The sequence below is a fragment of the Adiantum capillus-veneris genome, chromosome 2 (assembly GCF_014529385.1).
Source record: "Adiantum capillus-veneris isolate H3 chromosome 2, ASM1452938v2, whole genome shotgun sequence".
NCBI classification, from domain to species: domain Eukaryota; kingdom Viridiplantae; phylum Streptophyta; class Polypodiopsida; order Polypodiales; family Pteridaceae; genus Adiantum; species Adiantum capillus-veneris.
The window spans coordinates 137,392,597-137,464,685 of NC_140932.1; the positions used below are offsets into that span (position 1 = coordinate 137,392,597).

General features: G+C 42.1%; 1 protein-coding gene and 3 pseudogenes across 1 annotated transcript in view; 2 read left to right on the top strand and 2 right to left on the bottom strand.

Moving 5' to 3' along the window:
• LOC147463714 (uncharacterized) overlaps positions 1-3,593 on the top strand; it is an 8,271-nt gene extending 4,678 nt beyond the window's left edge. The window contains exons 8-10 of the mRNA XM_086529452.1: positions 2,082-2,301; positions 2,880-2,975; positions 3,188-3,593. Of these exons, the coding sequence (XP_086385578.1) occupies positions 2,082-2,301; positions 2,880-2,975; positions 3,188-3,501 (630 nt within the window). The 3' untranslated portion in view covers positions 3,502-3,593. The remainder of the gene's footprint in view (positions 1-2,081; positions 2,302-2,879; positions 2,976-3,187) is intronic.
• Positions 3,594-34,397: 30,804 nt separating this feature from the next.
• Positions 34,398-34,911, bottom strand: LOC147463715 (cell number regulator 6 pseudogene; annotated as a pseudogene).
• A 5-nt stretch (positions 34,912-34,916) lies between these two features.
• LOC147463716 (flotillin-like protein 3 pseudogene) lies at positions 34,917-35,875 on the bottom strand (annotated as a pseudogene).
• A 161-nt stretch (positions 35,876-36,036) lies between these two features.
• LOC147463717 (mitochondrial import inner membrane translocase subunit Tim13 pseudogene) lies at positions 36,037-36,450 on the top strand (annotated as a pseudogene).
• The last annotated feature ends 35,639 nt before the right edge of the window (positions 36,451-72,089 follow it).

The window sequence follows — 72,089 nt, forward strand, 5'->3', positions numbered from 1 at the left end:
CGGTTATACCACACTTTGGTGTGTGTGTGTGTGTGTGTGTGTGTGTGAGAGAGAGAGAGAGAGAGAGAGAGAGAGAGAGTGTGAGAGAGAGAGAGAGAGAGAGAGAGAGAGAGAGAGAGAGAGAGATGCACATTGATGTCATCACAAGGCACGATTGAGGGTTCTTTTGACTCTTTCATGTTATTGTGAATATGCACCTTACACTTGCATTGTTGCCACATCCATATGCACCCATACCTCACAAAAGGTCGATTCCGTCACCATTGATTTCTCGATATAGCCCATGTGTCGTTCTTCTTACGCGATTCGATGCATTCGTTTTAGTTTTTTTTATATAAACAACTCTCTCCATAGCTTGCAAAACATGCCTTGATCTTGCACACATGACTACTTTTGTTCAGTGTGCTAATTGTTTGAAAGAAACTAGGACTTCATCCAATCAAGAAGGAACATATCCCACTTCTCTATTGTAGGTTTTATTAGAAAATCACATAATTTCTAGGCTATTATGACTAAGGATATGATAAATAACTCTAAGATACGTTTGAAAGGTGGTCTATGGAAAGGGCTTGAAGTGCACGACAAGCTGCTTGCCCCTCGGTGGGCCGTTCTTAAACTTGGTGGTATGACAAGCGAATTCGCTCGACAATGCAATAGGGCACCACAGAGTCCTTGGATGAGATGACAGTCACGAATTCTTTAGTTGACACCTGTGAAAACACTGGCTTCACATGGTCCAATAAGCAACATGGCGGTTTTTCAAAGCAGCCGAGTGCCAAATAGCTATGCTACGAACGTCTGTCGTGGTGACCCACTAACAACTTCATCATCCTCACCAAGCTACTCTTCAAACAGTGGGTTATTTCTGAGCTGAGGGTTAGGGAGTTGGGATTTAGGGATTGATTCTTTATCCCAAATCAGTAGAGGTTGATAACGCCTTTCTTGCATCTCCAACATTGGGGCTAGTAGGGGGTTCTTCTCTATGCTTCTCAGTACATTGATTAGCTTCTTTGGCAACCTGAGATAGATTTTGATGGAGATGCATGTGATGGTTCTTGGGAGTGTTTTTTGGACCTGCTTGATGAGCTTGTGACCCTTTTTCATCTTCATTTTCCTCTAATCCCTCAAGGTCACAATTAAAAGTATCTAAACATTTTCTAGTTAGCAGAGGACTAGGTGAACATATTCTTTGCTTGACTAGATTTATTATTTTTGCCTCTCTGGTTTTTTTAATTTTTAAAATATAGGCTAGAATCCTTCATTTGGGTCCTGTAAGGGTTCTTCCCCAGATGAGGTAGACTTTAAATCAGGGATGTCCTTGTTTCATGCAGTGAAAACAAGCATTTGGGTAGGTTTTTGTAAGCCACCCTATACAATTGAAGAAGTTTACCTATGGAATCTCTAATGGCACTTCATGCTTCAAGTCCTTGCTTGGAGGTAGCCAGGGATTACTACATTTTTTCATCTCCCACAAAAGAGGGCTTGGTCGACAAACAAAGACTAGGGCATATATCGCTAGAATAGGAAAAAGGATGGTGCTCACATCCATGGCCAGAGTGATGCATCAACCCTTCATATAGGGGGAGTAGAAAATCTCTATTGAAGCTCTTAAGGTAGCTAAATCCCCTAGCATCAATGGTTTGCCCAATGATTTTTACCAATCACACTTGATGAAGGTCTGAGCAATAAGCCTTGAAGATAGAAACTCTTTCCTCTTCACTTAACACTGGGATCATCAAGCTCATTCACAGGAAGAGGGGGGGGGGGGGGGGGGGGAGATGACTTAGGGAATTGGAGACCTATTCCTTGTCTAACCTTTGCTTATAAAATTAAAGGGATAGATATCCCTAGGGCCAAAAGGAATCTTTGTCTGCAACAATTGCAAATGATACTAATGCATTGATGCATAATGATGAGTAAGTCTGCTGTGTTGGTAATGCCTTATTACCTTTTGTGATGCTAATGGTTCAATGATCAACCATTCCAAAACAGTATTCAAAACCTCAGCATGCCCAACTCCTAGAATTGAAACAGATGCAAGTTTTTCTCAATAGAGGATGGAAATTTTTTAAGATTGCTAGGGATTTCCATGGGCTTCAAAGTCTCCTTTAACCAAAGCTCTTTATGGTAGCAACAAGCCTCAAGGATGGGCTCTAGATGAGCACAACCAAAGTAGGTGTGACCCATCTCCTACTAACATTGTGGCTGTGGTTGACAAGGGATCTATGGTTGAGGTTAGATGTGGAAGTCGCAAGCAAAATATCGGCTATTGGACTAGTGCAGATAAGGGCGAAGTTAGGGGTAGCCTAGATTATCCATTTTCACCTTGGTTTTTTTTTTTTTTTTTTTTCAAAACTCACAATTGCTAGTGAGTTATATTGATCATCTCAAAAAATTCAAAAAACTACAAGAACTTGCCATGCTCGTGCCCAAACGGTCCAAAACACATCGTTTTCAAAGCCTTGTTAAATGTAAACGTTCACAAAGTATAACCACAAGGCTTTTGTCACCTCATCAACCATAATATATTTGAGGCCATGCCTCACCAAGTTTTCCAAAACAAAATACACTTTGAATGTAAACGCTCACAAAGCAAAACCACTAAAAGATGCCAAGAGTATAAGTAGTAGGTGCTCCCATTTTTGGGAAGGGGTTATTAATTAGAATCTGGCTAGATGCCCTTGAAGGTTTGAGGGAAAAGAGGGGTCGAGGGGCACGTGGTGGACAGAGGAGAGGAGAGAGGAGGAGGTAGATTTTCCTGCGAGGCGAAGGGAGGGGGCAAATTGCAGGGAGCGATGGGCGACGAGAGTGATGGACGCATGTGCACTACTTGCGTGCGCGCGCCGAATGCCATCATTTGTTGCTGCAATTTATAGCAGGGTGCGAGTCTCGGTTGTGCACGAAAGCAGAGGGAGATACAGGCCATGACAATGCAGTGCAGGCCATGGAGATTCATGGCGCAGAGGGAGGGGAGTGTACGAGTTGGAGGGGAGTAGGGTTGGAGACGGTGCTGTCCGCGATGGAGCTGTTCTCCATGGCTCTGCAAGCACGGGGCGAAGCAGCCGAGGGAAGAGAGAGGAGAGATGGAAGAGGATCTGGCCACAGATTCGGGTTAATCAGACCGCAGACCCAGTAGTATCGCCAATTCGACGAATCTCGCATGTCTGACTTCGACGAATCTCGCAAGATCCTTTAGGACTGGCAAAAGAAAAGTTGCTGGGAGGTGGCGTGGAAGGAACTGCAGCAAGAGCGGCGCAACGACCAGCTGGCAGCGCAACGCAAAAGCGACAGAAGGGGACATTTTTTTTTTGCTGCCTACCTGAGCGAGATGGGGAGAGACAGACGCAGTCTGCGCGTTTCTTGGTGATGTGCAAAGCCCTTCCTATGTGTCGGACTGGTCAGCACGGGAGCCAAGGACGGAAGGCTTTGAAAGTGAAGGCTGATGGCGAGAGTAGGGAGACAAGAGGTGGTTTGGTTCGAGCTGTTGTAGCACGGGAGTGAACTGAGGTGGGGGGCGTCCATCGTCGTCACGAAGGCCTTGAGAGGGAGGGGCAGCAATGCTCATAAGAAGACCATCGTACGCTTGCTTTCGAGTGAGGAGCTCCGGTGGAGTGTGCAGCCAGCAACGCAAGGGGACAGGGCGGTGAGGATGGGGCAAGGCGTGAACATGCGATGGATTCTGGGGTTGACGATTAGTTTTGTTTTTTCCAATAGGGCACGAGGAAAGGGGATCTAGTGAGATTCGGCATAGTGAAAGCAGACCGAGTAGTAGTAGTATGTCCATCGTGAAGCTGATTGTAGCTCCCACACAACATTAAGGAGAGCATAACAACAGAAACCATTGAGGTCAACATCACGCCTCCCCTCTCTCTCTCTCTCTCTCTCTCTCCCTCTCTCTCTCTCACACACACACACACACACACACACACACACACACACACACACAAAAGTGTGTGCACTAAGCAGTTCTTTTTTAAAACCTCCCAAACCTTAGCACTTGAAGTTTTTTCTGGTTGTTTTGAATAGTTTGCATGGGAAAAGACCCCTAGATATCTCGTATACTTCTTGGGATTTGGAGTAGTGATTCAGAATGATAATTTATTTTCATGCATTCTCTCTCTCTCTCTCTCTCTCTCTCTCTCTCTCAATTAAACCTAGCGGGCTGCTTGCTCGTGGTGATGATAAAGGCATGGAAGGTAGATCTCTGTCGCATCGAGGCCACCCTATAAAACTATAAGGTGAGCCTCTCTAGAGCTCACCTAGTCCTTCTTGCATGCAGATAGACTATGTAACATTTAATGGCCTAGTAACTTGTGTGTAACGGAAAATAACATGAACATAGTGAGCATTTCATTAGAATAGGTTTCTAATGAGCATAGCAAGAGTGCTTGGGTGGAGAGAGCAACAAAAAGCATAATACCTAGTTAGATAGGCATGAACAATACTTCAAAAGAGAGAGAAATTAATCTATTGACAACAGTTGAGGATCGGATTCACATGGAGCCGGTCCCCCCTTCAAAAGGCTTTGTATTATAGGTTTCCCCCATCAAGAGAGACATTTTACAATACAATTCTTTGTGTTCCTTCAATAACTAGCTAGTGCAATGAAGATGGAAGCTTCATGAACTAAACAAAACACTTATAAAACACAACATCAATTCCCTCACGGTCTCAGACCCAAGACCTCACTCACCTTCGAAGATGGTGAGAGCTAGCGCGGTATGAGAGTAGATTGAGAGGAAGAAGGAGTAGTCTTACGAGAAAGATGTACATCTCCTCACATAATCACTCATATTAGCATAGCATAGCTTAGTAATGAGCATGGTAGAGGAGATGAGCATGCATTGAAGCTTGGCTCTAGGTTGGATTTGCATTACAAAGCCAAGAGTTTTTGGTGTAGGCCTCCCTTCTCGCAAGCTTGGAGTAGGTGATAAGCTTTCCATTAAAGCTTGAGAAGGAAAGAGAGAGAGAGAGAGAGTCTTCTTGCTTCACACATGAGCTAGTGTGAGTGTGTGGGGAATAATGCCGTGAGAATTTAGCCCCCTCTCTCTCTTGGTCGACCCCTCATGCAAATTACTCATGCTCACACCCGATCGGACCTCTCCAAGCTTTGCCTTTGAGAATTAAGTAGCATAAGTGATAGCTTTCTGACATGTGTCCCCCTTTCCCCTTTTGTGAGAGCTTTAGGTAATTAATTAATGAAACTAAACTCTCATTGGAGTCCCCCTTTGTCTATTGGCCAATAGAAATCAAGCAAGCCATTGGGCTGCTGAATGCTCAATGGACCCCTTGGGAGACTGCCCAATAGTCTTCTAGAGAGATTAATTCTTACTGGTTCTTTTATTAAGTGTTTTTAAATTAATTAAACTAGATTTACTCTATCCTAATTCTCATTGGTCCACCTCCATGGCCATCCACCTTGTGGGCATCTAGGCTAGGGAGCTGACATGTGTCCCTCATTCCCTTTGTGTAAAGGAAGCTTGTGAGTGTGTATGTATGTTTCTCTCTCATCCCCTACTTACAAGGCTCGCCCCCTCCTATGTAGGAACCATGAAGACTTTTTTGTACACCCACAAAGCATCCAATTTTTATAAGCTTGACCATTGGACACAACCTTTGATTTTTGGAACCTTAGCATTTTGGAAGTCTTAATGGGCTGAACCTTAGGGTCTTTAAAGCCCATTGTTGAAAATTGCTCTTTTGCAGATGGCCCCCCCTTTTGGATCCCTATTTTCCCTCCTTTGGATCCCTATTGTGGTCGGTCTGCCAGCTTAACCAATATTCTAGCTTTTTCTCCCCTGGTACTTCCCCATATTAAATGATCAGTTTAACATGAGAAAATCATTTATGAGAATTAGATATTAGTTATTATGACATTACCTCTCTCTTGAAATCATAGTCATCTTCGACTATGGGGTAGCAGGTAGAGGATCCCTATCTTACCCTACGACATCGTTCCAGAATGGATGACTAATCCATTTGGCGCTTGAGAGCCTAAGCTTCGGCAAGCATGTCTGCACATTAGTCCTATCAATCTTCCATAGTAGAGTTGCAAGCTCTACTTGGTGCTTGGGAGATGTCGTTTCCATAAACTTGATTCTAAGAATGCATACTACTTCACATTTGTGCACAATAAAGAAAAAGAGAGTCTTATAAGACAAAAACTTTGTTCATTTTAAACATTTGTACATTTGCTTACTCTAGGGAAGCATTGTAAGCAGTGACAAGGTTTAGGTTATCTTTTAATTGTATGCCTTGCATCCATCTAGCATCTCCAAAAGAATAATTCTTAAAATTAATAAGATATCGTTGGATAGTCTTACCGCCTCTTAATACCTTGTCTTCATGTCGAAGAATGGACCCGGGCTGCAACACCTCTTCTTGGTCCTCGATCTCCGGTGGGTCTTCAATAGTTGGTTCTTGAGGTGGCTCTCCTTTGTAAGGCTTTAGTAGGCTCACATGAAAAGGATTGTGTATGAGCCAATGGCTGGGCAACTTGAGTTGGTAGGCCATCTCATTGATTGGTCTAAGAATTTGGAAGGGACCATAGTACCTTTTTGCTACCTTAGCATAGTACTTTTGGTGTCTTGTAGGATTCTTGCCCGTCGTGTGCCTTAATTGAGCCTTGGGAAATTTAAGTAAGACCCAATCATTTTCTTTAACACTAGAATGGTAACCTAACAAGACATAAAAGTGTCCTTTCAGGGTTTTGGGAAAAATTTCCAAAACCATATTAGATCCACTCATTTTGAGAAATCCTTTCATGAGCTTATAGTTCAATAACTACTACATATGGAAAAAATGAGAAACTTGTAATTTTTCTCATCCCTTGGTCACTACAAGCCTCCAAAGTTGATGGACGAGTGCATTTTGCCCAAAACAGCAATTTCCTACGGTTGATTGCATATAAATAAGAGTGGGGATTTTTGTAGGACATGAGATAAAATGCCCCATTAACTTCAATGGGTTGGTGACCAAAACATATGGTTGCTTTTACCTCACTAAATTTTGTTTTGGCAAAAAAAATAGGTACAAAAAAGTTATATTTTTGCCATTCTGCGGACCTATCATCAAAGTTTCTATAGTCACGCTCAATAGAGATACTATATACATGTTTTCTTAGTTCCCTTTGGGCATTTGGATTCAAAAGGAGCCATAGAGCATGTCAAAAGGATAATGGATCTCTTACAATTGGAACCTTGGGGGCAATGATAAAGTGCTAAATACAACAAACATGAAAAAACTGGGTTTAGCATTATGACCTCTAGAAACCCATAGAAACTACTCAATATCTAGCCAAGTTTGTAGTCCATGATTAGATATGGTTACTACCTACAAAATACACACAATTGGCCTAAGAAACTAGCAATATTGAGAAAGTTATACTTGCTACTCTAAAATGTATCGTATTCTTCAGCAATCAAAAAACTCAACCATCATCATATACTATGCTATATAGCATATTAGGTCCCCCAAAACTCAAGGAAGATTAGCTTTATGTTATATATTGCACTTACACAATCAAAATTGAATTTGGATATCAAGAAAGCCCCCAAAAAAATCATAAAAGTGCTAATTTTGGCAAAAAAACAGGATTATGCAATTCTTGTAAATTGGTCATAACTTTCAATTTTAACACTTAGCTTTCCCTACAAGCATCAAAACATGTTGAGAACTATGAAGGCCTAACCTCTAGCCATCTAAACCTCACAAACATGAAGTTTAGAGTGGTATAGTTGCCAAAAATTGAAAAAAAGCCAAAAACAGGACCCGTTTTTTCACACAGTTTAGGTTCAAAAATGTTGTGCAAGAGTAAGGTTAATAATGAGATCGATACTCCAAAAAGAATGCTAAGTTTTTTTCAGCTCATAAGGCAACTGTGTGAATATATAGCACCTAGAAATCCATTCTCATACTCTTCAAATAATTCAAGCAAAATGGTCACTTAACAGGACACAAAAGTGTCCAAGGATATAAAAGTGTCCTGTTACCATTCTAGTGTTAAAGGCTTGGGCTCTTCTATGCTGATTAGTAGCAGACTTTTGCCTTTGCTGTGAGATAGAGATAACATCCTTAATCTTTTGGAAAGATTCTTGTAGGTCTCGGCTATACTCATCTGCAGCGAAGATCTTCCCGTGTACTTTGAGTAGCTGGGGACTTTTTGATCTTCCCTCAATTACCTCGAAAGGTGCTTTTTGTTAGGTTTAATGGCCATGTGGCCGATCGCCCATCACTAACTGCCGCTAACCCTAAGTGTACAGCTATACACTTGTGTGAGCCACTAACACTAAGTACAATGTGTATTGTGCCTTAGTACATAAGATAAGAGAAGAAAGAAAGGGGACATATAGTACGTTGGCTCTCCCCCTTCAACCTGTGTGTGGCTATGGTGGTGTGTGTGTGCGTATTCTTCTTCCGTTGTGCTCCCAGCTCCTCCCCATCATCTGGTATCAGAACGGTTTCATTCCCGAAAGCGTTTCCGCGCACGCGTACTTTCAAGAGTGCAAACAGGATTCCGATTTCGCCATTGGCAAGTTCAGCTTCCCGAGAGCGTTTCCATTAGGCGTCCTGGGGATTTTACCCCCCTTTCGGAGCCATTCGAGCCATCAGAAACCCCATTCGAGCTACAGTTCAAGAGCTGAAATTTTCAGCCCTCTTATGGTAGTTTGTGCTGCAGTGCTTCCATAACCAGTTTAAAGGTACCATTGTTGCAGTCTCTTCCATCTATGAGAGCCCACGGCTCCTTCGGGAGTGTGTAGTCTCTTTCGGAGTGGCCTCATACACACACATAGAGTGGGGGCTTGACAACATTGTCTTCTTCGACTACAGGTATAGGTACAGGCTACATGTTTCAGTGCTTGCGATATTATGGTTCCAGTGGGAGCAGTTGTATATGCGTACATGCATATGTTGACACTTTTGACAGTGTTTGAGCTCTTTTGAGAGCGGATTGACTCCCCGCATGGATGTTTAGTTGCAGGCACATGCTTTTGACGCCTGTTTGAGTGTCTTGGCAGACTTGTACGTCTTTGTGGATACTGCCATTGTACGCTTTTGTGGAGCCATCTTTTGGCTAGTACGGCAGTCCTGGCCATTTCTAAGACTTGGTCCGGAAGATAGCCATTTTTGAGATTTGGCTATACGTTTTTTTTTTTGCTGCATAACCTACGTTGTTGAGGGTCGATAGCGTGAGGTTTTCATTGAGGTGGGGTATTCTCAAATGTGGAGATACATTCGGTGATACAGGTAGTTGGAGCATCCCTTACAAGGCCTCGCCATAGGATATGTATAGAGGGGTATAGGTGCTTTTGATGCCGAGTTGGTAGTCTATGGTCAGTTTGACTATTTATGCGCCTCAGTTGGTCTCTATACAGTGTGCTTTTGAGAGGCATTGCTCTCTTCTATGCTTTGTGAGTGCCACACTTGGTCATTTTGTCTTGTATTTTGGTTGACATAGTCCCAAATACAAAGGAGACTCTGCTGAAATTTTCCCAGAATCTTTTGGTAGTTTTGTCACCATGTCTACTAGCAAAGACCATGACATTTATGACATAAAGAAGTTTGAGGGCACTAATTTTCAGCTTTGGAAGAATCAGATGCAAGATGTGCTTGTCCAAAAGAAACAGAAATTGCCTATTATTTATGCGACACGGACTGAAGAGATGAATTTGACTCAGTTTCAGTGGGAGGAGCTTGATGAGCTATGCAGATCTACTATTAGATTGCACCTTGTTGAGTCAGTTTACTTTTCAGTGCTAGAATGTGAATCTGCCTATGCTTTATGGAAAAAGTTATGCAACACTTATGAAAAAGATACGGCAAGTAATAAGGTTTTCATGATGCGAAAATTGTTTAACCTTCGCATGAAGCAGTTAGCCAGTGTTGCCAGTCATATTAATGACTTTGATTCTCTATTTGCTCAGATTCGTGCACAACGGATTAATATTGATGACGAGATGAAAGCAATCTTCTTACTTTGTTCGTTGCCACCCTCATGGGATATCTTTTGCACAGCTGTCAGTAACTCTGCTCCTAATGGTACGCTAGTGTACATTGATGTCACTAGTTCTCTTTTGTCAGAGGAAATGCGCCGCAAGGATATGGATAGCTCGCATCATGGCGAAGCTCATTATGTGCAAAAGGATGGAAAACAACATAAAGGTCGTTCTTGGAATCGTGAATCCAAGAAAGAGGGCAATAGAGATGCTTCAAAGGGTAGATCAAAGTCTCCTGGTCGTCGCAATGTTCAATGCCATTATTGTGATAAGTTTGGCCACATAAAGAAGGATTGTTATGCTTGGAAGCGTGACAAAGGTAAAGGCAAAGGCAAAGACAATGATGATAAAGAGGAGAAACCAAAGAGTTCGGTTAAGATTGAAGAACTGAACATAGTGCAAGATGATTGTGATGCACATGACATCAATATGTTGACTGAAAATAATGATGTATTTTATATGCACAAGAACATTAGGAAATTTCGGAGGTCATTTGGAGGGCCATATGAAGAGAGAGAAAAATAGAGCGCGTCCAATGAGCATGAGGGCTACGTTACGTAGAAAAGTACGTGGAAAGACTCAAAAAATAGGAAAATAGCCTAAAAACTTGGATTGTGGCATCATAATTTTCTTGCTTTTACCGAGCTGTTAGGTGCTTGCCAGTGGTCCCACTGCTGATTCTCTTATGGTCATTAACGTACTGGAGGGGACCATTAAGCCCGCACAAGATATTGGAATTCTAAAACACTTTCCTTCCATTAGAATGCTTTCAAAGTGAATCTCCCTCCACTAAAGCTTTTCTCTGAGAGCTATGGCTTCCATGTCTTCTCGCCCGAGAAGCTCTATGTGTTTACTGTCTCTCACACCAACAACCAACAGTTGCACTTTGCCTAGAAGGCCAAGTAGTAGCATATCCTCAATTACAATATCAACTTCAATAAGTGCAGAGAACCAATGGGTTGGACAAAGGATAAACAAAGGTTCATGGGTCCTCATGCAACCAAGAAGACCCAAGAGGTCTAGTGGTATCAATGTTTACCGCTCAACATGGAAGGCCAGAGTGTTGGATTTCAAAGTTGAAATCGGCAAAAGATCTGTAAAGGAAGTTCTTATTCAGCATGTGTTTACCCATCCAGACGTGATAGCAAATGTTGGAAATGTATCAGATATACATCAACCACGTTGCAATTGTAAGTACTCTTGACATCTGAACTTCGTTTGATTTGTCATTTCACTTATTGATACTCTCATTATAACTTTTCTTATATATTTTGCAACGTTTATCCCTCTTCTTATGAGCAATGTCTCCATTCTTCACAGCTCCATTAGATTTGTCATTTTTTTTTTCCGAGAAAAAGATCCTTCTATTAGTTAATGAAAGATGCCCATAGGGCTACATCCACCTCTGCAAGAGAGGGCTACAACAAACATGATGGGGAGACTCTCCCAATGAAAAAACAGCATATATACAATGGGGCTAAATCAAGAGATGGGAGGAGGGAAAAGCCACACAGGTGGACAATAGTGCCATCTGAGCACCCCCTGGACCATGGAGTAAAACGGCCCAGGGCGCCAGAGACGAAGGAAAGCCTCGCGGCGCTCTCGCATGCGGTCGGAGCTGCCCTGTAGTCCCTCAATCTGTCCTCTGAGAGTATGGACCAGCTCTAGCCAAAAGTCACGAGCAGTCTCTGCTGGTGGTACAAGGCGAGCCTCAAAGATGCGGAAACAACGGGCCCGCCAGATGAACCAGAGAGCTAGGACGCTGATGAGCTCCCAACACTCCGCTCTCTCACTGCTCCACTCCTGTGGAGTAAGGTCTGCAGCAGGCTGGAGTGTAGGTCGACCCCCCTGTATCACTATCATCCTGCTGGTGGAAGATAGCTCAAACTGAAGTGCCGGGCCCGTGAGGGTGGACCAAGCCGCCACCCCCCAAGTGTACTGTCGAGCCGTGGAGAGGGCAGGTATCAGCCGAAGAACTCGTAGCCACACTTGCTGGGCCGAGGGACAGTCCCAAAGACAGTGTCGCTGACTCTCCACCAACTGGTCACAGGCTGTGCATGCGGCCGAGAGACCACTATGTACAAGCCAGCTCCCTACTGCTGTGGCTCTGTGTGCAACCAACCACTGGAACAAGGTGACGCGCCTCGGCTGTCTGGAGTCCCACAGCCTCTGCCAAAAAGCTGCCAAGAACTCAACTGTGAGACCCTCCTCCTGCCAATGACGTGCTGCAGCGGGGCGGGCCTCTCTCTGTGCTGCAAGTATATGACGTCCAAGCCGAACAGTGTACTGAAAGAAAGGGACTCCTGGGCGGTCTGCAGAAGAGAATGGGTCCCTCCATATCCACTCACCAGGATCCCACTGTACTCGTGCCAGTGGACAGCACTCCCAAGCCCATAGCCTCCAGTGTCCTGTCTCAAGAGCTGCTGGGTCAGGGTCTATGACGCAAGTCCTCCCACAGATGCCCACAACTCGGATCCTCTGGAAACAACACTCTGCTACCTGCGGGGCCTCTACTGCAACTCTCTGTAATCGTCCCCCACCCTGAAGCTCGAAGAACAGGGCTGGGACAGTCTCTGAGCAAGCCTTGACTGAAATGAGAACCTCCAGTCGTGTGAAGGCTCCCATCCACCGGGGTGCTACTGGCTCGAGAGGCGTGAGCCAATCAGCTGGAACTGACTCTGAGATGTCCTGACACATGCTCTGAACCCCTCTCATGCCCTGTAGCTGGAGAACCTGCACCTCCTCTGACAAACCTGTGAACTCTAGCCAGTCACCTAGAGAGCGCGCTGGACCTGCTGCCATGGGACCCCAAGAAACATGAGGCCTACTCCCAACCAAGTGGCCTCTCTGAGTGCTAACCATGGGGTTCTAGACAAGGGGCTACCGTAGGCGCTCCTCCGTGCACGTCGGCTGCCGCTGCTCTAGGCCACGCCGCAATAGCTCCCAAGACCGAAGCAAACTCACAACGAATCGGTCCTCCAGTCTCCTGCTCAAACCAACTCGGCGCAGCTCTGTAAAGATCCATCTGGTCGAAGGTTGCCAAGGGCCTCCTGCCTGAGGCACCCTGGCACGAAGCCTCTGCAACAAGAACTCCTTCCAGGGCTCCTCGCCTGGAAGAAGTCCTCTGACGACGAACTTCCCAAGAAGGGCTCTGCTCTGCTGTGCTGGATCAATGATCCCAAGCCCTCCCTGAGAACAAGGAAGTGTGATGACCGACCAAGCCACCTTGGCTCGGGCAATCTGAGTGTCGCGACCAGACCAAAGGAAGTTCCTGATCAGCCTCTCTACCTGGCTGATGCAAGAACTCGAGAAGATCCAGCAAGAAGTGATGTACCACATAGTCGCCAACAACACCTGGTTGGCAACTACTACTCTACCAGCCAGCGAAAGTCGTGCTGAGCTCCAATGTAACAGCTTTCTCCTGATGGACAGGAGAAGAGGAGCAATCTGCTGCTCGGGGGACAAATCCAAACCAACCTAACAACCCAAGTACCGAACTGCAGTCCCTGGAGGAATCCACCTGAAACCCTCTCCTGGCATCCAATCTGGCATAGGAGCACTACCAACTGAGAAAGCCACTGCCTTTCTCAGATTTGTCATTTTTACTTATTGATACTCTTAGTTTAACTCTTCTTATATATATTGCAGATGTTTATCCCTCTTCTTATGAGAAATGGGAGCCTGTGGAGTACATAATAGGCCTCTTCCTTGTTGTTCATGCCCACATTGGTTCTCTACAGTATTCAGGGAGGAGCAGCAAAAGCCTGGCTGATGAAGGAATAATTTTTTATGACCAGTTCTACCAACTCAGCTCAGGGAATAAGAATGGCATGTTGGTGAAACTGCCTCTACCAACCGATTGGAACACTGTGGACTGGCCAGTTCCCGAGGAAACAATGGTGGAGGCAATGCGAAGTAATCTCTACAAGGATATACACAGGTCTCTACGTAGCTCTATTTGTTAGGAAATAAGACGTAGCTAAATAGATAATTGAGTAGATTACTTAATGGAGAGAGACAGATTTATATACACGAGATTATAGAGTAGAGAGAGAGCGAGAGAGTACACACGATATACGTGGTTCACCCAATGTGGGCTACGTCCACGGGAAAGCAGCCACTCAATGGCTTTAGTACTTCAAAACAAGAAGTAGTTTACAAAGGGATTATACCCTTAATGGAGCTCCCGCCTTGCTTCACTCTCACCACCTCACACTCACCTTGTTGCATCAACTTCACACTATGAAATGTGTGTAGAAATGGCCTCCTTTTATAGGCCAAAAGGGCTGCCCTCTCTTATGAGAGACAGCCATGTGTAGCCGCCCTTGTGCGAATAAGTCCAAATCGGACCCTCCAATCCGCCCATGTGTGGCTGCCCTTGAGAAGACAAGTCCGCTTTTGAATTCTGCCACCGGCCATTGAATTCGGCCACCGGCCACCAGCCATTGACTTTCGACCACCGGCCATCGGCCATTGACTACCGGCCACCGGCCAACCGACCAGTTGTTTTCCGACCACTTTCCGGCCGCCGTCCGGCCATAATATTCCGGCGAAAAAGAATATTCCGGTGAAAAAAAAAAGTATCGGGGGCCTTTAAAGTTTCCCCTGATTCTTGTCCGTTAAAATTTTGGTTTTCGGTGAGTGATTTTCCTTCACACATGATGGCTTCTCCTCATAATGGCGGCCTTACAAATGTGCGCTTTTACCACAGAAAATTACAAGGGTAAATCAGGCTCCATACTTAACAGGAAAGACGGGAAAATGGACAATAGTCGACAGGTTTAACAAGCAAGCACACTTTATTTCTGTCACAAAAAGACTATTAAGGCACACTAAATGACAACCATCTTCATATCTCAAATTTTCAAACACCATGGATTACCAACATCCATCATGTCAGATAGAGATCCTAGAATGATCGGTAATTTTTGGAAAGGTCTCTTTGAAAATCTAGGTACAAGATTAAATTTCTCTTAAGTCTACCACCCACAAACGGATGGCCAAAGTGAGATAGCTAAGCTTACGATACTCGATCTACTAAAGACTTATGCTAGAGAAGTAGATCAACGATCACAATGGGAGAAGTACTTACCCCTTGTAGAGTATGCATACAATAACATTTTCCATTCTACTACTATAGGAAAAGCACCTTTTGAGATCATAGAGGGAAGACCTAAAAGTCCATTGCTACTTAAAGTACATGGGAAGATCTTCGTTTGCTGATAAGTATAGCCGTGATCTACAAGAATCTTTTCAAAAGGTTAAGGAGGCTATATCCATCTCTCAACAAAGGCAAAAAGTTGTTGTTGACAAGCACAAAAGGGCCTTAACATTCAAAGAAAATGATTGGGTTTTAGTTAAGTTTCCCAAGGCTTGATTGAGGCAAAGGACGGGCAAAAATCCTAGGAGTCATCAAAAGTATTATGCTAAATTAACAAAAAGATACTATGATCCTTTTCAAATCTTGAAGCCAATCCATGACATGGCTTATCAACTCAAGTTTCCCAACCATTTCTTCATACACAATGCTTTTCATGTGAGCCAACTTAAGCCCTACAAAGAAGAGCCACCAATAGAACCAATTATTGAAGAGCCTCCAAAAATCAAAGACCAAGAAGAGGTGCTACAACCCGAAGCTATGCTTTGGCATGAAGACAAGTTACTACGGCATGGTAAGATTATCTGATGGTATCTTATTAAGTTAAAATATTATCCTTTTGAAGATGCTAGATGGATGCGAGGAATACAGCTTAAGGATAGTATGAACCTTGTCAATGCTTACAATGCTGCACTAGAGTAAGCAAATGTAAATGCTTTCTAAATGAACAATGTTTTTGTCTTATAAGACTGATCCTCTTTTGTGCACAAATTTAAATAGTATGCATGCTTATAATCATGTTTGTGAGATGATGACGTCACTTAAACACAAAGTAGAATTTGTCACTCTACTTTGGGAGTATGATATGGACTAAACTTAGCAGACATACTTGTGGAAGCTACGTCTCCTAAGCACCAAATGGACTAGTCATCCATTCTGGAATGATGTCACAGGGTGAAAAGGGATCCTCTACCCGCTAAGAAACGTAGATTAATGACTAAGACTTTATCTCTTCTACCTCCTCATAGTCGAGGACAACTATGATTTCAAGAGAGAGGCAATGTCATAAAATCTAATATCTAGCCAACCCAAATGATTTTCTCATATTAAACTGATCATTTAATGTGAGAGAATAAACAAGAACAAAGGTTAGAATATAGACATGTGCTTATGGATCTGTCTCAACACGGGGCCAAGGTTAAAGGGTCCAAATGAGAGATGGTCTATTAAAGAGAAATGCTACCTAATGGAGCCAAAATACCGTAGGGTTATCTTCATTAAAGACCTCCAAAAGTTAGTGTTAAAAAGTCCTTTGATCTTAGGTAAGCTAGGACTGACCTTGAGATGGGAATCCTACCCAAGCATGAGGGGCTTGTCGGCTTGCTAACTCTTAAGAGGCATCAACGTTTCCATGCTTGATTGATTAAGTGCTTAAAGTATTAAATTCAAACCAAATGACTTAATAAGTATAAAAGACACATGTTCAAATGATCCTCCACATGTGGCCCTCATGATGTGCTTGAATCCTATTGGATAGGTTTTAAAGGGGTCCAATGAGAATTTTAATAGATAAAAATAAATAATTAAGTTCTTTTTCTCAAAAAGGAAAAAGAGGATACATGTCCAAATGAAATAATTAAATAATACAATAGAGAGAGAGAGAGGGAGTGAGAGAGAAGTGTGGACAAAGCATGAGAGGGTGGTATACTCTCCCCCCTCCCCCCCCCCCCCAAACACACACACACACACACACACACACACACACACACACACACACATTGTTTCATTGTGTGGAGTGCAAAGTGCAAGAGCTCCATCTCCTTCTCCAAGCTTGTTGAGAACTGGAGAGCCTACACCAACACTCTTGGCTATTAAATGAAAATCCAACTAAGAGCCATGCTTCAATACTGAAGCTTGCCATCTTCTTCATCTTCATTACTATGCTATTATTCTATGCTAAGCAAGAAGAGTGATGATAAGTGAGGAACTATTTCTTTCTCCTATGGATGATTCTTCTTCCTCTTCCTTACCCTCATTCCCCGCCAACTCTCTCCACCTCCGAAGGTGTTTGAGGCCTTGGGACTGAGGCTTGGGATAGTTAATGGTTTTTTCAGAGTTTATGTTATGCTCGTGATGCATGAATCTTTCCATCTTCATAGCATCACCAAGGTCACAAGGAACACAAAGATTGTATTATAACAAGTCTCTCTTGATGGGAGAATCTATAATTCAAACGGCCTTTAGAGGGGGACCGGCTCCAAGTAAATCCAGTCCTCAACTATTATCATGTTCTCTAATAATGTGTCTCTTGCAAAATCGTTGTTCATGCCAAGTTAACTAAGTACTATGTTCATGTTGCTACCATCAATTAAGTTCACCCTCTATGTTTTCAAAGTAATCTCACAAAAATGCTCACTCTAATTATCTTAATTCCGCTATTCTCAAAGTTCATAGGCCATTTCCATTACATTCTTTGACAAAACTCATTGGTGCAATGAAGATGGATGCTTCATGCACCACATTATGCTTGAAAAACACATATAGTGTCCCTACCCTCAGTTCCAAGACCTCGCACACCTTCAAAAATGGTGAGAGCTAGCAGGGAATGAGGATAGATTGAGAGGAAGAAGAGGTATCTTACAAGAAAGAAGTATTCTCCTCACATAATCACTCTAATAGGATAACTTAGCTTAGGAATTAGCATGGTAGAGGAGATGAGCGTGACATTGAAGCTTGGCTCTTGGTTGGATTTGCATTCCATAGCCAAGAGTTGTTGGTGTAGGCCTCTACTTCTCAATGCTTGGAGAAGGAGATGGAGTCTTCTTGCACACATGAGTTGTGTGTGTGTGTAGCAATGAGCTGTGTAAAATGCATCCTCCTCTCTCATCTTGGTCGACCCCTCTTGCTGTTTGCTCATGCTGGCATCTTATTGGCTCTTGCAAAACTTAGCCAATGACAATTTAGAAGCATAATTTCTAGCCTTATGACATGTGTTCCCCTTTCCCCTTTTGTGAGAGCTTTAGGTAATTAAATAATTCACTTAAACTCTCATTGGACCTCTTAGTCTTCTGGCCAATAGGAATCAAGCAAGCCATTGGGCTGTTGAATGCTCGTTGGACCCCTTGGTAGACTGCCCAATTGTCTTCTAGGGAGCTTAATTTCTATTGGTTCTTTTATCAAGCATTTTTATATTGATCAGACTAATTTTACTCTATAGCCTAATTCTCATTGGTCACCTCTATGGCCATCCAATAGGATTGGAGGGGAGGTTGGGGGCAACTAGCCTAGGAGCCTGAGATGTGTCCAATATTCCCTTTGTGTAAATGGGGAGCCTTGGGGTGTGTGTGTGTGTGTGTTTCTCTCTCATCCCCTACAATAAGGGCTTGCCCCCTCCTTCCTAGGGATGTGGGAAGACTTTTTAGTCTTCCCATGACCATCCAATTTTCCCCTTGCTTTGGCCATTGGATAAAAGAGTTAGTTTTTGGAACCTTAGCCTATGGAAGTCTTAATGGAGCTTAACTTTAGTTCTTTTAAGCCCCATTGAAGCACATTGGTCTTTTGCAGGTTGTCCCCCTTTGGATCCCTATTTTCCTTCCTTTGGATCCCTAAGAGAGACTGATATGGCCGCCTTACCAATATTCTAGCTTTTACTCCACTGGTACTTTCCCATACTAAATGATCGGTTTATCATGAGAAAATCATTTGGGAGTATTAGATATTAATTTTTATGACATTGCCTCTCTCTTGAAATCATAGTCGTCCTCGACTATGAGGTAGAAAAGATAAAGCCTAGTGATTATTCCATTTGCTAGCGGGTAGAGGATCTCTATTTTACCCTACGATATCATCCCAAAATGGATGACTAGTCCATTTGGTGTTTGAGAGCGTTATAGAGTAGAGAGAGAGAGAGAGAGTACACACGATATACGTGGTTCACCCAATGTGGGCTACGTCCACGGGAAAGCAGCCACTCGATGGCTTTAGTACTTCAAAACAAGAAGTAGTTTACAAAGGGATTATACCCTTAATGGAGCTCCCGCCTTGCTTCACTCTCACCACCTCACACTCACCTTGTTGCATCAACTTCACACTATTAAATGTGTGTAGAAATGGCCTCCTTTTATAGGCCAAAAGGGCTGCCCTCTCTTATGAGAGACAGCCATGTGTAGCCGCCCTTGTGCGAATAAGTCCAAATCGGACCCTCCAATCCGCCCATGTGTGGCCGCCCTTGAGAAGACAAGTCCGCTTTTGAATTCGGCCACCGGCCATTGACTTCCGACCACCGACCATTGACTACCGGCCACCGGCCAACTGGGTTGTTTTCTGACCACTTTCCGGCCGCCGTCCGGCCATAATATTCCGGTGAAAAAGAATATTCCGGCAAAAAAAAGTCTCGGGGGCCTCCGCCCCCGAGGCCTTTAAAGTTGCCCCTAATTCTTGTCCGTGAAAATTTTGGTTTCCGGTGAGTGATTTTCCTTCACGCACGATGGCTTCTCCTTATAATGGGGGCCTTACAAATGTGCGCTTTTACCACAGAAAATTACAAGGGTAAATCAGGCTCCATACTTAACAATCTCCCACTTGGAGACTGATCTCCAAACCAAATCTGTGACTGCTTTCCATTCTGGCTTCTTATCCTTGAATGCCGATTGAAGATGAGCAAAAGCTCAACTTCTCCTTGTTGACCACCTTTGTAAACATGTCTGCAGGATTTTCACTTGTATGCACCTTTCCTAGCTTTAGTTGTCCCTCTTCCAAAAGAGTGCGTATGAAGTGATATCTCACCTCAATGTGCTTTGTCCTTGAATGAAAGGCTGAGTTCTTCGCAAGATGGATAGCGCTTTAGCTATCACTGTACAAGACACAATTGTCTTGTTTGAATCCAAGCTCTTCTAAGAATCTGTGAAGCCACATAATTTCTTTGCTTGCCTCCGTCATTGCTACATACTCTGCTTCCGTGGTAGAAAGTGAAACCACTTTCTGCAGCTTTGAAGCCCAATTTATTGCTGTGCCTCCAACCATGAACACATAGCCAGTAGTGCTCCTTCGAGTATCTTTGTCACCTGCCATATCTGCATCAGCATACCCTTCTAGAAAAATATCAGTTCCTCCAAAATACAAAGCATTTGTTGTTGTCCCTTTTAGATACTTAAGTATCCCCTTCACAGCTTGCCAATGCTCTTTACCTGGGTTGTCCATGAACCTACTCACAACTCCCACTGCATGTGCAATGTCTGGCCTTGTCCAGACCATAGCATACATTAGAGAACCTACCGCTGCAGCATATGGAACTTTAGACATATAGGCTATCTCCTCTTGTGTCTTTGGACACATATCCTTCGTTAGTTTAAAATGACTAGCCAAAGGTGTAGAAACTGGTTTTGCATTTTGGATTGCGAACCTTTCTAGAACCTTCTTGATGTAATCTTCTTGAGATAGCTTTATTGTCTTCTTCATCCTGTCCCTTGATATTTTCATACCAAGTATCCTCTTTGCAGCACCTAAATCTTTCATTGAAAAAGATTTGGACAGCTCCTCTTTTAGGTCTTTGATGTTCTGCATGTTAGCACTTGCAATCAACATGTCATCAACATACAACATTAGGATGATGAATTTCCCATCTCCCAAATTCTCCGTGTAGACGCAGTGATCCGAGTTGCATCTTGTGAATCCATGATCCAACATCCATCGATCAAACTTCAAGTACCATTGTCTTGATGCTTGCTTTAAACCATACAAGCTCTTCTTTAATCTGCAAACCATTTTCTCCTTACCTTTTACTTCATACCCCTTTGGTTGAAGCATGTAGATTTCCTCCTCTAAGTCACTGTGAGGGAATGCCGTATTTACATCCATTTGCTCGAGATTTAGATCATGAGCAGCCACAAGGCTTAAGACAAGCCTAATTGAGTTCATAATTACAACAGAAAAAAATATTTCATTGAAGTCAATACCTTTCTTTTGAGAAAAAACTTTTACCACAAGCCTAGACTTGTACCTTTTCTTCCCACCTTCTTCTTCCTTTAGCTTGTACACCCATTTGTTTTGAAGTGCCCGCTTACCTTTAGGCAACTCAACCAACTCCCATGTTTGGTTGCGATGTAGTGAGTCCATCTCCACTTGCATGCTCTTCGTCCATTCTTCTTTGGATTCATGTTGCATAGCTTCTTCATATGATTCCGGCTCTCCAGAATCTGAGATCAAGAGATGGTTGAAGGAAGGAACAAACCTTTTTGGAGGTCTACTTGCTCTTGTAGATCTTCGGGGAATAGGTTGAGGTTCCTCATTTGGTTGACGTTGTTGCACATTGTCACCGTTTGCAGTCCTTGAGTCTCCACCGTCCTCAAGCTCCATGTACTCATCACCTGTTTCTTTTGTTTGTTTTCTTTCCAAGTAATCTTTGTACATATTTTGTTCGTTAAAAATTACATCCCTACTCCTTAAGATTTTACCATCTTCAGGATTCCATAGGCGATACCCAAAGTCTCCTTCTCCATAGCCAATGAAGAAACACTTTTTGGACTTTGCATCTAACTTTGATCTTAGGCTTCTATCTATGTGCATGAAAGCCTCACACCCAAACACTTTGAGAAATGCATAATTCACCGGTTTACCTGTCCATGCCTCTTCTGGAACTCCCCCATCCAATGCCGTTGAGGGTGACCGATTGATTAAGTACACAGACGTACTTACAGCTTCCGCCCAAAGCTCAAGCGGTAGGCCTGCATGTAGCCGCATGCTTCATGCTCGTTCCATGATTGTCCTGTTCATCCTTTCCGAAATCCCATTTTGTTGAGGTGTCCTTGGGGTTGTCCTTTGCCTCCGAATTCCATTGCTAGCACAAAAGCTTTCAAAAGCTTGGCTGCAATATTCGCCTCCATTGTCGGATCTGAGGCATTTAACCTTGGTACCTGTTTCATTCTCCACAAAGGCTTTCCACCTTTGAAATATGGAAAATACATCGGATTTATTCTTCATGACATAAACCCATGTTTTTTTAGTCGCATCGTCTATGAATGTTACATAGTACAATGAGCCACCAAGTGATGTTGTACTTGCAGGACCCCAAACATCAGAATGAACCAACTCAAGTTTTTTATTTTTTCTTTCATTTCCTGATTTTTGAAATTTTACCCTCTTTTGTTAACCATAAACACAATCTTCACAGAACTCTAAGTCCACTTCTTTCAAACCTGGTAGAAGCTTCTTTGTTTGAAGGATTTGCATTTCTTTGGCACTCATATGCCCAAGTCGGTAGTGCCACACCGCACTGTCAACTTCTGTAGTTGCTGCACAAGCTAAAGGTTGCGTGCTAACAGTACACAAGTAAAGTGTACCGACTTTTTCACCCTTGGCAACCACGAAAGATCCCTTTGAGATCTTCCACCGTTTGTTTCCGAATGCAGTGTTGTGACCTTCATTGTCCAATTGTCCTGTAGAGATCAAATTTCTGCGAAGAGAAGGAACATGCCTAACATCTTTAAGCTTCCATTCATTTCCGTTAGCAGTTTTGACAGAAACTGTACCTTTGCCGACAATCTCACAAGCTTCATCATCTCCCAAGTATACATACCCAAAATTACCTTTGGTGTAGTCTTGGAAATGTTGCTTGTGTGGTGTCGCATGGAATGAAGCCCCGGAATCTACTATCCAGGAATTAGACACATTGTCTAATGAGAGAATTAGAGCATCTTGCTCTACTTTACCTGCCACATTGGCCTCCGATGTTGGCTTGTTGTCTCAGAATCTGTCTCCTTCTTCTTCTTGGACCATCAATCCTTCTTGACGTGGCCCTTCTTGCGGCAGTTCCAACATTCAAGAACTGACTTTGTGCGTGACTTGCTCCGCCTTGAGCGATCACGACCCTTTTGGTTTTTGAACCTCTCCTTAAGCCGTCCTCTTGTTTCCACTGATAGTGCAACACTTGATGATTCTCCTGTGCTTCTCCTTCGCATTTCCTCGCTTAGGAGAACACCCACAACATCATCAAACTTAAGAGTATTTGTGCCAGAGATAGAATTACTTACACCCATTACAAGGCTGTCCCAACTATCCGGTAGAGATGATAGTATAAGGAGAGCTCGCACTTCGTCATCAAAATTGATTTTCACTGATCGAAGTTGACTTATGTTTGTGTTAAAGTCATTTAGGTGTTCTGCAACTGAACCATTCTCTGCCATCTTTAGATTGAACAAGCGCTTCATAAGAAATACCTTATTGGATGCCGATGGTTTCTCGTAGAAGTCGTCAAGTGACTTCATCAAGTCCTCCGTGGTCTTCATCTCTGAAACATTGAAGGCCACCGTTGACGCCAAGATTAACCGGATTGTTCCCAGTGCCTTTCGATCAAGGACAATCCATGCTTCATTTGCCATTGTTGCGAGCTTCTTCGCAAGACCGCCTAGTGGCAAATAGAGGTCCTTCTGGTAGAGATAGTCTTCAATCTGCATCTTCCAATGTTGGTAGTTTTTGTCGTTGAACTTCTCAATCTTGAGCTTCCCTTCCTCCGCCATAACTCCCACTCAATTCTAGGAATCCTTTCCTTGAGATAATTTAGCTACGAGCAAACCTTGCTCTGATACCAGTTGTTAGGAAATAAGACGTAGCTAAATAGATAATTGAGTAGATTACTTAATGGAGAGAGACAGATTTATATACACGAGATTATAGAGTAGAGAGAGAGAGAGAGAGTACACACGATATTCGTGGTTCACCCAATGTGGGCTACGTCCACGGGAAAGCAGCCACTCAATGGCTTTAGTACTTCAAAACAAGAAGTAGTTTACAAAGGGATTATACCCTTAATGGAGCTCCCGCCTTGCTTCACTCTCACCACCTCACACTCACCTTGTTGCATCAACTTCACACTATTAAATGTGTGTAGAAATGGCCTCCTTTGATAGGCCAAAAGGGCTGCCCTCTCTTATAAGAGACAGCCATGTGTAGCCGCCCTTGTGCGAATAAGTCCAAATCGGACCCTCCAATCCGCCCATGTGTGGCCGCCCTTGAGAAAACAAGTCCGCTTTTCAATTCGGCCACCGGCCATTGAATTCGACCACCGGCCACCGGCCATTGACGGAATCCGACCACCGGCCATCGGCCATTGACTACCGGCCACCGGCAAACCAACCGGTTGTTTTCCGACCACTTTTCGGCCGCCGTCCGGCCATAATATTCCGACGAAAAAGAATATTCCGATGAAAAAAAGTCTCGGGGGCCTCCGCCTCCGAGGCCTTTAAAGTTTCCCCTGATTCTTGTCCGTGAAAATTTTGGTTTCCGGTGAGTGATTTTCCTTCATGCACGATGGCTTCTCCTCATAATGGGGGCCTTACAAATGTGCGCTTTTACCACAGAAAATTACAAGGGTAAATCAGGCTCCATACTTAACACTATTCCCACCAAACTGGTTAGAATTGCAAACTTTTGTCCTGCTGCAGTCTTCATAGAGTTGTTTCATAGCTACAATATCCGTGTTACGAAAACTATGTTCATGTGCAAGTCATTTCAGCAGTCATCCTGTGACAAACTTCTTGATAGAGGATGGTATGTAAAGGAAGAGATTGGCTTACAGTGCGAGGTCGCGCTTGATACTCTAGTTGTCAAGTACATGATTGCAAGCCAATCACTGTTACTCTCCTTTTGGTATATGCGATCATAAATGCTCAATGGTAAGTACATTCCTATGGACCAAGTTTCTGCAGGTTTGGAAGATAATCCTGCTGTGGATGTGGAAGTGATTGATAAAGAGCATGGCCTAATGTTGGTGGTTACAATAAGGGAGCTATGCAGTCTTCTGTAGTTGCGGCATGACTTAATTGAAGAGTCAATGGACAGGGACCTATCAGATTTTTTCTTTTTCCTAGCTAGTCGTAAGGTGATGCGGCGAAGGGAAAAAGATATTTTGTGCAAAGAGTTGGATGGTCGGGTTGAAATAGTGTCAATGTAACAGAGATTCTTGTGAACCCAAGTGTATACGAATGACTTTCAATACATGAAGTTTTTTGAGCTCATTTGTCAATTATGCCCTGTGAATATAAGTGTGCTTGAAATACATTTCTTTAGCATGTCAAATCTCTCTCTCTCTCTCTCTCTCTCTCTCTCAATGTTAGACAAGACAAAGACATGATAGAAGAGTCATCTTAATTTATTAGAAAGTACAAACTCGTTCGTGAACAATGACCGAGATACAATTTCTGTAAGTATGGAATCAGAATGTCTTCAAGGTAAAAATCAAAGGAATGCCCCTCGAAAGAAGGTGGTGAGATAGTTGTTCCCGGTGGATTTAGTTCTCCCTTTTCAGGAGTATCATCAATCAGTAGTGTATTAGTTGCATCAAAGGGTACACCAATTTGGCTAAATGGTTTGTACAAATTAGGTAAATGTGGTTTTTTAGGGTGGTAGTGGCCCTCAATGGTAACACATTTTCTTTGATCATACAAAAAGGCAAAATCTGACGTGTGAGCGCCGCATACACCGCAAACTATTGTAACTAGTGGCGACAAGTTTTGCCTTTGCATTGAAGACCATATGGCAACTCTGAAGCGCGAAAGAAGAAACTGAATAAATTCCTTGGCTCCTCGAACCACGACTTGACAAGTTCCCATCCGAAACGTTTGCAAATCCTCAAAGGGTTCTGTGTCACCGAGAGGCACACGCATCAGCAGCAATCCATTGAGGTCCAAGATAATCAACCTCTGTAAAAGTTGACAAGTACATATAAGTAGTTAAAAGATGAACATATTTTTCCATACTTGAATAGACATTACCGGAACAACCGTATCTACAGGTAGCAAGGGTCCATACTGGGTCTCTGTAGTGTTGTTGTCGTTGTTGCTCTCCTTTGCTTTAGCTTCATCATTTACATCTTCATAGTCATCATTCACATCTTCATCAAGGGTCTCCCCCATGGCTCTTTCTGCCTCATTCAAGGTTTCCTCCAAGGTCTTTTCCTCTACCTCGGTTGACCGGCTTGCATCATCCATCCTTGCCTCATCCATATCAGTTTGCTCATCCCTAGGCCTGCTTTCCTCATCCATATCCTTTTTCTCATCCATTGGCCTGCTTTCCTCATCTTGGGTTTCATCCATAGGCTCTTTTGGCTCCTCCACTGGCTGACTTGGCTCTTTCATTGTCTCCTCCATAAGCCCCTCTGGTTGTACACTAGCACCTTCCATATGCTCATTTGACCTTTCCTCATCCTCGGCTCTTTCATCTTCAGCTGATATGACCCCCTCGGCTCGTTGTGATTCCACTGTATTGGATGCAAGGGTTTGTCATGGTGGCACGTCATGTATTGTCATATCAATTGTGCGGTCGTCCAAGCCGCTATCTTCAGGTTCTTTGGGGCTCGACATAGTAAGCATGTGTTGTATTAAACTTACCCGGTATCTTTGCAAATAATCATATGTGTAGTTTTTTAAAGCACTCTGCAAAATTGAAAGACCACATGGTGAGAATTCTTGTATAAACTAAACCAAAACTGAATGAATGCATTGCCAAATGGTTACCTTAGTCATGAAAGGTTTTAATGCAAAGTAGCTTGCAGGACATATTCTGCATGGAGAAGACATCTCCAGCCGCAAGAATTTCCATCGGTTTGATTTGGGACAGGTACATCTTTGATTGGGGCCTTGTATAGTTAATGCCTTCCACATAGCTTGCCATAGGCAAGCAACAACCTCTTTATACAACTGCACAAAGCAGTATCAAGATGTTAGCTTGAGGCTTCAAATTTACATGGATATCTATAATAAAAACTTTCTGATACATAACACTTACAGCCTAATTTCAGGGTGGGTTCCTTTTATTGAATTGAACACCCACACTGCTGGTTGGTCAACATCAAGGCATATGAGACTCCAATGGTGGTTGTTCTCATATGGAAAGATGATGACAGTTACTTCCAGCATAGCACAGTGGAGAAACCAACTCTCAAAGGTCCCAGATGGACTGTTCTTCTGTCTAATAATCACTGACATTTGTGGATCAAGAAGAAACACCTCCGTGTGGGTGTGCGGTGGGAGTTGACTTTTGATCAAGCTGCAGAGAGTATACGTGAGTTAGTAAACCTATTATCTGAGTTTTCAAAGTTAGAAGATAGTAACACTTACTTAAGACAAGCATAGATAATTGTGTCTGAGATCTGAGCATCTGGATTCAGCAATAAATTAATATCCACTTTTTCCAGAGCTAGCTTTCTGGCTCCATCTACAAATGGTATCTCTGCAAGCAAACCATCCTTCATTGAAAGTAGAGTTTCTTGATTGCTTGCCTCTATGGACAGGGTCACATTGCATTCTGTTTGCCTCTGGGACTCCACTGCTACTTTTTCTTTCTCCTTAAGCTCTGCTTCCCTCATGTCCTCTGTTTGGCGAGCAACAGTCTCTGCCCTTCCCCTTGTATTCACATCATGTGTGACATCTACAACTGTGAGTTGTGGCAATAGCTGGGTATAACAAAATTTCCCTCATTTTCTTATCCCTGCAGACATTGGGGACCAATAGTTTGTCATACCTCCACCTTATTCTTTTTAGTGTCTCACTATCTTTGTCCATTACAGTAACCCTGTGGGCATGGGCTGCTACAATGGTGATGTCGCTGAAGTACTCGAGTAGGAAGTCCTCTGCTGCTTCTTGTAGAGCCATCAAAGCCACCACCTTCCACCTTTTAGTGCCCCAGGTAGCTTCTTCACATATGGACCTCACCATCCTCTGAAAGGACAGCTTTAGTATGCACAAATCTACAAATTTCTATGCCTTTCTGATTTCTCTGAAAAGTTCCATGCACCTTTGTAACTTCTTCACCCTTGGACCTTTCAAAATTTTATTTGGTTTTCCAGGTCTCTTCTTTGGGGTTGCAGATCTGCTACTTGCCTTAGCTGCTAATCCTAGTCCCTTGCCTGCCTTCCTTGCAGTTGCTTTTGTTCTATCCATTTCACTGTATAAAAATAGAGGACTCTCTCTCTCTCTCTCTCTCTCTCTATCTATCTATCTATCTATCACCTCAAGAAGAAAAGCCACTTAAGGAGGATGCAAGTCCACCCAACAAATAGGGACACATGATCTATGAGACCAACTCACGCTTGCGAATAAGCTTTTGGAATTGTAACGGGTATCCATGGAATGCAGGAATTGGCATTGATGAGCTTACCAATGGCTCCGATGTGATACTTCTTGTCGAAACATGGGAGCATGATGCGCAACGAATTCTTGGATTTGACAAATACGATGTGCATTCTTTGATGTGGGCCAAAAATGCAAAGCAACGAAGAGGCCAAGGAGGCGTAGCATGTATGACCAAAAAGGGTTTGAAAGATGTTTCCATTGTCAAAGAAGATAAGTATAAACGCTACTTATGGCTGAAAATCAGCCCACCAAATGGTCAAGTCATGTTTGTGGCCGATTGCTACATTCCTCACTATGACTCCAACTTTTATGCTTGCTTGAATATGGATAGAGATCAGCCCTTTGTTGAACTAGAGGAAGAAATTGCTCATTACAAAGATCAAGGTGAAGTCATTGTTTTTGGAGACATGAATGCTCGCACAAATATGCTACAACACGACACACAACAAGTAGACATGCCGCATGTCTCAAGAAGAATGGATGACTCATACATGTATAATCGAAGTTCTAATGATGCAAAAGAAGTGGATCACTATGGAAAGTTACTTCTACATATGTGCAATAGTACCGGAATGCTCATTGCAAATGGTGTATCTCTATGGCAAGGCACCAATGACTTTACATGTAGAAAGCACAACGGTGCTAGCGTGATTGACTATATGTTGTTCTCGGAAGCCACTCTAGAATGCATACAAAGCTTTACACTTGGTGAATGGAATCCGGAATCGGATCATAGGATGTTATGTATTGACCTCAAGTGTGGTAAACGGCCCAAGCATGTAGCTTCCAATCATGATGTGAATCATTTGTACCTACGTCTAGACTTCAAACGACCAAATGTTAAGTATGATAGAGCATCAAGAGAGCCCAACATTAGAATGCAAGTGGAAAGTTTTCAAAGAAGTAATTTTCTCTTGTGCGAAGGAATGCTTTTCGGTGAAACACATGTCTTGCAAAAGGTCTAAGAAGGGTAGCTTAAGAAGAAATGGTTTGACATGGAATGTAGTCAAGCCCGAAAACACTTGCTAAGATTGGATGCAATCAAAGACAAGGAAGTTTACTTGGAATGTTCACACACATACAAAGCACTTGTTCAAAAGAAGAGGAGAAGGTGGGAAGTCGAAAAACAACTTCTTTTAGCACAAGAGAAAGCACATGCATGTGGCAAGTTTTGGCAAAATCTAAAAGGCAAGCGCGTTGAGAGCTTTGGTGACTTGACTCTTGAGGATATGTATATGCATTTTGAGAATCTCTATGAGCAACCCAATGTTGATAAGATGGAGTGTTGTAGCTCCCTTCCGTTTATGTCTCCCTTCTTTACCATTGAAGATGTATGTCGCGCGCTTGAGAAACTTGCTACTCGTAAGGCAGGTGACCTTCAAGGTGTCAAGGCTGAAATGATTAAATGGACAAGCAAGAAAACACGATATTGGATATGCGATATGTTTAACCTTGCACTTGAGTATATCATGCCTCATGATTGGAGTGCAAATTGGATCAAACCTTTGCACAAAGGAGGAGATGTAAACAATGTGAACAACTATCGCACTATAATGGTTGTTTCTTTAATGGCAAAGTTATTTGGATGTATCATGGAGATGAAGATAAGTGAATGGGCTGAAAAGAATGGCAAACGTGCACTTGGCCAAGCAGGTTTTCGAAAGCATCATAGCACTATTGATCACCTTGTTACTCTTTGAGTTCTTATGGAAGCGTCTCGATTGAAAGGAAAAAAGTTGTATTGTTGCTTTGTGGATTTCAAGAAAGCTTTTGACATGGTACCGCGAGGAAATCTTTGGAGACGTATGCAAAGCCTTCAAGTGCCGAGAGAATTTATGCATGCAGTCTTTCGCATCTACCAAAAAGTGATATGTCGATTACGTATGGGAGATGGAATTTCAGAATTTTTTGCAAGCACTATTGGTGTCAAACAAGGATGCCCACTTTCCCCAACCCTCTTTGGGCTACTCATTGATGAATTGGAATGCATGGTTCTTGACTTTATGCAGCAAGAAGGCATAGAAGAGGTTAAGATTGGAAATGCGGTGATCATGCTTTTGCTTTATGCCGATGATGTAGTGCTCTTGGCACATACCTTAGAAGATGCACAAAAGCTTATGAGTGTCTTGGAACGCTTTTGCCTACATAGCGGGCTGATCGTGAATGGATCCAAAACCAAGGTTATGCTTGTAAAGACCCTCAATGATGAAAATCCATGCATTGTATATAACAATGAGAAACTTGAAGTGGTAGATCACTTCAAGTACCTTGGCCTTGAGGTTCCATCCAATCATAAATGGAAGGATTGTGCAATGCGTCGCTTGGAAGCCGGAAAGAGGGCCTATTATGCATTTGAGAACATGTGAAATGCAGGAGAGATCAAGTGTTGGGCTCTCAAAAAGTACCTCTTTGACACATTGGTGACACCGGTGCTTCTTTATGGAGTGGAGGTGTGGGGTGGAAGCATCAGGAAATCTACTTGGAAAGAGTTTGAGAATGTCCAAAAGCGTTTTCTCACCAACTTTCTCCAAGTCAAGACACAAACACCCTACATGCTCTTACTTCTTGAGTCCGGATTGCTTCCCACTGAGGTCTTGGGCATGCAAAGGGTTGTGGAGTACATGCGTAAGACACAACGTAGCCCTTTGCATCGACTTCCTAGAATCGCATATGAAGCAAGTCAAATGGTTCAAAAGACATGCAAGAGCAAAATACTAAGTTCGGGGTGGATGCTTGATATCAAGAAATGGTTTGGAAGATGGGATGCATGTCACTTGGTCAAGGATGCGTCGATCGACTCCCAAGTTAATGAGGCCTTCTTACAACGCCAATGTATCATGGCTTGGGAGAAATCCGGAGGTTCTCGCTTCAGCCATTACACCACACACGTTGCCCCAAACTACAAATCTCTCTTCTTCTCGGAACGAGGTAACCGAACCCATTCCTACATCCTTGAGCCCATCCCGTTGAGTGCGATCCGCACCATTGCCTCCATTCGTCTTAGCTCCCATTCTCTACGCTGCGAGACAGGACGTTGGGGCACTGGCGAGGAGTGTCATCGACTTTGCACCTTATGCCCTCGTCAAGTGCGAGAGAGTGAGTACCACACACTACTTGAGTGCTCAGCTTTTGACCACATTAGGTCCTCTTTTCTCCATATATTCAGCCATTATCTCTCCCTACATACCTTCCTCTCCCAACCACGATGTGGACTCTCTATTGCGACGCTCATTTCAGCCATTTTTGAGCATCGAGAGTCACTTATGAACTCCACTCACACCACGTGACATGTTCATTTGGTCCCATAGGTCATATTTGACCTCCCAGGACGATAATAGAATTATCTATCTATCTATCTATCTCCTTTCTATAGCTTAGCATATTTAAAGAGAGAGAGAGAGAGAGAGTGAGAGACTCCCATTACTAACGGCGCGCGTGGAGCATGTTTTGACCCCAAAAAACACCTCCGTGCGCCGTTAGTATAAGGGTACAGAAAGACTCTCTCTCTCTCCTTCCCCATTCTCTACACTTTCTTCCTCTCTCTATAACACACACCCACATACACAGACAAACACACACACTCGTGGATACACTCCATCTCTCTCACTGGTGGATGCACAGTACTAAAGGCGCGCAAAGAGACATGCAAACCGGATGTGCCTCTCTACGCGCGCCTTTAGTAGAGAGAGAGAGAGAGAGAGAGAGAGAGAGAGAGAGAGAGGCTCTGTGTGTGTGTGTGTGTTGTATTTGTGTGTGTGTGTGTGCGTGTGTGTGTGTGTGTGTATGTTATATTTGTGTCTCTGTGTGTTTGTGTGTGTGTGTGTGTTTGTGTGTGTGTGTGTGTGTGTGTGTGTGTGTTGTATTTGTGTGTGTTTGTGAGTGTATGTGTGTGTTGTATTTGTGTGTGTGTTTGTGAGTGTATGTGTGTGTTGTTTGTTAAGACAAAGCTAGATATGGAATATACTCTTACAGAAACAGAGAGAGAGATAGAGGGAAAGGTAGAGGGACATTTCAGAAGCAGAGGGAGAGAGAGGAAGAGAGAGGGAGAGGGCCAAACCTTCTAAGAACGCAGACCTGCGTTATGTCAAAGATGGGTCGACTTTTTGTCGGAGACGCAAACGACAGCTCTCTCTCTCTTTCTCTCACTCTCTTTGACGCGGTGTGGTTTTTCTCTCTCATGTCATTTATATGTGACGTACAAAAGTATACGGGCTCAATAATGACTGCACGTGCGACAACATGCAATTATATTCTATTTTATAGTAACACGTGGGGCGCTGCTGTGTGTATCCGTTATAAGTGTGATTTTGAGAGAGAGAAAGAGAGAGAACCATAGAAAGAGAGAGAGAGAGAGAGAGAGAGAGAGAGAGAGAGAGAGAAAGAGAGTGAGTGAGTGAGTGAGAGAGAGAGAGAGAGAGAGAGAGAGAGAGAGAGAGAGCCTCATGAGGAATCCCTAACCGGCCCGAGCAAATACTTCCTAGCGAACAGGAAACCGAGCGAATATACAATAAAAAAGAGCATATGAACATTGCAATAGTTCAGATATTGAACGTAGAATAGCAAAATGAACTGGTCATATCTTAATTTTTTCAAATAACGAAATGAGGAATCCCAAAACCTGAGTGAGTTATCACGAGCGATCCCAAAAACCGAGAAAAATAGAAAAAATAATACGTAGGAAGTCATGATCAAACTTAGGAATAATGAGGGTGAAGGAAGATGAGGTAAGAAAGAAGTTACAAGGTTGAAATTCTCATCTTAGAGTATCTCTTATGATTTAGAAGGAGAAATACATTGGCCTCTTAAGCTTGATGACAATGTGCTCTTTCCAGTACAATCATAACCATATTCACATGAGAGCTTAAACCATGTGGAAGTGTTAGTTCGTTCATATATCTTTTCACGTTGTTCACTTGGTTCAAATTTGGGACAACCAATTAGGCACTAAAAACCAAACAACACATTTCATACCACCTTTTGTTAACAAGTGTCACTGGACATATTGTATGCCCTTGTCGAAGAGGAAACCTTATGGCAGCTTCTTTTGTAATGATTGAAGGTGTGTTTTGCATTGCTCAAAATGCTCTCTTCTCTCTCTCTCTCTCTCTCTCTCTCTCTATATATATATATATATATATATATATATATATATATATATATATATATATATATATATATATATATATGAAAATTATACATTGAACTACATCATGCCATCTTGGTATCAATTATGTCATAATTGTGCCATAAACTGCAAACATCACTCCCTAAACTTTACATTAGAGACAGTGATACAATCCTCCATCGTCTTTTTCTTAATGATCTCTCTCTCTCTCTCTCTCTCTCTCTCTCTCTCTCTCTCTCTCTCTCTCTCTCTCTCTCTCTCTCTCTCTCTCTCTCTTTGTGTGGTAAAGAGGTTATGTATACTATTCACAAAATGGCATTCTCATCATAATGAAAAGGTTTTTGTGATGATGCATGCCATACAAGTTGGAAGCTTCATAGCATATCATTCTATTTTTGAGTCAAATAGATAAATGACATATTATATTGGCCAAGATGGGCTTATTGGTATTAAGGGCGAACATGTGGGCCTTGATAACTATTACACCTTAACTTGAACGCATAAGAAACATGAAATCTTGTAGACAAATTTGATGATGGAATACCCTACTGGTTGATGACGTTTTTTGAAGCTGTCAGGGATAGAACTGCAAAGGCCCAAAGCGTTGGATGATTTGAGGAGGTTGTAACATCCATTGTTAGCCATAGGGGTGGGGGGTTGGATCCTAGCACATACTCGCTGCAATGGTTGTCGCCTAGCACGTACTCGCTACATTGGTTGTAGATTGCCTAAGTGCCACGGCAAGCAGCCTCAGTAGCCAGCGCCGTCCAAGACCCATCTGCGACCAACATTACCACCACCATCATCACAAGACGGGTAAAACCTCCATAGCCTGAGCCTTCCATCTCTCTCTCTCTCTCTCTCTCTCTCTCTCCCCTAAAGAATCCAACACTTATGCACATTAGTATAGGTTCGTGTGTTTGGAGCCTCTCAAGAACACAATGGAACCACATAGCCAAGACCTCCCAAGGCAAGAGAGGTTTAACTTTTGCAATTCCACCTACTATTGCTTGGCAACTTTTCTTACAAAATAATTGGTGAAGACAAAGAATAGATCATGGAGCTTGTACTTCAACACTTACACTCTCATCATTACCATTAGCTGAAAGAGTCTTCGGGCCTTCAGGAATATGCATTTCCTACGAAGGAGGTGGATTTATGATTGTCATAGGCATAACGATATCATCAGAAAGCCTACCCTGCATCTCTCGATGCTCTTGGCATAATGCATACAACAGTGGACTAAGCAAAGATCACAAGGAGAATTTTGCAGATGGTATTTCTTTTGCAAGGCTTGCTGGAATAGTCCTCTGTATATGCCACACATCCACCACGTAAATACTTGTCCTTCCCCAATAGAAAAGGCCGCATGAGGATTGACTGCACAAAAGGCTACAGTGGTAGCGGCAAGTGTCAATCCACCCTCCACAAATATGGCATGGCATTTGCAGGGTGTTGTCCAAGGTACTTCAGTATTTCGATATTCCTCCCAAACAAGACACATGGGAAAATCAAGCCTAATTACCAACAAGAATCAAAGTGGTCAGCACAACCACATGAGATGCCCGTATATTCAGCTCGGCTTCTCGTATGACGGCCACATTTTTGCTTTGTATTTTGGCAAGCTCTACTTCTTGTGACCACAACGCAGATTTCTTGGCTAGCTCTGCATCTGCTTGAGTCATCTCAGCCTTCCTAGTGTTGTCAAAGATCTTGGCCTCTGCTTGAGCAAGAAGCTCCTTCTGTTTTGCAATCTGAGCATGCTGGAGCGACATACCTTGCTTTCCGCGGCGTTCTGACGTTGCGTGAGACCCTACCACTCCTTGGTGCCGACATCGCCCTTATACTTGGCGTCAGCGAGGGCGATCTTGGCGCTAGTAGCCACGTCGTTTGGCCGAGGAAGGACAAGTACTCGTGGCCTGGGACATTGACGAGCTGCTTGACATTGGCATTGTATATCATGAGGTCGAGTTCATTGAGCTCGAGCCGCACATTCTGGAAGACGGCGACCTTGAATTGTTTGGTGCCTTTGAAGATGTCCTCCATGGTCATGGCTGCGGCGAGGACATTTTGCCTTCGATGATGCCCTTGACAAGGTCATTGACATGGCTGCAATTTTGTTTATGGGGGGTGACGAGGCGGGCGTACTTGATGAGGTCGTCTAGATTGTAGGCTTTGGGCCGATGGTGAAGAGGGCAAGGAAGAAGGAGGGGAGCTTTTCGGCTGATAGGGGTGAGGTCAATGATTCTGCATGTCTGGCCTGGAAGGATTCAGGCTTTCTTGGCCAGCTTCTCTCTCTCTCTCTCTCAAGAAGGCGTGCGCTCCTTGAGAGAGAGAGAGAGAGAGAGAGAGAGAGAGTGTTCTCACTTCTCTGCGCGTGCTCGTACTTGATGAGGTTGTCTAGATTGTAGGCTTTGGGCCGATGGTGAAGACGACGGGGGAGACGAAGTGGAGCTTTTCGGCTGACAGGGGTGAGGTCAATGAGGCTGCATGTCTGGCGTGGAAGGATTCAGGCTTTCTTGGCCAGCTTCTCTCTCTCTCTCTCTCTCTCTCTCTCAAGGAGCGCGCGCCGGCGCGTGCTCCTTGAGAGAGAGAGAGAGAGAGAGAGTTCTCACTTCTCTGTGCGTGCTTCTTGCATGAGAGAGAGAGAGAGAGAGAAGAGAGAGGAGCTCCAACCGTCCAACGTCGAGTAAGATGGACCGGTTCTCTTCGTCAATGAGTGGAAGTTTGTGTCCTCCATCGACAGAAGCTCTGGCGGAGCAGGTGCAGAATCAATTAGCTCAGGTGTACATGGAAGAATTTTCAACACAGTACGAGATAAATGTTTCACTAAATGTGTAACAAAGCCCAGCAGCAGTTTGAGTGGGAGTGAAAGCAGTTGCATATCGCGGTGTGTAGATCGGTATATTAAAAGCAGTTGCATATCGCGGTGTGTAGATCGGTAGATTGTCAGTCGTGCAGTTGTTAGCTCAATTCCCCGCTAATTTATGTTTCTGAGTTGTTAAAATCATACACACCTTGTCGCATTAATAGAAAAGCCTCTTAGGTGTCCAGTTTTATTTGTCTGGACAAAATAACAGCTCAACGACTTTTTGTTCATTTTGTTGAACTGCTCGTACACCATAGTCATTTTTGTACAATCCAAGCAACTCGGACAGTCTTGACTATCACAAAGGGTTTTACCTCATTCAACCAAAAAAAAAAAAAAAAAAAAGAGAGAGAAGAGAGAGATTGTGCATATTCTTGCACGCCGACCCTTCAAAGTAGGACGGAATCTCCACCGACTGTACTGACCTCTTTGCATTGGCTGTTGCAGCATCATCGGACACTACCAGGCATCAGCATGCGGCACGACCGGCCCAGTTCTGGCCAGCGGCAATTCCGTCAACCACGACGGGTAAAAAGTTTATGTGAAAATTACCAAAATACCCCTTAAATTTAAGAACATTCTCAAAATACCCCCTCTAATTTCAAAAATTCCCAAAATACCCTTGTATCTATTTTGGTTGGATATTTCAAGATTTTTTAATCTTTATTCCTTTTTAACAATTGAGATCTGTTTATGGGTGCTTAGCAGGTAATTTGTCACCAATTACCTTGCAGAAAAAAGGTAATTATGTCTAGAAATAATGAAGCAATTCATCTCCAAAGCCTACATAATCAACCCAAATTCTCGATTTAGCATCATTTTAATCTTTAGAGAAATTTAATTTCATAACCACAGGTATTTTGAGAATTTTGGAAAATTTGAAGGGCATTTTGGAAATTTATGACAAAGTAATAGGGGTATTTCGGGAGTTTTTGAAATGTGAGGGGTATTTAGGGAATTTCCACAAATTAAAGGGGTATTTTGGTAATTTTCCCTTTAAATATCTAGCAAGCTGAAAAGACACAATGTCAAGGATTGGCTCCGAGTCATCGCTTCTAAGAAGGATAGAAATGTGTACGAATTGAGATACTTCAATATCGCAAAACAAGAGGAGAAGATTGTTTAACGTCATAGGAAACTATCCAAGAGACCTTAAAGATCTATCTGTTGGACGAACGAGTGCATGCAACACGCGCGCGCGCGAGAGAGAGAGAGAGAGAGAGAGAGAGAGAGAGAGAGAGAGAGAGAGAGAGAGCAATGTTCACGGAAGACTTTTCTAGCAACCAATGGGAAAAAGGAGAGCATTGAAAATCTCTCGATTTGCAGTGAAAATTTTAGGGTTTTTACGATTAAAATCCTCTAGCGTTAGCCGATTAGAAAAGGTAGATAAAGATAAATAAAGGGAGTATAAACTTTGAGCCATATGCTTTGGAATTTTTTTTTCGGTGCAAGGTTAGGTGACCCTCCAAAGTAGCCGAGACTTTTCAATTTTTGTCCGTTAAAGGCTGTTTTTTTGTGGAGAGAGAGAGAGAGAGAGAGAGAGAGTAACAAAAAAAACAGACGTTACATTGTAAAATATTTGGCCGACTCGATGGCAAACTCATTATTTTTGCTATAATCTCACTCTCTTCTCTCTCTAGTAGTGTACTCCACGTGTGCTGCTAGAGAGAGAGAGAGAGAGAGAGAGAGAGAGAGAGAGAGAGAGAGAGAGAGAGAGAGAGAGAGAGATAGATAGATAGATAGATTTTATTATCGTCCTCGGAGGTCAAATATGACCTATGGGACCAAATTTACATGTGATGTAGTATGTGTATGGCTGATGAGTGACTCTCGATGCTCCAAAATTGTAGTGATGAGAGTCGCAATGGAGATCCCACACTTTGGCTAGGAGAGGAAAGTGTGTAGGTCTAAGTTATGGCTGAAAATGTGAGAGAAGCAAGTTCGGATGTGATCAAAAGCTGAGCACTCTAGTAGTGTGTGGTACTCAGACTCTCGAACTTGCAGTGAGCATAATGTGCACAATCGATTTGACTCTTCTCCATTGCCCCAACGCCCTATCTCGCATCGAAGGAAATGGGAGCTAAGCCGAATTGCTACGATAGTGCGTATCATGGACAAGGGAATAGGCTCAAGCATGTAAGTGTGAGTACGGTTTCCTCTCTCAGCGAAGAACATGGTTTTGTAGTTGGGGGCAATATAGGTGGTGTAATGTATGAAGCGTGACTCACCAGATTTCTCCCAAGCCGTAATACATTGGCGTTGTAGAAAAGCTTCATTCACTTGAGAGTCAATTGAAGCATCATGTAGCAAGTGTAATGCATCCCATCTCCCAAACCACTTCTTTATGTCTTGCATCCATCCCGTGCTCAAGATCTTGCTTTTATGCGTCTTTTGAACTTTTTTGCTTGCTTCCCATGCAATTGTAGGAAGTCGATGTGAGGGGTTTTGACGCATCTTTATCATGTACTCCACAACCCTTTCCATGCCCATAAACTCAATTGGAAGAGATCCCGACTCAAGAAGTAGGAGCATATATGGTGTTTGTGTCTTAACTTGGAGAAAGTTTGTAAGAAAACGCTTTTGGACATTCTCAAACTCTTTCCAAGTAGACTTTGAGATGCTCCCGCCCCACACTTCAACTCCATAAAGAAGAACCGGTGTCACCAATGCATCAAAAAGATACTTCCTGAGAACCCAACACTTGATGTTTCCCGCATTACACATGTTCTCAAATGCATAATATGCTCTCTTTCCCGCTTCCAAACGACGCATAGCACATTCATGCCACTTGTGATTGGATGGAACCTCAAGGCCAAGGTACTTAAAGCTCTCAACAACTTCAAGTGTCTCGTTGTTGTACACAATGCATCGCTTCTCCTTATGGTTGGTTATCACAAGCATAACCTTTGTTTTGGATTCATTTACAATCAGCCCACTATGCAAGCAAAAGTTCTCAAGGACAACCATAAGCTTTTGTGCATCTTCTAAAGTGTGTGCTAGAAGCACTACATCATCCGCATACAACAAAAGCATGATTACCGCATTGCAAATAGTGACCTCTTCAATGCCTTCTTCTTGCATAAAGTCAAGTACCATTTGTTCCAATTGATCGATGCATAGACCAAAGAGAGTTGGTGACAATGGACATCCTTGTTTAACCCCAATAGTGCTTACAAAAATTTCTGAAATTTCTCTTCCCATGCGCAATTGACAAATCACCTTCTCATAGATTCGAGAAACCGCAAGCATAAACTCACTTGGAACTTGGAGTTCTTCCATCCTTCTCCACAAATTGTTACGTGGAATCATATCAAAGGCTTTCTTAAAGTCCACAAAACAACAATACAATCGCTTGCCTTTCAACCGACTTTCCTCCATGAGAACACGAAGAGTGACAAGATGATCAATGGTGCTATGGCATCGACGAAAACCCGCTTGTCCCTTTGCACGCTTGTCATTCTCTTCAGCCTAATCACTCAATTTCATCTCCATTATGCACCCAAACAACTTTGCCATAAGAGACCCAATCATTATAGTCCGGTAGTTGCTTACATTCTTTATATCCCCTCCTTTATGCAAAGGCTTAACCCAATTAGTACTCCAATCATAAGGCATACCATGTTGAAGTGCAAGGTTGAACATATCACACATCCACTCATGGGTAAAATCTCCCGTCCATTTGATCATCTCTGGCTTGATACCTTGAAGATCTCCCGCTTTGCGAGTGGCCAACTTTTCAAGCCCACCGCATACATCCTCAATAGTAAAAAAAGACGGCATACATGGGAGTGAACCATAAAATGGCATTTTTTCAGTATTTTCTTGCTCATATAATTGCCTACAATGTGTGTACATATCCACTAGACTCAAGTTACCAAAATTCTCAACCCGCTTGCACAATTGATACAAAATCTTTCAATCCTTTCTTAACCATACATGCTAACCCTCCTTGTCCTCTTGGTTGCTTGAGATTCTTTGACCACATCAATGAATGTACATTGTAATCCTCCAAGCCGTTAATCCTTTGTGTATCATGCTCCCAAGTTTCAACAAGAAGTACAACATCGGCTTTGCTTGTTAGTTCATCAATGCCACCCCCCGCATTCCATGGGTATCCATTACAATTCCAAAAGCATATTTTCAATTGTAACTCGGTCTCATAGGTCACGCATCCCTATTTGCTTGAGAGACTTGCCTCCTCCTTGAGAGAGAGAGAGAGAGAGAGAGAGAGAGAGAGAGAGAGAGAGAATAACAAAAAAAATAGACAATATGTTGTAAAATATTAGGCCTTGTTGAAGACAAGCTCATCAGGTTGGAATTCCAACATATTGTCTATTTTTTTTGTTATGCTCTCTCTCTCTCTCTCTCTCTCTCTCTCTCTCTCTCTCTCTCTAATAGTCGAGGGGAAAAAGCTTGAGGACAATAGGGATTGAGAGTATAAAGAGAAAACCCTCAAAATGGGTCCTTACCCTGGATGAGGTGTCATGCTCAAGCAGGTCCAATAGTACTACGAATGAGTATGCCATTGATTTCACCCCCATCTTTCTTTTTATGTTGTTAATGATTAACGAGCTTGCCAACAACAAGGACCCTTATTCTATAAGAAAACCTCTCCTCTTGCCATCGCATTTTGACACTCTCTCTCTCTCTCTCTCTGTGTGTGTGTGTGTGTGTGTGTGTGTGTGTGTGTGTGTGTGTGTGTGTGTGTGTGTGTGTGTGTGTGTGTGTGTGTGTGTGTGTGTGTGTGTCGCTCTCGCTCGCTCGCTCGTTTCCCACGATGTTAAAAATTCTCTTCTTTTTCTTCTAAGTCCTTTACTAATTTTCCCTTTTTGTTTCTCTCTCTCTCTAGCAATCAACACAGACATGGAGTCCTAGATCTAGCAATTTCGTCTAATGAGTAGCAATTTAGAAACTAGCCAACAACTATATGTAAAAGTTTAAAGTGTATCTTATGTAAACAATGTTTGTCACAGATTCAACAAAATCACAGAATCTGTGATTTTGAACAAACACTGGCTGCAGCTCTCTCCGCGTACCTATAGTAAATTTATGACTCTCTCTCTCTCTCTCTCTCTCTCTCTCTCTCTCTCTCTCTCTCTCAATTGTACTTAAGGCGCGCGTAGAGAGTTGTAAAAAGTATGTTTTTGTCTATGCGCACCTTTAGTACAAAGAGACACATACACACACACACACACACACACACACACACACACACACACACACACACACACACACACACACACACACACACACACAGAGAGAGAGAGAGAGAGAGAGAGAGAGAGAGAGAGAGAGAGAGAGAGAGAGAGAGAGAGAGAGACTTGTCATGTTTCTTGATGAATAGGATTAAGGTCCAGTAGGCAGAAGAGGCTGAAACCAGACCCAGAGCTTGTGCGAGGATTTCAGCCTTTGTAGGCTCAGTTGCTTAATGTTTCTGCCAAAAGAACTGTTGACTTTTGTCAGGACATATCTGAAGAAGAGTCAATTGGTGAAGATCAATCAGAGAGGTCACCAGGCCAAGAGGATCCCTCACCCTCTACAATACTTGTCAAGAAAAATACAAGAAGAGGAATATAGACTTCTCAGATGATGCAGATGTGCCAGAAAGCAGTCCCTGTGCAACTAAAGGTAAAGCCAAAGAGGATGTGTCTTCTCTGGAAGACCCAGCTGCAACTGATGAGAGGCTGTTCGATTTTGCATCATCTTGTGGTGCTGGGGACAAATTTGATCTAGTTCATTCTATGTTTAACCCAAAGTTTGACATTGAAGACCTGTTAGCTTAGCACAGTGAATTCTTGCAGTTCTACAGAGTGATGGTGCAGGTAGGGAGGGTTGTTCTGTCCACTATGACTGTTAAATGACTGGGTGGAAAGGGACAAGGATTGAAGAAGTATAGGGAATTACCACCTGCTTGCCGACATTCAGCCTGCCCTTTGCACCAAAAAGAGTGCAAACTTATTTAGGAATCCTTTGGCTTTATGATTTACCTGAACAGCCTGTTTGGATTCCTCATGCAGAATCCTGATGAGGTGTTAGAGGAGCAAGATGCAGCACCAGATGAAGAATGCGAAGAGACAACACATATACAAGAAGTCGATGAGGTTGAAGATACAGTCGACCTTGAGGTTGAGGCAATTGAAGTACAAAGAAGTAAGATGCTCTCTATGAAAACCACAGAAATCAAACTACCTTTGGATGTCAGTAACTTCACTAAGAAGCATGCTCAAATGATGTTGCCTGCTGTGCCTGACTTCAGGATTGGAGACAGGACCTATATCTTTTTACATGATGTGCAAAGCATCTTTTAATTAAGGGAGGACTTGTCCCTGGCTATCATTTCCAGAGTCCAAGAGGAGAGGAGTGGATTTATTTCAGAGGATAGTAGTGATGATGAGGCAATGGAAACATCCAACAATCCAATGGAATGCCTCCGAAGATGCTTTGAGAAAGCTGAAAAATACAAGGAGACACTACCTGATGAAGCCACCTTCCAAGCAATAAGACAAAGCCTAAGACCATCAACAAGTAACAAAGAAGTGGAGAATTGGTTTAACCATTCAGGTTAGGGGTCAACTACATCTGTAGACCTGTGGCAGGAAAACCTCTTTCTGCAGGATGAGAGCTTCATGGTAACTCTGTGTGTGTGTGTGTGTGTGTGTGTGTGTGTGTGTGTGTGTGTGTGTGTGTGTGTCACTTACTCTGACATGATATGTGCAGTCTTGGATTGCTGACAAGGATGACTTCCTTCGACGGCGGACTCCAGAGTATCGTGGAAGGGATGCGGCCCTAGCGCAGTACCTTTCAAAGCTTTGTGAGTCGCCGACAGTAGTTTCTAACAATTCCATGTCACAAGAGGGTTCAATAGCAACTTACACATTCAAGACACTATCACGCTTCTTGGGTGGACACATGCTGCCCAAAAGTGCAGATAAAGTTATTCTTGTGGACAAAGTGTTTGCTAGAGATTGTTTTGGTTACTGCCCGGGCTATACAGGTGGTCGGGCAGCGTATTACTACACTTACACAGCAATGGCACAACTCTTGGTAGACAAAACCCAGATGAACTTTTAGAGTATGGCAAACATCTCATGATTCGTTACAAGGGTGATGTGCCAAAAAACAAAATTGAACCTTCAAAATCTTGATACACTTCAAGTAGCAATTGTATAAGATCATGTATTACATAAATTTTGTACAATGTCATCCACTCAAAGTATCTTTCTCCACTTGTGGTTCACATACACCATTGTCTCTCTCCACCTTCGTTGACTTTCACGAGCACCGGAGTTGTTGTATGCCATTGATCTTTTAACTTTTTGTTGTTGTAAATGTCTGATGGCTTGTGCTGTTGCTAAAGAGGCCAAGACTTCTTTTGCCTGCATTCGATGAATGATTCTATGATAGAACCATTCAAATAGTTCTCTCAAACTGTTAGCCTTGATTCGAGAGCCACCATGTCGTGTGTGCCTGAAATAAGCATTTCTCGCCATGTAATGAGACTTTTCCATCCCTTGGGTATTCCATATTGCCGGGTTCCCATACTTTTGTATAAAATATGGTAAACGATTGAAGATGATGTGCTGGATATGAAAACAGATTAGTTAGAATATTTTACACTCACATAGTTGCACATAAAAGAGAATCAAATACACGATAATACCATGTAGTGAGTAATTTGGGTGTCTGTCCATGCTGTCTTGAATGATTTTTTGAGAAGGTTGAGATTCTCCTTGAACTTGTTCATATCACCTTGTGACTAGTCATCTTTGTCGCACATCAAAAATAGGATGTCTATTGATCGCCAAACCTCAGCCTTCGCGTTACGAGTAGTTGGTTCTTGATCTTTGACTGCAATATGTAGCTTTTTCCAGCTCTGATACTCTACCTTGCTAACATAAGATGTGTTATATATTTTTCCATGTTTTGTTAGCTTCGGATCTCTTGTACCTTGGGGTTTAGATAAAAACCTCCGTGCCTTCACCCCACCGATGGATGGTTTACATGGACATCCTTCTCAGTAGTTGATCTCTTTTCATCCCGCTAGATTTTCACATTGCCACCATGAAGCCCCATATCCGACAGTACCAATTCTAAGCACTGCAGGGCTACTTGTCGCTCTGCTGAGTTCTTAATCTTCCAAGCAAACCCGATATATAAGTAGAACAATTTCTCCACAATTCTACAAAGGGCATGCATTGTATAGATGTGGACATTCACAAGTGGTATTTTCAAAACCTGTCGAAAAGCAGGGTCCTCAATGTGACGTGTTGGAGCTTTTCTCCACCACTTTGGGTCCATGACCTTTGCAGGCTCCATACAGAACAAACACGGCGACTTTGCCATTGCACCCATTCCACAATTATACATGCATTTTAATGTTTTGAGGTCACCTGCAAGATGCCACTGAACTTGAAAGTCTCCCCTTCCATCTAGACGTAGTACCTCTCCCTGGTTAGTCTGTCTATCAATCACCTCTGGAATATTAGTTCGATGGAACACCCAATATAGAATTTCATGATCTTCTTTCTTTACCTGCAACACAAAATAAATGAGACTTAAGTAGATGTGAACATTTTGAGCTTACCTGAGAATCTCGCTTACCTCAAACGCACCAAGCCACCATATGTTAGATTCTAATTGAACACTAAAGTACAAAGGATCATCACTGGGACACTTTGGTAAAGTAATCGTAACACGCTCTAGCTTTTTCTCTTTAACAAGCTCACGCTCATCCAGTTTTAACACAAAATGTAATAGCCCTCGTGACTCTTCAAATGTGATGTTGTAAAACTCCACCATTCTCTTCTATAACATCTGCAGGTCCATAAAAATATTATTGAATTCATCATATGCCATGTTTGCTCCATGGCCACTGTTAGTTGCTTTAATATGAAAGGGATGTCCAAGATAGTCTCCCTGTGCCTCGTTAAGCTGAAGCCTCTCTTTCCAAACACTTGAGGCTGATGGTAAAAGTTTGGATTTTATACCCTTCTTAACAAAGACGGATGAGACAGATTGTTGTATAGCCGAATATCCTCTTTTGCTTACACCAAGTGAATCAAGTGTGCCTTGTATCTCTTTTGCAGGCACTGAGTTCTCTGAAATAAAGCGGTCCACTAAATTTTGTTGTAGGACCTTAAACTTCTTGTCATGTACTATATCTGCTTCCAGGCTTCTACTTATGAGTGGCTTCAATCTCTTTCCTATATTGGCTTTGGGGTCAATGTTTTCCTTGTCAGGATAGATTGAATCTCTACATGAAGACAATGCATAAGTAAATAACAGAAAATTTGCTTCACTAACACTATTTAGGCACATGAAAACAATGCATAACAAGAAAAAACAAAAAGATTACTTAACTAAGACAATGTAGCCAACCAAGAAGCATCACCTTAATGCTCGGATTCTTTTCTTGAGACCTCCGGATGCAACCTACAATGTTTCAAGATTGCGCAATTTCTTCTTTCGGATACGACCACCCAAGATGGTGTCCTTCATTTGACAATTTCGTACCTTTCCTTTCAATTCTTGTACCCCTGTTTTGTGTTGCAAAATGGTAACCTGATTTGTAGAATGTAAATGTGAAAGGCAAACAATCTCACATTGTTGAGCTTGGAGAATGCCCTTATAAGTTTTAGCTTCTCTTGTAAGAGATTTACAATAACCTAGAAGGCCCTTTTCTCCATCACCAGCAAAGGTCAATAAGCTTGTAGGATTGACAAACGGTGGAGACGCATTAGTCATTGGATTCTTAGGGTAGAGAGAGCCTCTCGTCCAGATATCTATGTGTTTAGCTCCCTGAGCTTTGAGTGTGTCTATGGAAGCGGGAGGTATATGTGTGTTTGTTTTACTACGCTTAATCAATGGTTGGTACTCATTGTCCAAATCAATGTGAAGGTGATATTTGGCTCGTTTCTGGGTAACATTTGTGCCATTTGAGGAGTGCGCCATTAGCCAAATGTGCAGGTTTAATGGAAAGTGAATAGCGGTTGCGCCTTCGTCCCTCCATGTTAGCCTCATTCCGTCCATGTGGACGAGGTTCATTCAATGCAGTTGAAAAGAAGATTATCCCTTAATCATTACGGACAAATGTTCAGAAGAGTAAAGAATCTACTTAAAGTACACTTTTTGAAATTTTACCATGAAAGACCCACCTCTATTATTCGCCATATTTTCTAGAGAGAGAGTGCCAAAAATACATTTTCTTAGAAGGCCCTCCAAATGACCTCCGAAATTTCCTAATGACTCTATCTTTGCAGAGTTCTATGCCAGCAGAGCTACTTGTTAGTGGTGAAGTGTCCCATACATGGATTCTTGATTCGGGCGCTTCGTTGCATGTCACACGTCATAGGCATTGGTTTACTACATATGAGAAAACCATTGGCACTGTCACACTAGGTGACAGCTACTCTTGTGACATTGTGGGCATAGGTGATATTGCTATGGTTATGGAAAATGGGGTGAGGTTTACCATACATAATGTGCGTCATGTTCCAGCTTTGACACAAAATTTGATTTCCGTTGGACATCTTGATGACTTGGGTTACAAAGTCACTTTTCATCAGCAATCTTGGCGTATTGCGAAAGGTCATCTTATTTTAGCCCATGGTTCTAAAGTTGGTACACTTTATCCTCTTTATGTATCTGACAAGAACAGTGTTCTTTCTGTAACCGAGCTGCCAACTGTTGCTTTGTGGCATAGCCGATTAGGTCATATGTCAAAGAAGGGAATGGAAACTCTTTCTCGTTTGGGCTACTTACCATCTTTATCATTTTCTGATTTTCCCTTTTGCGAACACTGTCAATATGGTAAGCAAACACGAGCACATCGTACACAGTCTTTTGAAAAAGAAAGAAAGCCCTTAGAGCTTGTGCATAGTGATTTATGTGGGCCTATGCCTTCTAAATCCCATGGTGGTGCGTCTTATTATGTTACATTCATTGACGATGCAACACGACATGTTTGGGTTTATGCCATGAAGTCTAAAGATGAGACTTTTTCTTGTTTCAAAAAGTTCTTATCTAGTGTGGAAACTCAGTCTGAACATAAGTTGAAAGCTTTACGCTCAGACAATGGTGGAGAATATGTCTCCAAAGAGTTTGCAGACTTCTGTTCAAGTAGGGGAATTAAGCACGAGTTTACAGCTCCTTATACCCCTGCACAAAATGGTGTTGCCGAACTAATGAATAGGACCATCCAAGAGAGGATTATGTCTATGTTATCACAAGCTAATTTATCGCAAGCGTTTTGGGGTGAAGCATTATACACTGCTGTGTATTTGATCAATAGATCACCACATGCTTCATTACAGTTTCGTGTACCTTTGGAGTTATGGTCAGGACATAAGTTGCCTTATGAAAAAATCCGTACATTTGGCTGCGAAGCTTATGCACATGTACCCAAGGAGTTGCGTGCTAAGCTTGACCCTAAGTCCAGGAAATGCATCTTTATTGGCTATGGTATAGATGGTCAATTTGGCTATCGTTTATGGAATCCGGAAAGTCGATCAGTAATCCATAGCAGTGATGTTGTCTTCAATGAGACCAAGATGCATAGGTAGCCAACGAAAGAGGTTGAATCCCGAAAAGTGACGTTTTCGGATGTATCACCTCCTGCACAGATAGCTCCAGAGCCAATTACTACATAGGCTAGTACAAGCTCTGATCAGCCGAGGAAATCTCAAAGAGTCTCACATCCGCCAGAACGGTTTGTTCCAGGCGTGGACTTTGTGTTGCTGACAGATAGTGGTGAGCCTTCTTGTTACAAAGAGGCTATACTAGCCAATGATAAGGTTCAGTGGGAACATGCTATGAAGAGGGAGCTATCCAGTATTGCAAAGAACAAAACCTGGGAACTTGTTCCATTTCCAAAAGGTAGGAAATCTTTGCCTTGTAAATGGGTTTACAAGAAGAAGATTGCATCCAATGTTGAGAATTACAAAGCTCGTTTAGTGGCCAAAGGTTTCAAGCAAGAATATGGTGTAGATTTCCAGGAAATCTTTTCTCCAGTGGTGGTCAAGATGATGACACTAAGAATGTTGCTTGCTTTGGTTGCCACTGAAGATATGGAGCTTGATCAAATGGATGTCATTACAGCTTTCTTACATGGTGATCTTGAGCAAGAGATTTATATGCAGCAACCTGAAGGGTTTGTGCTCAAGGGCAAGGAACATTTGTTATGTAAGCTTCTGAAAAGTCTCTATGGCTTGAAGCAATCGTCCAGACAATGGTATCAAAAGTTTGATGCATTTATGCGTTCCCTAGGCTATAAGTGCAGTAATGAGGATCCATGTCTTTACATAAAAAGACAACCAAATGGACAACTTATTATGCTTATCCTTTATGTAGATGACATGCTTATTGCTGGTCATTCTAAGAAGGACATTGCTGACTTGAAAACCAAGCTGAAAAGTCAATTCGACATGAAAGATTTGGGTGAAGCCAATCACATTGTGGGTATGCGCATTACTCGTGATCGTAAGAAGAGGTTGTTTTACCTTTCTCAAAAAGAGTATGTGCACAAGGTTCTTGATCGCTTCAACATGCAGAAGGGGAAGGCCTTGAGTACTCCATTGCCTGCATATTTGAAACTTAGCAAGAACGATTGTCCCAAATCTGCTGAGGAAAAAGCTGCGATGGCTAAAATTCCTTATGCTTCAGCTTGTGGTAGTCTCATGTATGCCATGGTGGCTACAAGACCTGACATTGCACATGCAGTGGGAGTTGTCAACAGATTTATGTCTAACCCTGGTAAAAAGCATTGGGATGCTGTCAAGTCAATTCTCAGATACTTGAGGGGCACTACAGATAGACAGTTATGCTATGGTCGTGGAGAGTCATCCATTCAGTTATTTGTAGACAGTGACTATGCAGGTTGTGTTGACAGTCGTAAATCAACAACAGGTTGGATTTACACATTTTTTGGTTCTGCTATTTCTTGGAGATCTGTTCTTCAAGATTGTACATCCATTTCTACCACAGAGGCAGAGTATGTTGCATTGAGTGAAGCATGCAAAGAAGATATTTGGCTTGCTCACCTAGTGAAAGATCTTGGATTGGAGCAGTGTACACCAGTTCTTCATTGTGACAGTCAAAGTGCTATTGCCTTGGCTAACAATCCAGTGTTTCATTCCAGAACGAAACACATTGATGTGCACTATCACTTCAGTCGTGAATGCCTGGAAAACAAGAGCCTTGATTTAGTGAAGATTCCTACGTCAGAGAACATAGCGGATGCACTCACTAAGAGTCTCTCCAGCCATCAGTTTCAACACTGTCGTGAGTTGATGGGCATTGGGTGAAGAGTGGTGCTCTTCCATTTTTTATAGTCTCCCACATTGGCCATCAAGTGGGAGAATGTTAGGTTTAATGGCCATGTGGCCGACAGCCCATCCAGTGTGATTTTGTGCTCGTCGATGTGTGTGTGGATGGAGCAAACTTGTATATGATTGTTTGGATCAAAGTGGACCCGTCATTTCCATATTGTGGTGTCGATTCCCCCTCCTCTTTTTTGCTTTTGTACATCTGTTTTCAGGTGCGTGTCCCCCCCCCCCCCCCCCCCCCCCCGAGGGTGTGTCATGCACACACACACACACACACACACACACACACACACACACACACACACACACACACACACACACACACACACACACACACACACACACACACACACACACACACACACACACAGAGGTGCTATGTGTATGGAAGGTTGTGAATCGAGTAGTGTGGAGTGTGTTTGTGGTGTTGTAGTGAGTGTGTGCATTGGGTTGTGTGCAAACAATGGTTTGCTTGCAGATTGATGTGTGTGTATGAGTGATTTCTAGTGGATTGGGGTGTTGTGGAAGCCTTGGGCTATAGAGAGGCATTTTTTTTGTGTGATGGGTGTCTTCCCTTGTCCCCCTATCTAACGTGAAGTAGGAGTACAAAGAGAATGACCATATACAATTTCAAGCGGAGATTTACCTATAGCAGAGTGAGTGTTATTGTTATAGCCAAACTATAAAATATCAAGGTAGTCATTTCATTTCTTTGGTTAAGAAGAAACATGAGCTTTTAGTAAATGAATGATGGCACAATTAGCTACTTTCGTTTGACCATTAGACTTGGGATGGAATATAGAAGTAAATCAAGTGTAGTACCATGATTTTCAAAAAATGTAACCCAAAAAGCACTACAAAATTTAGAATGTCAAAATGATATTATTAGTTTTGGCAGAGTTTTGAGGAAGATTTTGGAGGAAGATTCTTAAGCGAGATGGCCTCATATAGATCAAACCTTGTTAGACTTGAAAGTTGTTAAAGAAGGTATCATATCTATCTTTGACAAGGATTTTAAAGAGAATAAATTTGCTTTTAAAGCTTGGGACAAGGCAGTAAAGAAGACACAATAAATTATGGTTGTATACAAAACTAAAGCTAGAGAGATAATATCTAGGAGAAGAGTGATTATAAGGGCCCAAATAGAGGATCTAGAATCGTCTCCAACCCCCAATTGCCCTCCTTCTACACCCCTTTTGGAGCTAGAAGAAAAAATGAAGCAAGAAGAGCTTCTTTCCACTAGGGCTTCCATTCTTTGTGCCAAAGACCATTAGGCAGGCAAAGTGGACAGGCCACACAAACAATTCTTTGATCTGCTCAAAAGGAAGAAAAATAGAGATTTTGTACCATTCTTGAAAGATCAAAACTGTATGGTGGAAAATACTCATGCTGAAACCTTGAAGATTGCAAAGATTTTCTTTATTGGCATCTTTTCAAATCCCCCTACCAGAGGGCGTGACCAGTCTGATGCCAGGGCTCTAATAGCTAGAATCAGAAAGAAAACTATCTTTGCCCAAATGGCACAGATCTTGGATCAACCCCTCGGTGAGGGGGAATTGAAGGATGCAATCCTTGATTTAAAGTTTGACAAATCTCCATGTCCTGATGGTCAGCCCAATGACTTCTTTCATCATACTCAAGACTTCATCATTCCCCATTTACTATCCATATGGATGGAAGCCCTAGTAGTTGGAGCTCTTCCAACTTCTATAAATACTTGTATGGTAAAACTCATTCATAGAAGGGGGAAAAGGAGGTGTTGGGAAATTGGAGGCCCATAACGTGTCTGACTTCAGTCTACAAGTTTTCCAGCCTTAGCCGAGAGGATTAGATTATATTACCTGAGCAATAGGAATTTAATGAAAGCATATTAATTATGGACTCTATCATATCCCTATGGGAGGCAGTGGACTATGCTCAAGAAAGTGGTCAAGTTTTTTTTTTTTTTTTTTTGAATTGACTTTGATAAATCCTATGATAGGATGCAGTGGGACTTTATTTTCTAGATCACTGTTTGACATAGGTTGTGGCAAGAGATTCATCAAATATATACAAACTCTATTTAGTAATGCATTTGCAAGAATAGAAATTAATGGAGAAGTGACATATGCTTTTCAGCTCACTAACTCCATTTGGAAAGACTACCCCATAGCCCCTCTTTTGTATGTTGTATGCTCAAATGCATTTGGATGGCTTGTACAAGATGCAATGGATAAAGGGACTCTTAAAGGAATTAAAATACATGGGGCAAATAGGGACATTTGTTTGCAGCAATTTGTAGATAATACAAATGCAATTATGGCTAGGGATTATCATATTATCGCCACATTTTGGAAGTTTTCGAAGTGTTTTGTCAAGCTAGTGTATCAATTATAAGCCAATCTAAGATAGGTTATAAAATATTCTCTAGCACTACTCCTAACATCATTCTTAATTGAGGATGCAATCACATTCTAGATGGACAAATTTTTAGACTACTAGGAATCCCAATGGGATTCAAAGCGACTCTTACTCAAAGATGGGATTGGGTACTTTCAAGATCTAGGGATAAAATATCCAAATGCAATAATTACAACTCTTCTATTGCTTCAACAGCTTTTGTTCTAAACAACTTTATCTTGCCCATCCTAATATACTTCCTATCATGTCACACCCCTGCCAAGTACCAACTTCAGAAAGCCTTCTCAATTGCAAGGAACTTTCAATGGGGAGGAAACTAGCACCTCCACAAAGTTCCTAAAGTAGCATGGTCTATATGATGCTTACCAAAATTACAGGGATGACTGGAGATCCTAGACATGGATTCCATCTCCACCAAAATGGTTGTAAAATGGCTGCTAAGGGCAGCAGATTCCAATGATTACTGGGCTCTACTCATTAAAAAAAAGCTGCTCCAAATTTAAGTGTAGATACTACAAAGCATGGACTAACATTTCTTTCAGGGACATACTGATATCTCTCCTCAACTTATCCTTGTGGGCTCTCTAATAACATGCAAATTTTGGAAAGTGTAATGTAAATGGCCTATGAACTTTGAGAATAGCGGAATTAAGAGAATTAGAGTGAGCATTTTTGTGAGATTACTTTGAGAATTTGGAGGGTTAACTTTATTGATGGTAGCAACATAAACATAGTACTTAATTAACTTGGCATGAACAATACTTTTGCAAGAGAGAGAGTATTAGAGAACATGACAATAGATGATGACCGGATTTACTTGGAGCCGGTCCCCCCTCCAAAAGGCGTTATTATAGATTCTCCCATCAAGAGAGACTTTGTTACAATACAATCTTTGTGTTCCTTGTGACTTTGGTGATGCTATGAAGATGGAAAGATTCGTTCATCACAAGATTAACATAAACTTTGCAAAAATCATTAACTATCCCAAGGCCTCAAACACCTTCAAAGGTGGAGAGAGCTAGCGGGGAATGAGGGTAGGGAAGAGGAAGAAGAAACATTCCATTGGAGAAAGAAATAGCTCCTCAATTATCATCGTTCTTCTTGCTTAGCATAGCATAATAGCATATTAATGAAGATGAAGAGGATGGCAAGCTTAAGCATTGAAGCATGGCTCTTGGTTGGATTTGCATCCCATAGCCAAGAGTGTTGGTGTAGGCTCTTCACTTCTCAACAAACTTGGAGAAGGAGATGGAGCTCTTGCATTTTACACTCCACACAATGAGAGAATGTGTGTGCGTGTGTGTGGGAGAGTATACCCCCCCTCTCATGCTTGGTCCACCTCTCTCTCTCTCTCTCTCTCTCTCTCTCGTATTATTTTATTATTTCCTTTGGACATGTATCCTCTTTTTTCTCTTTGAGAAAAAGAACTTAATTATTTATTTTTATGTATTTAAATTCTTATGGGACCCCTTTAAAACCTGTCCAATAGCATTCAAACACATCATGAAGGCCACATGTATAGGATCATTTGAACATGTGTCTTTTATGCTTATTAAGTCATTTGGTTGAATGGAATACTTCAAGGACTTATTCAATCAAGCATGGCATGTCCATGTCTCTTGAGAGCTATCTTTGAATTGAATACTTCAAGAACTTTAATCATTTAAGCATATGAGAAACACCTCACGAACTTTTGGATAAAGTTCCCACTAAAACTTAGCAAGCCAACAAGCACCTCATGCTTGGGTAGGATTCCCACCTCAAGGTTGCCTAAGGTCAAAGGACTTTTTAACACTAACTTTTGGTGGTCTTTAATAAAGCTAACCCTAAGGTCTCCATTAGGTAGCATTTCTCTTTGATAGACCATCTCTCATTTGGACCCCTTTACCATTGGCCCCGTGTTGAGATAGATCCGTAAGCACATGTCTATATTCTAGCCCTTTTTCCCGTTTATTATCCCACATTAAATGATCAGTTTAATATGAGAAAATCATTTGGGTTGGTTATATATTAGATTTTATGACATTAGCTCTCTCTTGAAACCATAGCCGTCCTCGACTATGAGGTTAAAAAGATAAAGCCATAGCCATTAGTCAATTTGTCTTAGCCAGTAGAGGATCCCTTTTTACCCTATGACATCATTCCAAGATGGATGACTAATCCATTTGCTGCTTGGGAGACATAGCTGCCGCACGCATGTCTACTCTTTAGTCCATTTCAACCTCCCAAGTAGAGTGACAAATTCTACATGGTGTTTGAGACACGTCGTCATCACAAACATGATTCTTAGTATGCATACTACTTAAATTTGTGCACAATAAAGAGAGAATTAGTCTTATAAGGCAAAAACATTGATCAGTTAAAAGAAACATGACATTTGCTTACTCTAATGTAGCATTGCAAGTGTTGACAAGGTTCATACTATCCTTAAGATGGATTCCTTGCATCCATCTAGCATCTTCTAAAGGATAATTTTTGAACTTAATAAGATACTGTCGAATAATCTTACAATGTCATAGTATCTTGTCTTAATCCTAAAGGATAGCTTCGGGTTGTAGCACCTCTTCTTGGTCGTCAATAATTGGTTCTATTGGTGGCTATCCTTTGTAGGGCTTAAGTAGGCTCACATGAAAAGCATTGTGTATGAGCCAATGGATGGGCAACTTGAGTTGGTAAACCATGTCATTGATTGGCTTCAAGATTTGAAAAGGACCATAATATCTTTTTGCTAATTTAGCATAATACTTTTGATGGCCCGTAGGATTTTTGCCCGTCGTTTGCCTCAATCGAGCCTTGGGAAACTTAAGTAAGACCCAATCATTTTCTTTGAATGTTAAGGCCCTTCTGTGCTTGTCCAGCACCAGCTTTTTGACTTTGAGGGAAGGATATATCCTCCTTAACCTTTTGAAAAGATTCTTGTAGGTCACGGCTATACTCATCATCCAACGAAGATCTTCCCATGTACTTTAAGTAGCAAGGGACTTTTAAGTATTCCCTCTATGATCTCATAAGGTGCTTTTCCTGTAGTAGTATGTACAGTATTATTGTACGCATACTCTACAAGGGGTAAGTACTTCTTCGATTGTGATCGTTGATCTACTTCTGTAACATAAGTCTTTAGTAGATCAAATATCGTAAGATTGGCTATCTCACTTTGGCCATCCGTTTGTGGGTGGTAGGCCGAAGAGAAATTCAGTCTTGTACCTAGATTTTCAAAGAGACCTTTCTAGAAATTACTGGTCATTCTAGGATCTCTATCTGTCACAATGGATGTTGGTAATCCGTGGTGTTTGAAAATTTGAGATATGAAAAGGGTTGCCATTTGGTGTGACTTAATGGTCTTTTTTTACAGGAATAAAGTGTGCTTGCTTGCTAAATCCTGTCAAGTATTGTCCATATTCCCATATTTCCATGGATAGACTTGGGTAATCCAAAGACTCAAATCCATGGATATACTCTCCCATGGTGAATTAGGGATTAGCAATGGCTGGAAAATTCCTTCCCTCTATCATACTTAGTCTTTTGGCATACCACACATTTTAAAACATACTCTTGTATGTCCACTTTCATGGTAGGCCAATAGAAGTATGTCTCTACTCCTCGAAGAGTAGGTTGAATGCCTATATGCCCTGTATAGGGAGGAGCATGGGATTCATACATGACTTTCTCACGAAGGGAGTGGGTAACACATAGCCTATTTCCATGGAGAAGATAACCATCATGCAAGGTGAATGGTTCCTCTTTCTTCCCCAAAGCAAGGGCTGACATTACATCTTTGAAGTCAGGGTCAATAGCATACTCAATGATCTATCATGGTAGATAGATCATTGTGAGTTGCTATAGACACCGCATTGACTTTTGGTCATCGTGAAAGTGCATCGTCCACTTGATTCTTCTTACCAACAACGTGAGCAATATGAAAATTAAATTGTGAAAGAAAATTTGCCCACCTTATTTGTTTGTCGAAAAGCTTTGTTTGCGTCGTGAAGTACTTGAGACTTTGATGGTTTGCTTCTAAAATGAATGGAGTCCCCAATAAATAGTGCTTCCATGTGTCTAGGGCATGTAGAACATCTAAAAGATCTTTCTCATAAATGCCCAAGACCTGTTCATCCGTATTGAGCCTTCGGCTCTCATATGCTATGGCATGCCCTTCTTGAAGCAAGACTGCTCCACAGCAATCACCACAAGCATCACATTGGACCTCAAATGGCTTTGAGATATCCAAAAGCATGAGGACTGATTGAGAGGTAAGCTTCTCTTTGAGCTTGTCAAAAGATTTTTGCTCCTTAGCAGTCCATGAATACTTAAGGTTCTTCTTTGCTAAGTCATGTAATGGTCCTGCTATTTTATTTTGCTATGAAGCATCTATAGTATGCACACATACGAGGAAAGCTTCTTAGCTCATGTAAATTCATTGGATTAGGCCATGATTTTATTACCTCTAACTTTGATGGATCCATACTGATAGAATCTTGAGAGATAATATGACCTAAGTATTGAATCTCTTGAAGGAAAAATTCGCTTTTCTTTTGGTTGAGGAAAAGCTTGTTCTCCGTCAATGCTTGAAAAATCACTTGGAGATGTTGCTTGTGTTCCTCCAAGGACTTGGAGTAGATGATGATATCATCAAAGAACACTTTAGTGAACTTGTGGTAGGGTCTAAATATTTTCTCCATCAAACGATCGAATGTGGCAAGTTAATTGGTCAAGCCAAAAGGCATGACTAGATATTCATAAAGACCAAATGTTGTACGAAATGCGGTCTTTAGGATATCTTCCTCCACTATCCTTATTTGATAATAGCCACTTTTAAGGTCAATCCTACTAAAGAAGGTAGAGCCTTGTATCTTATCAAACAGATCTTCTACCTGAGGTATGGGAAATTTGTTTTTGATAGTGATATGGTTTAGTGCATGATAGTCCACACACATGCGGTATGTTCCATCTTTCTTTTGCACTAAAAGGATTGGAGAACAAAAGGGAGAGAAGATATGCCCCACCATGCCTTTGTCTACCAATTCTTGTACTTGCCTCACGATATCCTCTTGTTGAGCTTGGGAAACTTGATAAGGAGGTTTGTTAGGTGGTGAGCTTCCTGATAGGAGCTGAATTCGATGGTCATCATCCCCTCGTTTTGGAGGTAAGTCCATAGGGATATCATCAATGAACACATCTTGGAATCCTTTTAGAAAGTTAGACAAGTCTAACTCTTCTTGATTCCTACCATTCACCTTTGATGAAACATTAAGACCTTTTAGGTATTCTTCGACAAAAATCATGTGCGCAAAAACTGAGCTTTTCATTGATTTATCAAGGGTGAGAGTATTTACAAGTGGTATAGTATGACCAGACTCATTAGCATCTATATACATATTCTTTCCCCTGTAGGTGAAGTAGATTCTCCTTTTAGGGAACTTCATGTTGGCAGCCATGCAATCAAATCATGGCGCCCCTAGGATAGCATCCTCATGTTGGAGAGGAGAGATGAAAAAGTCTTCTTTGTCGACAAAGCTTTGGACATGAAGCCTCAACTTCCCAATCAAGGGAGCAACGGAGGCTTGTTGTCCCTTGAAAACTGTGTCACCAGTTACAGCATCTCCCATCTCAAAAGCTTGAATGCCCAACTTGGTGGCCAACTCCATTGATATGAAGTTGTGAGTAGAGCCAGGGTCAAACAAGATGAAGGAATCATGCTCCCTTACCTTTTCCCAAGCATAAGAGAGAGGTGATCCTTTGCAATGAGTAGCCTCTTTTGGAGCTTTGATAGTGGAAGCTCTAGGAGTCTCATTGCAAGCATTTCTTTTGGGGCAAGAACAATAACCGTGTCCTTGCTCCCCACACTTAAAACATTTGTGATCCTTGCAAAAAGTTTCAAGCTCTTCAAAAGAAATTTTAATTTTACCTTTGTAAACGCCTTTCTCCTTGCACCGATTGTTGTTGTTGTTGTTGGAATGGCCTTGGGAAGAGTTTTGGGCATTAATTTTTCCCTTTGCATCACTTTTGTCTTTATTTTCCATGGGCTTGACATTCCGTCTAGCCCCTTGGTGGAAATTGATGCGCAAAGAAACCATGGTATGGTGGATTACTTCACTGATAGAGATGGGCCATTGAGAGTTGACATACTTGGCCATCTCTTTAGGTAATCTTGCACAAAAATTTTGCTTTTGCTCAGTGAAGTCTATCTTTTGAAAGATAGTAGCCCTGAAATGTAAGTCCCAAAACTTATCCACATATTTGTGAATAGACTCATGAGAGAGAAGCCTCAAACACCGCCATTGGGTGAGCAGTTTGTTCTTTGCATTGCTTGCAAGAATTGCTTCATGATGGAAACTCATAGAGTTTTCCCTGTCTTTGGGGCTTTGCCGTTGCCACAAAGGCTAGCCCACCATTGACGACCAATTTTTTTGAAGTGCATAGCTACATGGCGTAGCTTGGAGGACTCCGTGAAGCCCTCGTCTCCAAAGGATGCATCAAATTGTTGGATGAAGGCCAATACTTTGTCGGTAGCACCAAAGGTGCCATCATAGGTGAGAAAAGAGATACTCTTTCCTCCCTCTTTGAGCTTCTTTAGTTTTTGCGATGTTCTTCCCTCTTGTATTCTCTAGGAAAATAGCCATGTCTTTCATTGGTAGAGGAGGAAGGTGAAGAACAAGGAGAAGAGGGTGACCTCTTTCTTGCCCTTTTCTTCCTTTGTTTCCTCTCTTCCCTTTTGGAGTGACGAGGAGAAGGACTATGGGTCAACCGTTTCCTCTTGGGAGGAGTTGGCAATCGTTTAGTCCGCCTTCTTTGTGGAGACGCATCTTCGGAGGAACTTAGGGATTCATTACTTTCTTGATCTTTGGATTCCTCCTCTTGTATGGGAGAGAATCTTCTTTTGGGGGTTATGATGCCTACAAAATTTGGGCTAGAATATACTCAATCACAACCATTTGACAAAAGAAAACGTACAATTTATGTAAACCTTGCATGTACTAATATTCTTCAATATTTTGCCCCTCTTTCTGATGAAAAGGAACATGAAAATGAGGATTAAACCAACAAGCATAACTCTCCAAAAATGCCCATCACAACCACTAGATACTCCTTTCCTCTCTCAATAAAGCTCATAGCATTCAATACACGATAAAAGCAGGCTAAAAGTAACCTACCATGACAAGACATAGCCAGCAAGAGAACTAATATTTTTCATATACACCACAAGCTTGTCATTTTGTGTTTCCAACATAGGTAGCTCTGCAATGCGGTAGAAGATCTTGAAAACCATGTTCTGTAGAAGAAACAACTTATTTGAAATTGATTATGAACAATTGAAAAACACATTAGATAGTAGATGCAACCTTAAAGAGCACCAAATGACCATAAAACCATTGGGAAAACACATCATGCATGACAATGCATGATGTGTCTTCTCATGAAAATGCATGATATGCTTTTGAATATAGTAGCATGCATGGTAGGTATCTCAAAATGAGGTTACATACTTGCACTTTGACAAACAGACTTCCTCAACTTCTTTCATCTTTTGCTGCACTTTCTCCACATCAAGTTTAGCTTTTTACTTCGTTTCTCTGTATTCTGTAACAAGGTCTTTATTGCTAGTGATTAGCACATTGTTAAAGAGAATTCCATCTTGAATCCCTACTCACTTCAAAGTTGTCGAGCGACTAAATTCTTCATGAGAAACATCTAGAGTAAGCAAGCATTTTTTTATGTTGCACATTGCAAAGATACACACATAGTTATGGCTCACACCCTACAATTACAAAGGCAATGCCCTCGTTTACTCTTTTGTGCTTTCCGTCTTCCCCATAATGAATTGCAAAGAAAATTACACACCTCACAAAAAAAACAAATAATTCATAGTAGAGCAAATGCAATTAGATCCCAAATCCGTGACAAAGTGGAAAATAAATTCTCTCGCTTCAAGAAAATAATTTTGATATTTTGAATTTACAAGGTTTCTGAGTATTTTCACTCATAGAAGTCGTGTAAGGTTCATTCAACCCCTGAAAAACTTCTTGGCTTTCTCATAAAACAACCAGCTCTTTATTAAATCATAGAAACTCCAGTTTCAAATTAACATTTTTTTAGTGTCGGGTGCAATGTTTGCTTTTGCCCCACATTAGCTTGCAACATACCATATTTACTAAGAAGAATCCATGAAGAGACCAGATTCATCTTTAAAAGAATGGGAAAGTTTTAAGTTATCCAAACTATATTCAGTATGAATAATATTGACGAAACACTACAACATCCCCACTGGTAGCTACTCTCTCTCTCTCTCTCTCTCTCTCTCTCTCTCTCTCTCTCTCTCTCTCACACACACACACACACACACACACACACACACACACACACACACACACACCTAACACACTCGCATGAACATATATAAGATCAAACTATTGCCAAAGTTATATGCATTAAGTTCCTCTCATGGCTCTAGAGGTGGTAAGACACACCCACCCATATGAAGCCTGGGTGAAAGCATGTATAGGTGGCCTAGAAAGTAATGTCAAGGACATTGCTTTTTTGCGCTTAAAAGTGGGTGTTTTAAAAGTGCTTCAAATCTCAAAAAGAATATCACTCTCCTAAGGTACGTCAATTAAGTCTCCTAACGTACCACAATTAATGAGACTAAATGTAATTTACTGCTGAACACTGGGTTATTGTCCGCCGCTTCTTTCCTGCTACAACCTGTCTGAGCTTTCTTTGTCTCTGAGATCTCTCTTGGAGCTCTATCTAGCTCCTCTCTGTCTCTCTCTCACAGAGCTCTTGCTGAGCTTTCTGTATCGCTCAGCCCCCCCCCCCCCCCCCCCCCCTCTCTCTCTCTCTCTCTCTATCTCTCTAAGCATGGCTCCTCTTGTGTCTGAGCTCGCACTCATCTCTCTCTCTCTTCGCACTCTTTCTCTCTCTCTCACGAACTCTATCTCTATAGGTTCCTCTTCTACTTGATGATTCTTGAGGTATGTAAACACTTATTATGCTTTGTTAGTATCTTGCTAATCACTGCAAGAAGTGCCATGTATTAATTAAGAGTATAGCGTGTAGTTATGATTTGTATTGTATTTCTTGTAGAACAATCCTTTGAAAGTACTGCAACAATGGAGCACAGTGAAGAACTGTCTATCAGCTCATCGTCATTGAGTAGATAAGCTCAACTTCAGCGCAGAAAATTAATGAGGGAATATTGGGCTGCTCAGAAACGAAAGCAACATAAGGCAACGGTCAACTTTGTGACGGAAAGCAATACAGGGGAGATGGATGAAAGAAATAAACGAAGGATATGTCAATCTATGGTACAACACTTTGATACATTAACCGTGGGAATGGATGCAAGTGGTAAGAAGGAAATATTTGATGAAATTCTTCAACATCCTTGCTTCCTTACTATGTAGAGTAAATCCAAAGAGTTGGAAGCAATTATGTTGAGAAACATCCGCAACACTTTGAATCATGTGAAGGTCCCAAGATCTTCAGACGAGTTTTTGTGAAGAAATCAACAATGATGATGTTGGTGAATGGTGGAAGCAAGGAGCAAAGCACTGACATGAGCATACCGCAAGCTGCCAAGCTTATGGGGATCTGCAAAAGAAACTTATATTCAGCCAAACATCACTTAATAGTGTCAAGTGAATCCGATGGTTCGTTCCCTGCATCTGCGTGTCATAGAGATGATGCATGGAGAACTCACATCACTCAAACTGTTAAAGACATAGTCTTTCAATTTTGGACGGATGAGACAAGGGTGTCCCCCAACAAGAAAGATGTTTGCAGTAAGAGACTAGCTAGATGTTCATATGTAAAGCATCCAATCCACCTTCTTGAGGAGCCTCAGGTAATTGATATATTTTTTTAGCACTTTTTATTGGTGCTACAACTCATATTCCTGCTACAACATTATGTTTCTATACCACTTTTTATTGGTGCTACAACTCATTACTGCCACAACATTATGTTTCTATACTTCTTTTTATTAGTGCTACAGCTTGTTTTGGTGTTTTGCACCACTTTCTAGTGGTGCTGCAACATTAAAAAGTGATGAAACATTACTATACTGGTCTCTAATTGTATCTGAACCACTTCTACAATTTGATCAATAGTTCTAAATGTTTTTAAAGCACTTTTACTTGTGTTTCCACACCACTGTTTAGTGTGTTTGAACCAGTTTTTAATGTTTTACAGCAGGTTTTGATGTTTAAGAAACAGTTTTTACTAGAAATGCACCAACGCTTCACCGTAAACCCTACAAAGTGGTGTTCACCCACTAAAAAGTCTTTTTACCCAATGCTAACAGACGTGTTTTACAAACTCGTAGGGGTGTTACAGGTGCAAACGTTTTTGGTGGTGCAGCTCACTTTTTCCAAGTGATGTAGCAGCTTTTAGTCATGGTGCAACAGTTATAGTAGTGCCATAGACTTTTCACTGCTGTTGCACGAATGGTGCCCACCACCTTATGATGGTAACCAAAACCATATTAGTGGAGTTTGAACACATTTTGTTAGTAAACACTTACAAGTGTTGTCACACCACAATGAAGCGGTGCACACAACACTTACACGTATAAAAACCACTTTCACGTGGTGTCTGACCGCATTCAAGTGGTGAGAATCCACTTTCATGTGCTAAGTCACTACGTCAGTCCATCACTCCATGCAAGTGGTGAGGCACCACTCCCAAGTGGTGTGACACCACTTTCAAGTAGTAACTAAAACCTTATCACTGCAATCAAGCGGAAAGTTCTCGCTTTCAAGTGGCCAGACATCGCATTCAAGTGACAAGAAAACGCGTTAAAGTGGTGACTGTCCACTTTGAACTAGTTTCTCACCACTCTCAAGTGGTCATCAAGTGGTGAGACACCACTTTCATGTGAAAAGTACTACGTTAGTCATCACTCCATGCAAGTGGTGAGACACCACTCCCAAGTGGTGAGACACCACATTCCAATGACTTGAATCCGCGTTCAAGTGGTGACTGCCCACTTTGAACTAGTTTCTCACCATTCTCAAGTGGTCATCAAGTGGTGAGATACCACTTTCAAGTGATAGCTTAAACCTGGTCACTGCAATCAAGCGGCAAGATCCCGCTTTCAAGTGGCCAGACACCACATTCAAGTGACCAGAATCAGCGTTCAAGTGGTGACTGCCCACTTTGAAGTAGTTGCTCACTAATTTCAAGTGGTCATCAAGTGGTGAGACACCACTTTCATGTGCTAAGTCACTACGTCAGTCATCACTCCATGCAAGTGATGAGGCACCACTCCCAAGTGGCAAGACACCACTTTCAAGTGGTAGCTAAAACCTTGTCACTGCAATCAAGTGGCAAGTTCCCGCTTTCAAGTGGCCAGAAACCGCATTCAAGTGACCAGAATCCGCGTTCAAGTGGTGACTGCCCACTTTGAAGTAGTTGCTCACCACTGTCAAGTGGTCATGAAGCACTTTTCACAAGAGTTCCTCCACTTCCAAGTTGTGTTGGACCACTATCTAGTTCTGATGCTGGTCTGTCGCCTAATATTTTGTCCCTCCCAGCTACTTTTTAAGTGCTAGATCTTAATTGGTGACTGGCCACTTTGAAGTAGTCGCTCACCACTCTAAAGTGGTCATCAAACTCTTTTCACAAGAGCTCCTCCACTTTCAAGTTGTATTGGACTACTATCTAGTGCTAATGATGGTCTGTCACCTAGTATTTTGTCCCTCCTAGCTACTTTTTAAGTGCTAGTTCTGAACTTCCCGAGAACTTTCATGTCCTTACTCACCACTTTTTAATCGTTGCCCACCATATTCAAGCAATTCACACCATTTTTTATTGGAGGTTCATCACCGTCAAGTGGTTTGAATTCACTTTTAAGTCGTGCCAAACCACTTTTTAGTTACGCTGAATGCGGTTTCTCACCACTATTAAGTTGTCCTCACACAACCTCTTAATATTCTACCTTTTTGTATGGTTACTAGTTTCTACACTAATTTGTATTTGTGGTGCATTATTTTCACAGGTAAAACAATACTACTGAATGTATCATTACTAGTTTTTAGTGGTGCACACCAGTTTTTAGTGATATAGAATCACTTTTTAATGTTTTGAAACAATTTAACCAGTTTTGAATGCTAAGTTTATTTTTAACATTTGTATACATGTATATTGCAGGTGGAGCTTTATTTAAGATTCAAGACAAAGTATGCAGATGATTTCGCAACGTTGCTTCGAGTCTATGAAACCGTTCTTTGTCCAAAAATTGAGGGATCACTACACCTGTTGTTGTATTGTGCATGTACAAATGATTTTCCTTAAAGAGGCAGTAAATCACATGCGGACTTGAAGTTTTGTTCTTCATGGTTCTTGCTGCATGTGCAGCTGCCCTATATGCCTTCATCATGATGAAGTTGTCAACCATGGATGTCTTGCATACAAAAATGCAAGTATGAGTACCACTTCACTGTTGGAGTCGATACTCTGCCCTATACTTGCAGAACATAGTTTCCATAGCTACCAATGCTTAATGGGAACATGCAATGCATGCGGTGTAGGTAATATTCAGATCTGTCCAAGAGAAGAAGTTGAGCAAAGTAAGCAAGTATCTATGAAGTTTTTTGAAAATATAGTGGGTGCTACTGGATTAAACAATGAAGCTAGAAAGAGCACTGTGAAAGACATTGTCCACAATAAAATGTTGCCTAGAGAACTTTTGCGAGTGTACCAAGACCACTTGAAGAAGTATGTCACTCACAATTTTATATTTAGGTGGCAAGCACAACAGTTCAAGGACTGCATTTCTTTGTTTCCAGATGATGCGGTTGTCTTCGTCGTTGACTTTGTAGAGAACTACTCCTTCAAGGAGAAAAATGAGATCCGGTCAATGCATTGGTACACTAAGCAGGTCACTATCTTTGTCCTGATTACTTATTTCCGCATCGCATCAGGTGCAATAAAGAAGACCATGCACTTTTTTGTCTCAGATGATAAACAACATGACACCTTATTTGTGCAGCATGATTTTCTCTTACATGCTCAATGGTTGAGAGATCAAGGGATAAGCTTTAAAAAACATTGGGTTTGGTCAGATGGAGCAGCTTCACAATTCAAAGCAAAGCGACCGTTTTACTTTGTTTTGCTAGATATTGGAGCCTTACTGGCATGGAAATGAATTGGAATTTTTTTTTCTCAGGACATGGAAAGGGGGGATATGATGGGGTTGGGGCTGTCATTAAAAGGGCTCTAACTCATGAGAAATTGAAGCAAAATAGCGTGCGGTTGACTTGTGCTTTTGAAGTTGTCTCTTTTTTGAGAATGCATCTCAGTACTGGAGCAACTACTATGTATGACAAGCAAAAGAGGGAGGTCAGTAGGGTGTTATGGGAGGTCAAGCTAGGTGATGTTCAGCGATTCCATCAATGGGACTGCAAACCATTGAAGGGCTCAAGAGCAATGCACTGTGTGAATGGGTATTCTGAGAACAACACTTGTGCATTGCGATCAAAACGGTTGTCATGCTTTTGTTTTCCTTGCAGGCTTGGCCATTGGAGAAAGTGTATGAACAGATCACATGTGGAGACGTGGCAATATCACACTTTGGAGCCACTTGCTAATGATTCCCAGTCATACGGAGACTCAGACGATGAGGAGTTCCATGGTGCCACTTATGCAGGTCATTATGACTCCTTAAGCGATGCTCTCACACCTGGAGACAATTTTGATGTCACTTCTGAAGAGAATAATGAGGAGGGTGTTGACTTCTACATTTTGAAGTGTGTAGTAGCTAAGGGCCTAACAACTAACGAGCAAATTGATGCATGGGGCAACAAGATAGAGAAGCATACTTATATGGTCACGGGCCATTGGTATAAATCCCTACAAGCAAACTTGTATGAGTTGTGGGATAACAAGCCAGTAGTTTTCATATATTCCCACTTGATAAGGGCAATAAAGTTCCCTATGGAGCCTGTAGTGCTCGATGGCATAGGCGAAGTGTTCGAACTTTCCAATGAAAACCATGAGGCAATATACAAGCATGTCCTTTGAATTGTAAATCAAATCTGATTTTATATCATCTAGTGAAAGATTGAACAAGATGGAATTGGTGTAAACGTACGATGGAAATGACATATTGGTTTTTGAGAATGCTTCACCACTCCCCCCTCCCCCCCCCAAACATCACCACTAAACAGTGTTGCAGTTTCAGAAAAACTCAATAAAAACTTACCACTTTTTAGTGGTACTAAAGTGGTTTAGCACCACTAAAAAGTGGTAAAGCCCCACTAAAAAGTGGTTAAGAATGCTTCACCACTCCCCCCAAACATCACCATTAAATGGTGTTGCAATTCCAGAAAAACTGTTGCAATTGTTAAGTATGGAGCCTGATTTACCCTTGTAATTTTCTGTGGTAAAAGCGCACATTTGTAAGGCCCCCATTATGAGGAGAAGCCATCGTGCGTGAAGGAAAATCACTCACCGGAAACCAAAATTTTCACGGACAAGAATCAGGGGCAACTTTAAAGGCCTCGGGGGCCTCCGCCCCCGAGACTTTTTTTTCGCCGGAATATCCTTTTTCGCCGGAATATTATGGCCGGCCGGCGGCCGGAAAGTGGTCGGAAGTCAATGACCGGTGGCCGGTGGTCGAATTCAAAAGCGGACTTGTCTTCTCAAGGGCGGCCACACATGGGCGGATTGGAGGGTCCGATTTGGACTAATTCGCACAAGGGCGGCTACACATGGCTGTCTCTCATAAGAGAGGGCAGCCCTTTTGGCCTATAAAAGGAGGCCATTTCTACACACATTTCATAGTGTGAAGTTGATGCAACAAGGTGAGTGTGAGGTGGTGAGAGTGAAGCAAGGCGGGAGCTCCATTAAGGGTATAATCCCTTTGTAAACTACTTCTTGTTTTGAAGTACTAAAGCCATTGAGTGGCTACTTTCCCGTGGACGTAGCCCACATTGGGTGAACCACGTATATCGTGTGTACTCTCTCTCTCTCTACTCTATAATCTCGTGTATATAAATCTGTCTCTCTCCATTAAGTAATCTACTCAATTATCTATTTAGCTACGTCTTATTTCCTAACAACTGGTATCAGAGCAAGGTTTGCTCGTAGCTAAATTATCTCAAGGAAAGAATTCCTTGAATTGAGTGGGAGTTATGGCGGAGGAAGGGAAGCTCAAGATTGAGAAGTTCAACGGCAAAAACTACCAACATTGGAAGATGCAGATTGAAGACTATCTCTACCAGAAGGACCTCTATTTGCCACTAGGCGGTCTTGCAAAGAAGCCCGCAACAATGGCAGATGAAGCATGGATTGTCCTCGATCGAAAGGCACTGGGAACAATCTGGTTAAGCTTGGCGTCAACGGTGGCCTTCAATGTTTCGGAGATGAAGACCACGGAGGACTTGATGAAGTCAATTGACGACTTCTACGAGAAACCATCGGCATCCAATAAGGTATTTCTTATGAAGAGCTTGTTCAATCTAAAGATGGCAAAGAATGGTTCAATTGCAGAACACCTAAATGACTTTAACACAAACATAAGTCAACTTCGATCAATGAAAATCAATTTCGATGACGAAGTGTGAGCTCTCCTTATACTATCATCTCTACCGGATAGTTGGGACAGCCTTGTGATGGCTGTAAGTAACTCTATCTCTGGCACAAATACTCTTAAGTTTGATGATGTTGTTGGTGTTCTCCTAAGTGAGGAAATGCAAAGGAGAAGCACAGGAGAATCATCAAGTGTTGCACTATCAGTGGAAACAAGAGGAAGGCTTAAGGAGAGGTTCAAAAACCAAAAGGGTCGTGATCGCACAAGGCGGAGCAAGTCACGCACAAAGTCAGTTCTTGAATGTTGGAACTACGGCAAGAAGGGCCACATCAAAAAGGATTGTTGGTCCAAGAAGAAGAAGGAGACAGAGTCTCAAGACAACAAGCCAACATCGGAGGCCAATGTGGCAGGTAAAGTAGAGCAAGATGCTCTAATTCTCTCATTAGACAATGTGTCTAATTCCTGGATAGTAGATTCCGGGGCTTCATTCCATGCGACACCACACAAGCAACATTTCCAAGACTACACCAAAGGTAATTTTGGGTATGTATACTTGGGAGATGATGAAGCTTGTGAGATTGTCGGCAAAGGTACAGTTTCTGTCAAAACTGCTAACGGAAATGAATGGAAGCTTAAAGATGTTAGGCATGTTCCTTCTCTTCGCAAAAATTTGATCTCTATAGGACAATTGGACGATGAAGGTCACAACATTGCATTCGGAAACAAACGGTGGAAGATCTCAAAGGGATCTTTGGTGGTTGCCAAGGGTGCAAAAGTCGGTACACTTTACTTGTGTACTGTTAGCACGCAGCTTGTGCAGCAACTACAGAAGTTGACAGTGCGGTGTGGCACTACCGACTTGGGCATATGAGTGCCAAAGGAATGCAAATCCTTCAAACAAAGAAGCTTCTACCAGGTTTGAAAGAAGTGGACTTAGAGTTCTGTGAAGATTGTGTTTATGGTAAACAAAAGAGGGTAAAATTTCAAAAATCAGGAAATGAAAGAAAAAATAAAAAACTTGAGTTGGTTCATTCTGATGTTTGGGGTCCTACAAGTACACCATCACTTGGTGGCTCATTGTACTATGTAACATTCATAGACGATGCGACTAGAAAAACATGGGTTTATGTCATGAAGAATAAATCCGATGTATTTTCCATATTTCAAAGGTGGAAAGCCTTTGTGGAGAATGAAACAGGTACTAAGGTTAAATGCCTCAGATCCGACAATGGAGGCGAATATTGCAGCCAAGCTTTTGAAAGCTTTTGTGCTAGCAATGGCATTCGGAGGCAAAGGACAACCCCAAGGACACCTCAACAAAATGGGATTTCGGAAAGGATGAACAGGACAATCATGGAACGAGCACGAAGCATGCGGCTACATGCAGGCCTACCGCTTGAGCTTTGGGCGGAAGCTGTAAGTACGTATGTGTACTTAATCAATCGGTCACCCTCAACGGCATTGGATGGGGGAGTTCCAGAAGAGGCATGGACAGGTAAACCGGTGAATTATGCATTTCTCAAAGTGTTTGGGTGTGAGGCTTTCATGCACGTAGATAGAAGCCTAAGATCAAAGTTAGATGCAAAGTCCAAAAAGTGTTTCTTCATTGGCTATGGTGAAGGAGACTTTGGGTATCGCCTATGGAATCCTGAAGATGGTAAAATCTTAAGGAGTAGGGATGTAATTTTTAACGAACAAAATATGTACAAAGATTACTTGGAAAGAAAACAAACAAAAGAAACAGGTGGTGAGTACATGGAGCTTGAGGACGGTGAAGACTCAAGGACTGCAAACGGTGACAAGTTGCAACAACGTCAACCAAATGAGGAGCCTCAACCTATTCCCCGAAGATCTACAAGATCAAGCAGACCTCCAGAAAGGTTTGTTCCTTCCTTCAACCATCTCTTGATCTCAGATTCTGGAGAGCCGGAATCATATGAAGAAGCTATGCAACATGAATCCAAAGAAGAATGGACGAAGAGCATGCAAGTGGAGATGGACTCACTACATCGCAACCAAACATGGGAGTTGGTTGAGTTGCCTAAAGGTAAGCGGGCACTTCAAAACAAATGGGTGTACAAGCTAAAGGAAGAAGAAGGTGGGAAGAAAAGGTACAAGTCTAGGCTTGTCGTAAAAGGTTTTTCTCAAAAGAAAGGTATTGACTTCAATGAAATATTTTCTCCTGTTGTAAAAATGAACTCAATTAAGCTTGTCTTAAGCCTTGTGGCTGCTCATGATCTAAATCTCGAGCAAATGGATGTAAATACGGCATTCCCTCACAGTGACTTAGAGGAGGAAATCTACATGCTTCAACCAAAGGGGTATGAAGTAAAAGGTAAGGAGAAAATGGTTTGCAGATTAAAGAAGAGCTTGTATGGTTTAAAGCAAGCATCAAGACAATGGTACTTGAAGTTTGATCGATGGATGTTGGATCATGGATTCACAAGATGCAACTCGGATCACTGCGTCTACACGAAGAATTTGGGAGATGGGAAATTCATCATCCTAATGTTGTATGTTGATGACATGTTGATTGCAAGTGCTAACATGCAGGACATCAAAGACCTAAAAGAGGAGCTGTCCAAATCTTTTTCAATGAAAGATTTAGGTGCTGCAAAGAGGATACTTGGTATGAAAATATCAAGGGACAGGACGAAGAAGACAATAAAGCTATCTCAAGAAGATTACATCAAGAAGGTACTAGAAAGGTTTGCAATGCAAAATGCAAAACCAGTTTCTACACCTTTGGCTGGTCATTTTAAACTAACGAAGGATATGTGTCCAAAGACACAAGAGGAGATAGCCTATATGTCTAAAGTTCCATATGCTGCAGCGGTAGGTTCTCTAATGTATGCTATGTTCTGGACAAGGCCAGACATTGCACATGCAGTGGGAGTTGTGAGTAGGTTCATGGACAACCCAGGTAAAGAGCATTGGCAAGCTGTGAAGTGGATACTTAGGTATCTAAAAGGGACAACAACAAATGCTTTGTATTTTGGAGGAACTGATATTTTTCTAGAAGGGTATGCTGATGCAGATATGGCAGCTGACAAAGATACTCGAAGGAGCACTACTGGCTATGTGTTCACGGTTGGAGGCACAGCAGTAAGCTGGGCTTCAAAGCTGCAGAAAGTGGTTTCACTTTCTACCACGGAAGCAGAGTATGTAGCAATGACGGAGGCAAGCAAAGAAATTCTGTGGCTTCACAGATTCTTAGAAGAGCTTGGATTCAAACAAGACAATTGTGTCTTGTACAGTGATAGCCAAAGCGCTATCCATCTTGCGAAGAACTCAGCCTTTCATTCAAGGACAAAGCACATTGAGGTGAGATATCACTTCATATGCACTCTTTTGGAAGAGGGACAACTAAAGCTAGGAAAGGTGCATACAAGTGAAAATCGTGCAGACATGTTTACAAAGGTGGTCAACAAGGAGAAGTTGAGCTTTTGCTCATCTTCAATCGGCATTCAAGGATAAGAAGCCAGAATGGAAAGCAGTCATAGGTTTGGTTTGGAGATCAGTCTCCAAGTGGGAGATTGTTAAGTATGGAGCCTGATTTACCCTTGTAATTTTCTGTGGTAAAAGCGCACATTTGTAAGGCCCCCATTATGAGGAGAAGCCATCGTGCGTGAAGGAAAATCACTCACCGGAAACCAAAATTTTCACGGACAAGAATCAGGGGCAACTTTAAAGGCCTCGGGAGCAGAGGCCCCCGAGACTTTTTTTTCACCGGAATATTCTTTTTTGCCGGAATATTATGGCCGGACGGCGGCCGAAAAGTGGTCGGAAAACAACCGATCGGTTGGCCGGTGGCCGGTAGTCAATGGTCGGTGGTCGGAAGTCAATGGCCGGTGGCCGAATTCAAAAGCGGACTTGTCTTCTCAAGGGCGGCCACACATGGGCGGATTGGAGGGTCCGATTTGGACTTATTCGCACAAGGGCGGCTACACATGGCTGTCTCTCATAAGAGAGGACAGCCCTTTTGGCCTATAAAAGGAGGCCATTTCTACACACATTTCATAGTGTGAAGTTGATGCAACAAGGTGAGTGTGAGGTGGTGAGAGTGAAGCAAGGCGGGAGCTCCATTAAGGGTATAATCCCTTTGTAAACTACTTCTTGTTTTGAAGTACTAAAGCCATTGAGTGGCTGCTTTCCCGTGGACCTAGCCCACATTGGGTGAACCACGTATATCGTGTGTACTCTCTCTCTCTCTCTCTACTCTATAATCTCGTGTATATAAATCTGTCTCTCTCCATTAAGTAATCTACTTAATTATCTATTTAGCTACGTCTTATTTCCTTACAGCAATAACATAATAAAAATTTAACCACGTTTTAGGGGTTTAGCACCACTAAAAAGTGGTTCTGAGACATTCAGAAGTGTAGAGACATGTATAGTGTAGAGACAGTAAAGTGCCAGAACTTCTGTATATCACAAAAATTATATTACAACAATTATCCAGAAACGTCTACATATCCACCAAGAATGTACAATATATAACGTTTCTGGCACTTCCGGATGTACAATCTCATTCATCTCCATTTATAACAAAGTGCTCAAAGACTAGACTCGAAAGTTCATCTTTGGGATTGCTGATGGGGTTTTCCTTTGTATACTCTAGGGTATT